The sequence below is a fragment of the Anser anser genome (genome assembly GCF_964211835.1).
Source record: "Anser anser genome assembly, chromosome: Z".
Lineage (NCBI taxonomy): Eukaryota > Metazoa > Chordata > Aves > Anseriformes > Anatidae > Anser > Anser anser.
Window position 1 is genome coordinate 53855388 of NC_139723.1, and position 52500 is coordinate 53907887.

The window sequence follows — 52500 nt, forward strand, 5'->3', positions numbered from 1 at the left end:
CAGGAAAAATGTGACTTTTACAAAACATTAGAAACAACGACATGTGCCTGGATCATCACTATTTTATTTATTTATTTATTTATTTTTGACGAGAATTAGTATAATCTCCATAGGATGTGAGGAAAAGATCTGGAATAGTCCATTTGCACCCAAGTGATGTTCCAGCCCCTCCCCGTGACAACTGGTACTACAGTTGGACTACACAGAACCCTTATTTTATAAATGTATACAATGCGAAAGACAGAAACATGATCAGGATCTGAAAGCCTTGTGTGGGGAGTGTTAGATGCTCTGATTTGCAGTCAGGAACTGTGAGTTTTCATGTCTCTGTGTTGTCTCAGTCCTTACTAAAAGTCTTCTCACTGACAGATTATGTTCTTTCTTTCTTTCTTTCCTTTCACCTCCTCCTCCCTGGTTCTGCAGCCAGGTCTGACTATTTCCAGCAGCCTACAAGTCATTCATTTTGGGCTGGAAGGACTGGTATTGTATGGGACAGAATAGTTACATACATGGAAATAAAAAAACTGAAGGGAAAGAATTTGACCAAAACCCACGACATCTAGGCTGCAGGAGTTGAAAATGGTTGTGTCCAATGTAAATATAAAGAAATCCTCTTTGTAGACAATAGTGTAATGAAGCAATGTCCACTCCTTATTGAGAAGGATTATCGTGCCTTATGCTGATAAAAGAAAACAGAAAATAAATAAATAAATAAATAAATGGCTATAACATGGCAAAATAGAAAGTTGACCAAGGTAAAGAGGAGCTCATGTGAGATTATCAGCCAGTGAGATAAGTCTTTAGTGACCCTTGTTTGAGCTTTGCTTCTGTTTTCAGGCAGCAGTCACTGAGTGCTTTCATGGATGTGGGATCAGATTGCCTTGCTTCCTCCTCTACTCATCACATTTCATACTGCACTTACACTGATGCTTGTAGCACCCTACACATGTGCTTCTCAGAAACAAGTCAACAGCATTAAGTTTTGCAACACCAGATAATGTTGCTTTCAATGCCAGCTGCTTCACTATTTCATGTCACCAAAATCTGAGGTTTTGCTTATAAAATGTTTCCCCATGTAAGAAAAAAAATAATTTTATATATGTATGTATATATATGCTTGTATTATTCTGTGCAAAGCAAACATAACTGCTATGCTAGGCTCAATATGACTCTTCACCCTCTAATGTGGCCACTAGGCAGCATTCTGAATGTTGGTTCTCAAAAGCACATAAAATGCAAATTAATTAAGATGGCTATTCCTTATAATATAAATAACTAAAAACTATTAAAATATCCCTAATGAGGATCAAATAGTTGCATAATGTTCTAAGTTATGACAGTACTATGTAAGACTACTAATGAATAAATGCCAACTGATTACAAAAGACATAATTATAGATGGTTAACGGCTATGCAATTAGTAACACTTGCTAATCTTTAGGTAAGATTTAATAATCACTTGATAAATTATTTCACTTACAATGATACTCTGTATTAAATCTAAGTGAAGGGTTATGTTCCCAATTTGATATTTGTGGCTTTAACCATGCTACTGGGAGTTGGGCAGCTCAAGCCTTGTTCTTAGCATTGAGGCTATATAATCTGAATAGGAACCTTAATTAAGTGTTACTGCATGTGTTTTGCTTGGCAGAGGAAGGAGAAAGACAAAGTCTTGGATCTGAACAGAAGCCTCAATCTACTGGCAAGTGAATATGTGTGTGTTCAGGGGGAGGAAGGGTTGTTATCCATGCTTGATTTCTCTTGTTGGAATGAGGTACAGCAACTAACATTAGATATCTGCAGCTTGGGCCGGGCTTTTAAAAAATGCTGGGAGATGGGGTAGTGAGAAAGAGAGTGGGAAAGAAAGGAAGTGATGTTAGCAGGTGACTTCAGTATTATTTTGTTGCCTCTGTATTCCATCTTACCCATTCATTGTAGCTGTGAGTGGTTTCTGCTTGCACATTGGATTTCCTTTTTCCACTCATCGAGATACTACACGCTCAGCAGCCATATTAACTGGGTGAACATTATCCCCTTTCAATTAATGAGTAGATATTACTTCAAGAAAGAATATAAAGTCTATCATCTTAATCTAAATATCTTTGTGCCTCTGAATCTTATTCCCATGCCTTGCTTACCAGTTCAAGCTTCAGTTTTGGTATAACCAGTAAAATAATGGGGTCATGGTTCAAGACAGTGAATATCCTCCCTTACTATGCCAGAATATTTGAGTACTCCTCTCTTTAAGTCAGCACTTCAAGTCTTGCTGCAGTCAACCAGCAGAGCATGGAAATATGATTTGATTCTCTACTGTTTCCTGCATTATCAGCTTGCCAACTCGTCTTGATCTGACAGTCTCTATTACAAGTAGAAGAAGTATTGCAAAGTGCAGAATGCAAACCTTGACTTTCCGATTTCAATGTAGGCTGTGGTGATGGAAGTTAAATTTGTAATGCCATTGCTTTGCAGATAAATACAACACAACATAAAAGGGATCCCAACAAACGTAGCACATCCAAATATTTTTTTAAGATTTGTTCTCATCCTGTACACATTACAAAAAGCAATGTATAGATTCTACTCTGTTATTGTGTTAATATACTATTGAAAATGTATGAGCTGAAAGTAAACAAGTGGTTCAATGAATATGAATACACGTAAAACAAATTAACAGTATTTGATCTTTATCAGGTAAGGGATATCTTTTCTTGTGTCTTGTTGATCTTTTATAAACTAAAAAAAAAAAAAAGCCAACTCGTTGAAATAACACAGTGATTAATTTCTGAAGCATTCTTAGTCACAATGAATCTTGTGAGGACACAAAAACATACAGTAAAAAATTGTCATTGTTATGCACAGTGAAAAAGCTGTCATGGCATGAAGTTACAGAATAGAATAAAGAATAAGTGTGTTAGGATTTTTTTTTTATTTTTTGCCAACATGGAACAAAAACCTTTTACTGGAATAAGAAAAGTTGTATTATGGAGGAAGACATTTTATTAACCTCTTTCTCATTGTCATAATTCCACTCAAATCTTTCTCCAACTACTTTCTGTTTCAGCTTCCTGTTAAGTATTAAAAAAGAAAACCCAGCAAAACTATTGTTTTATGTAATAGAAGAGCTGCCAAAAGCAAAAATGTGAAAAGTAGTTGAAATTAGCAAGTAGTCTTAGTACTTAAGAAAGAGTAATAAAAATACCCTACAGAAAATTGTTAAATTATTTCAGGTTAATAAGAAATGCACACACTTTTAATTTTATTTCAAAAACTTTGGAGTGAATGCTTTTAGAATTCTTACAGAAATAAACTTGGAAGCCCAGTAAGTAATGGCAGAGTATCTAATATTTCTTCTAAATATCTTTTTACATAACATAGCAGATTATTATTATTATTATTATTTTGTAAATCATTAACTGTTAAAAGAACCACTTTGTATCATTGCGATTTTTTTTTTCCATTGGCCGTTGCAGAAGTGTTCATTTATAATGCTCCTCCATAACTTTTGGTCTGAAAATCTTGAAACATTTTGCAGATTAATTGAATCAATCTTCAGAGAGCTGTAATACAGTACACAGATATCATTAATCTGCTTTATAGATGGAGAAAGTCATTTAGCTGAGACTAGTTTGCACAAGGTCACACAGCAGTCCTGTGTGAGCTAGCTATTTGCTCATAATATTATCAGTTTTAGGCTCTGACCACTAGACAAGTTAATTAACATTTAATTCACATATTGTTCTTGATACCAACATAATGATTCTGATTGATAATGAAACAAGCAAATATAAAAAGAGTTAGATAGTTTTCCATGTGGATTTTTAATAAGAATTATGTTATGAGGAAGAATGTGAATTTAAGTCAATAAACGTTATTTTAGAATATTGAAAGTCACAGAGAAAAAAGAAAAGCAAAATTCTTTATAATAATGTTCTTGCCATGCATGAATATAGTGCTTAATATGCCAGTCATCACTGTGGTACACTCTTATACTTGCACCATAAATGGGAAAGAATACAAGATGCCGGCTTTGGAATCATATCTGAACTTCCCAAAACCTTGGGTTGGTTATATTTTTCTTATGAGAAATAGGTCAGGCTGGGTCTAATGGAAGGCCTGAAACTTCTCAGTGCTTGGGATGGTTCTGACAGAAAGTTTTGTATTCCTAGATACCCATTCTTAAAAATACAGATTCATTTGTGTAAATTTATATTGTTTCTGTTACGGTCTTTCATTAGAAGACAGACTGAACTGATCTTCATGCTAGTTTTTAACTTTTTTTTTATTCTAGTTGGGAATCTTGTTCTGAAGATGCCTAAAACATGGCAACTTTTAAAGACTTTGACTTTAACGCTTACAGGTATCACTTCCAGTGTTCTGGACCTTATTTGTGGCATTCCACAATGATTTAACAAAGAACAAGAAAGGTCAGGGCTGGGAGTGCAATGCTGAGAGTTGTAGTGGGGGCCCACGTGAACCTAATGAGGTTCAACGAGTCCAAGTGCAAGGTGCTGCACCTGGGCCGGGAAAATCTCAGACAGGAGCACAGACTGGGAGAAGAACTCATTGAGAACACTTCTGCAGAGAAGGACTTGGGGGTTCTGGTGGAAAAAAAATTTGAAATGGGTCAGCAGTGACCTCTTGCAGCCCAGAAGGCCAACTGCATCCTGGGCTGCATCAACAGAGGAGTGGCCAGCAGGTGGAGGGAGGTGATTGTGTCCTTCTGTGGCTCTTGTGAGGCCCCACTTGGAGTACTGTGTCCAGGTCTGGGGCTACCAGCACAAGAAGGACATGGACTTGTTAGACTGGGACGAGAAGAGGGCCACAAGGATAATCAGAGGGCTGGAGCACCTCTGCTACGAAGACAGGCTGAGAGAGCTGGGGTTGTTCAGCCTGGAGAAGAAAAGGCTCTGGTGAGACCTCATTGTGACCTTTCAGTACTATGGGGGGACTTATTGAAAAGATGAGAGTGGCTTTTTACAAGTGCAGATAATGATAGGAGAAAGGGGAATGGTTTTAAACTAAAAGAGGAGAGATCAAATTAGATTAGATGTTAGGAGGAAGTTTTTCACGCAGGATGGTGAGGCACTGGCACAGGTTGCCCAGAGAAGCTGTGGATGCCCCATCCCTGGAGGTGTTCAAGGCCAGGTTCGATAAGGCCCTGAGCAACCTGGTCTGGTGAGTGGTGTCCCTGCCCATGGTAGGGCAGTTGGAACAAGGTGGTCTCTAATGTCCCTTCCAACCCAAAGCATTCTGTGATATGGTTCTTCTGCAGGCAGGACAGGCCTCATGGCAACACACCACCCTCAGCAATGTCCCGAGGCAGGCCCTGCCCTACAGCAGGGCTCTGGCACTACACTGCAGCATTAGCCCAGTGACAGCTGTTTCTGAAGTATCATTTGAAACTGGGGTAATCCTCCCAGTTACCTTTACTCCTTCACCGTTAGCTGTGCATATCTTCCCCCTGCGTGCAATCCCATGATGAATGGAAGCGGCATTCTTGTTCTCTTGGTCTTGTAACTCTGGGAGCTCATGTGTGAGAGATGTTCTTCCTGTCCTGGCATGTTTCTGAGGTGGTATTAGTAATAATACCAGGGGAAAAAAAGGGGTGATGTTATTAACATCATTAAATTAAAGTGATTTGAAAAGGAAGCTTTCACATAACAAAGAAAACAGGAAGTAAAAGTATGCAGAACAATTTGAGGACATGCCTGAACTTTCCTAGGCAGAACTGACATCCCACCCATCAGGTGGGAAGCAAAAAAATTAAAGAATGTTCTTTGTTTCCAAATTGCAGATTGGCAGCTTTGCTTTTAGACATGTTTCAATCTCCAGTTGTGTCTGGAAGTAATTTTTTTTTCCCATTTTAATGTTTAATTTTCCATTACTGTGTAAGTAAATGTTTTTATGCTCAGTGTATACTTCAAATTTTAACTCTAGTAAGGTATGTAAAAAAATAAAAATAAAAAATGCCTGTCCAGAGGAATAGAAAAAAGTTCAAAGTTCAACTCATAATCATAAGCAGCAATCTCCCTGCCACTCCTCCCTCTCCTTTTCTCTCCTCCTTTTCTCTTCTCCTTTTCTCTCCTCCTTTTCTCTATTTTTTAAAGAGGTCAGAATTAAATATCCACTTTTTCTCTCTTCCTCTGGATGAGCTGTAATTTCATAATATGATGGTTTTATCCAGAGCTAATGACTTTGGTTTGGCGTAGAACTATATAATCTTAGAAAATACAAAGTAATAGCTTAAAAGCTTGGGCTATGAAAGGAAGGAATACTGCAGCTTAGTAAAAGCATATGTTGCTTGTGGGGACCTCACAACCACATTCAAATTCAGCTCTTGCCAAATCACGTTACATTGCTAGAGCTCCTTCTTTAAATTTCCCCAGTGAGGCTCATATGGCAGGATCTGTGTTCCTGCTATACAGTATTAAGGAGGTTCGTGGGCCTCTCTTCACCTTTTCCTTTCTTTCTTTTATAAAATGATAATGCCATGTAGAAATTTACAAGTCAAGATCTCCATTCTCATTTTGGTTTTGTTTTTGATTTTTGTTTTTCTTTTTTTTTTGACAGCATCATTTTTAACAATGCATTTTCTAAAAGACATAATAACATGGCAAAAACTTTGTCTCATATCCATACAATTTCCTCTTGAGACAACTGTTCTGGGAGCTGATGACTTTGTTTTATAGTGAGACACATGCAGTGTGTGGAAAGAATATTTGACTGCAACAGAGATTGAAATCTGAGTACAGCAGTCATGAGAGAGCTAGATCTGAATAAAAGTACCTAAATTTCACTGAGAAAGTATTTATAAGTTTTGCAAAAGACCTACTTAAGGATTTTTATTGGAACATTTTTCCATCTTTTTTTTTTTTTTTCAGATGCAGTCTTATTTAAAATGTAAGAAAAAAAATATGAAGGCTGTTATTTTTGTTTTCATAGGGAAAACGTGTAGGGGTTTTTTGTTTTTTGTTTTTTTTTTTCCAAGGAGGCACAAAATATTCTGAAGAATTTTATTTTCCAGGGTGATTTTGTATACAGGATACTTTTATTCCACATTAATAGCAGGGGACATATAAGACAAATTTAACAGAAAGTTCAGTGGCCAAATTCTTTGGTGGAGTAATGCTGAAGGGGCATACAAGCAGATCTAGAGCAGAGATACATTTGGCTCCATGTATGCTCTGTATAGGCATGTACTAGTATGTCAGAAGTAAAATAAAGTGTGCAATGAGAAGGTAATTCTGTTTGACGTGAGGCAACTTCAGAGTGAAAACCTTTAAAACTTTGAATGCAACATAAACCTGATGTAATTACTCCTTTGGTTCAGGGACCTCCACTTAAAATCAATGGAAGTTACATGCAACAAAACTTTACGCCAGTCTGTGAACCCTCCTGAAGACTACTCATGCAACATTTTATAAGGTTTGGTATGATATTCACAAAAGATCTACCTTACGTGAGAATTTCTGTATATCTGTTTCATCAAGTGATATTTAAGGTGCTTGCTATCAAACTGCAGACTTACATTCAGCCTCCTACTCCATCAATGGATGGCAGATTAGAAATATTGAAAATGACAAAATTAAATGTTTTCTGCAAAAACATACTGCAAATGCTTCTATTCCTCTTATGGAAAATAAAGAGGAAAGAAGGACAGAAAAGGCCAAATATTTTTTGCAGACTTTCTGGGCTCCTTCAGTCCTAGGGAAGGAATTTGATTTGGTGAGGCTAAGAAAAGGCCAAAGCCTTCCAGCTGCATATAGCTGACAACCTGTAAGTGTCCTGGATTTGCTGAGGTAAAAACTACGTTTCAGTGGTAACTTTCAATCAGTCCTATTATTTGGCTTTCTTTTTATTTAGAAGTGTAAAGGAACATCTGAATTTGTAATTATGGTATGTGTCAATCTAAAAACTCTTTTGTGCAAGGATGTTCCAGCAGTACTAATGTTTTTATTTTGTGTCTCATCTTGGTAAAACCCAGGTACAGTGAGGTTCTTGGGAAACTATCAAAAGGGGACATGTTCAGAACAGTTTGTGATTCACTGGATCATGTGGACTGGTGAGAAATACAGAAAATTATTTGAAAAATTCACATGGCTCTGTTACTAAGAATGAGCATTACTGTGGGACATTGGCCACAGGGCAGGAGTGGGAAAACCTCTCACTGTATAAAGTCTCTAACACCACAAACTACATGCTTGCCCATTTGTTGTGTTGGCAGTTTTGTATTTTTGATATTTCTGGAGGTGGAGTTATGGTAGTAAGATGAAATAAAATTCACTATAAGAATTAAATCCACACCCTGTGTTAGACTAAGGTAGTAAGAGTATATGTTTTCAGAAAGTAAAGTGGCACTTCATCTAGATTATGTTAAAAATCGGTCCAATTTCATTCAGATAATCAGTATATACAGTAGTTTCACTTAAAGTTAATTATTCTTCTGGAGTTATTCCTGCTTCTTGCAGTGCTTGCCACCTTATATAAAGTTTTGAAGCGGGATGAAATTTAAGGTCATCTGTTATATGCAGCTTCCTTATTCATTAGTAAATGTTTCATAATCCCTGTACCAAAGGAAAGCAGAAATGAATATATGGTCAAGAGTTATGAGGATGTCTAGTTACTTTACTGATCTGTTCTGTATCTGTAAACTTAATTTGAGACATCTCAGATTTTTACCAAAGGTGAGTCAGTAGACAAGCAAAGTGCCTATCCTGTATCAGTTCTGACTTGCTGAGACTTGCATTCGATGTCTTCAGTTAGAAAAGAAAATACCAGGCACACTGAGAATACATATATATGCAGTATATATTATGCAAGAATGAAATGGTTCATTTCTAATGAAAGAAAGCTTCTTAGCGAGTCTAATATAAACTATGCTCTATTTAAAAAAAAAAAAAAAAAAAGACGTTGTGAAATTAGTAACAAGAAACCCAAATTTCTGCATTCCCCTCCCTCCCCCCCCCCCCCCCCCCCAGATTCCCCCAGATTGCTGCTCTGGAAGCTCAACCAGGACTCTGAAAGCCAAGCTTTGTCTTTTCTAGTTTACTTTTATAGCCCAGATACTAAATGGTCTGCTGCTGTAGCTGAAACCTAAACGTTTTTTCACTGTCTTCACTAGAACATGGCTCACTCTCTTGTATCTAGATTGGCTGTGCAAAGCTCACAGAAGTACAAAAAAATGTAAAGGTAGTATCAGTTTATAGTGATAAGAAAATGAATCAGTCTAAAGTCAGAATGCTTTCTAGGCAAAGGTCTGTTGAATTACAAGATATTGTTTTAAATAGCTGTTATTCTAACCATAACCGCACTTTCAACAAATACTATATGCGGTTTAAAGAAATACTCAAATGACACATATGTCCATACTAAGAACATAACTAATGTCAAAGGAAGATAGAATATGAGAGATGAATAGTGCATTGTTCCACATTCAACACTGTGACTGACCGTGAGTCCAAAGAAACTATTATTTCTGCCTCCACAGAAAATACGCACACTCTGTGCTCGTACTTTTTCTTTACACCTACAAAAAACAAACCTATAGTAAAAACACTGCAAATAGCTGTGTTAAAATGACCATATAAACATGGTTAACCATTAGCAAATCTGTTTTAATGCCTTGAGGTACAACTGATTAGAAAAAAAAGCAAAACATACTGGGGAAAAAAAAATCTCTTTTGGAAGTTTTCAGCTGACTTCCAAGTGATAATAGAACTATTTCAAATATGACTTGCTATCAGAGGTAGTGTGTTCTTGAGGTATTCACAGCTACAGGAGTATGCTTTCCACCTCATGAAAACACACAATGCTCATTAATTTTAAGGCAAACAGGCTGATTAAAACTGTGATACCCTTATCATTTGCTAACAGAATTTCTTATAACATACACCTGTTGCTAATAATATAAATGACAGAATCTGCGAAATGGTAAAGGATTTCAAATGAGATTCAAACACCACTTCCGATGTCCAGTGCAACTGTTGTGCAGTGCTTCTTGGAGAAAGACTGATAGCCTTATAATCCGTCGAGGGGCAAAGCAGAATGAGGTTTTAAATACGCTGGAGAATAAATGCTGTGGGAACATCAGCACAGGGGAAGATTACTCCTAATGTCTGTCTGGATTGGTTGCATTTATTTAAAAAAAAATAATCTAAATGTGTTTTATAATGATTGTCATAACAATGAGTGACTTTCTTTGCTGGGTAGAAAAGCTGATAGCATGAATTCACAGAAAACGTCCAAAATATACACTTAAAGCTTTGACTTTTTCAGTGGCTTTATTTCCATGAAGAATTGCATTGCTCTCCACTGAACTTTGGAAGTTACTGAACACATTTGACTTGGCACAGAAAGAGCACATAAGCACCTGCTTAACTTTTAAAACAGCTCCAAGCCACTATTGCTCCAATTTACATCCTGTTTAAGGGATTGGATGCAGATCATCTGCAATCTTTGTAACAGGAGATGGTCTGAAGAAATAAGGGAGGAACTGGAACAAAGCCAAGGCAACTCTGGGTGTTACCACAGATAAGCAGCATACTTCAGCTTTCCAACTGGCAGTCAGTTGTAGAGAAAACCAGCTACTCTACACTTGCAGCAGTCCACTGCTGCTGGTTGAATGCTGCACTTTGATGTAGGGAAATAAAAATGACTGAGTGGATGCCTAGGCTTATGGATATGGGTATGGATATGGATATGTGAACAATTTGCACAGAGCAAGGACATGTGGAGAGTAAGTTGTAATATAAGGGATGAGAAAAGCTTGCAGTTTGTTTTTATATTTTAGCCAGTCACTACAAAAACACCAGCGTGTAGTAACACAGTGACCCTTATCTTTCTTAATGGGGTATCCTTTCTTCACTGGGATCTGTTATGCGTGCAGCCAGAGTTCAACATTAAAACTGGATAGTCTCTGTGAACTTATGCAAATGCATGTAATCAAACACTGCGTTTTTCAAGCTCATTCTACCACAAAAACACAGGTCCGTCACTTTGTACGTAATCATCAGACTAAGCTTTTCACTTTTTAATCCTCAGAATGAATAGTAAAAGCTGAAATGTCATCGTAAAACTGTGGAGAATCTTTAAGGCCAGTTTCACTGGGCTTTAAGGAGATCAATGACCTCAAATGCTTCAAAGGATTATTATATCAATTTATAATTAATTTCATTATCTTTTCATCATCATAAATTATGAAATCAATATTATTTCATATATGCTCAGTATTAAGGCTATTAATGTATTGATGACTACAGCTTTATCACTCTTTCTGTGTTATCTGTGACAAATTATTGTTCTAGGAAGAAGAAGATAATTGAGTCTCAATATTAATAAAATCTAATGTATTTGCATTAGCAATTTACGCTTCATGGGAGTTGAAATAAGCTGAATATTCACTAGTTGATTAGTTTAATTAAAAAAAAAATCTTATTTGCTTGTAATTATCAAAGAACTCTGCCTCAGATATTACAGAGTTACTACGTTTACAATCAAAGCTCATCATGGCATCTCAGAGAAAAGGAGTTATTCTTTGGTTTTTGGATGAGAAGTGGAACCAAAAACCTCAACCACTGGTACTTAGAGCTGTGTGCCTAATGGCAAGATTCTACTGACTGAAGAGCATGAAACTGATGAGGTTTGTCACAGTCATGATCTTGGAAGACTGTAAAAAAAAAAATCAACCCCACAATCCTAAAAAAAAAAAAATCCCATTCTGTCCCCCACTTCATACAATGATGTTTTAAAAATATCTAGCCATTTTGCCTTTTTAGTCCAAGTGTATTGAAATGCTAATGTTCACTCAGATTATTCATAGGCAAGGGTGTTCGTAGCTCTCGCAGAACAGCTCCCAGTGCAATTAACTTTGTCCAAGTAAGGATGCCAAAATCTGGCCACTTATATGGCCTGTATGATATTTAAGTGAATTTGAAGTCAATCTGTATGTATTAATGCATGTTAGACCATATAAAAATATTCCTGGTTGTTATTGGTGGTGAGATTTGGTTCTTACACAATAATACTGGAGTTCTTTTACAGAGAAGGTAGCACTGGATCTGTGCTTCACATTTTATTTTTTTTACTTCATTTTTCAAATTTCTTTGATAATATTGAATTATCTTTGATAACATTGGCATTCTTTTGGTTAAATACCAAACAGAATCTTCTATCACAGAGATTGCATTGAACAGAAAATGAAGAGCATGCTATAGATTGATAGATTGTGGATAAATCTTCGTATGGAAACCGTATGTGCAGATAGCTTATGTCCACTGTGTCTACTGCAGATTGCAGAAGGTAAGAATGTTCAGCTGGAATAACTGAGTTGTCTTTGAGCTACATATTTTTAATTTGTGAAGCTTTATAAAGCAGTCCAATGGTTGTTATGTGCTAGCAACTGAAATCACCAGTCAGCTTTACACAGATTCCACTCCGTTTTCTGCCACAAGCCACGGATGTCAACCTTCTATGAGTCACACCTGCACGACTTGAAACAGATCTTTTAAGAGAAGTGGAAGATCTGTTCAAACTTGAACATGTAAAGGGGTAAGCATAAAAAATACTCCTTAATTTTCTTTAAGGTTTTGGAAAGTTTTTCTTTAACTTCTGAGGTGACAAATATATGTTTTAGTAGTCTTTGCATTATGTTTGTCTGTTAAAGATTCTCACTTCTGCAGTTGTGCATGTAAATGCAATCATTTCTCGACCACACACTGTAAATATTACATTTGTGTATGTGTGTTTATATATAATACAGCCTGAATTTGTCTTGCCTATAGTTTCAGTAGTGCTTTACTGAGCACAGGGCAGTTCTTCCAGAAGGGGAACAGCAGTAGGACTGAAATAAAAAGTGTTACACCCTTCACACTATCACGTGTAAAACTAAGTTCTGCCAAACGGTGTCACTCACATGCTCTGTATCTCTCTTGAGAATTATACAACTGTCCAAAGTATTTTTGAAGCAAAATCAAATTCTCTCTCCTCATCTGAACTAAATAAAGTAGAAATGAGCCATTTTAAGTAAGAAATGACCCAATTTCTTCTTTCCAGTAAAAAACAAAACAAAACAACAACAACAAAAAAACACTTTAACTTTACTGTAGATGTCCTGCTATTAATTATTTGAACACAGATGCTTTGCATGCATATTAGGAACAGCAAACAGGTTAACTATCAACTCTGCTGATAAACAGGGCAGTATCATCTCTCACTTTCACAATACTTAAATAAAAGATGCATAGGTTATCTCAAGGAAGTTCCATGCATGCAATAGATAGAAAACTGAAATTTTCGTGTAAAGAAAGGGAGTAAAGTATATAAATCAAAGAGAGAAATAATCTGAAGTGAATATGAAGCTAGTGTAGTCTGTGCAAACTGATTACCTCTGGATTTACATTCTGCCTGTGAAAAAAAATCTCTTGACAATTAAGCTGAGCAGGTACCAGTAATTGAGAGTGGGGAGCTCTGGTTACCACTAAGATAACGTTCTGAACATAAATAAGCAGAAAACAAATCTCAAAAAAATGAATCTTTTTGTTACCACTAGTGCAGTCAAGTTATACCTCTCTACTTTTTAATTTTTCTTTCTTTAGAAGAATGTGATAAGTAAATGAAAATGAATAATATAAACATAAAATACATAGGTTAGGCTTGCTCAAACAACCCTTACATTCGGATTTCACTTCAGATTTAATAGTAGGAATGACATTAACTTACCATCTTTCTCAGCCTGTATTAGGATTGATTGTGATGCATTTTGTGCTGTAGGAATCATATTTGTTGATGATATATATATATGTATAATATATATATGTATAATATGTATATGCATTTTATATATATATATATCGTCAACATATATATATATAATCAACAAATATATATATATATATGTATATGACTGTAACCTGAAAATTCAAGCAACAAGATATCTGGGGTATTGTCCAGCCCAAAGTGAAAATGTGCATTATGAGCATCAAAAAATGTGCATTATTATGCTGTGTAAAGTACCCCATGATATAATCAAATTAACAACAAAATGAAAATGTGTTGTTTTACTTAATTTATCCATTCTGGTGATCTTTATTCGGATTGACAAAAGTTGAGAGTTAAGACCAGAAGCCTACTTCATGGAGAATGTGAATGCAGAATGTCTATGTGTTTGGACAAAGTTCTTACTTTAGTTTATTCCTAGAATTTTAGAATTTTAGAATTCCAATATTGTGACCTAAAACAAAATTAAAAAAAAAAAAAAAGAACCTCTCCTGTTATATTAGAGGAAAACATCTCGTATCCTTGGATAAGAAACAGAAATGCTTATAGATTTTTCTGAGCTGACTACCAACTTCTATGATTTGAGCAATTCAAGTGAACTTTTTGAGTAACTGGTGCTTAGCTATAGCTTCTTTGTAAAATTGGGTTTACTAATACATTTGAAAAGGCAGTTTAAAGACAAGCAACATTTAGATGAGTAGTTGCACAGTCGTATGTTATTAGGAATGCATAAAGTAATAAAGAGACCAGTGAAAACTGGACAGAGTAATAGCTTGCACATAAAAAAAGTTTGTCAGATTTTCTTCAATCTGCAGAAAAAAAAATATGTTTCTCTTTCAGAGTACACCTGGCAACTTCTACATAAAGCCAATTTTGTTAGTCACTGTAATAAAACAGCTAACAGTAAGATTTATAATGGAAGCTGATAGTGTGCTTAAAGGGGAGCAACCTTAACTTCTGCTATTAGTTCTTTTCCTTTAACCTGCTCCCAGACTGCAATCACATGAGCAATTCAACAAATCTGAGAGACATGAGACCTTGAGAGTTTGCTGGGAGAACTCCAGGATTCATAAAGTTAAACCATGCCTCCCTCAATATGACTAACATATGGTCTTAACAAATTTCACCAACCCTGTATAAACGGAACAGCTCCAGAAAATGTTTCTGTTATTCTTTCAGTTACTCCATTCACTTTCAGCACAGCTATGAGTGTTGTTAGGATTTGGTTCTATAAGAATTGTTAGCAATTCTTATTTCTTATTTCTTTGTTAGCAGTTATTATTTCTACAAAATAAGATATTTTGGATGCATTATTTTACTGCTAGATTTGCAGTACTGTCTTCCCAAAATCAGCATCACACCTCTTTTTAGTGATGATAGGAAAACAAGTTTTCTCCATGTGACACGGAGATATAATAATACACTATTGACTTTATTTCTCTTTAAAAATGTTTTCCAGTCATACAATTCTGTATCACCATTCACTGAAAAGCACTAAAATTCTATTTAAACCTGAACTCTGTACAATTCCAAACGCTTTAACATACTGTAGCTAATCCATTTTTGTTTAGAGAGTTACAGTGCTTATGGAAAATGAGTCAGAAGGGCTGTTATACAATTGCTAGATTAAGTTGTTATATATGGTAGGATCTATTCTCTTGCACTGTCTTGAATAACCAGAATTACATCTCTGACTGTACATACCAGTAGTTCATAAAAGCACTTTTGTTCATTAACTTAAATCCTTGCAGACAGCCTCTGGTTTTAAAAGCCATCTGGTGGCTGATAAGAAATATAAATTCTTATCTCTTTTCCTAAGGCCAGTGGATCACAGCCAAATGGAGGATGAAAGCTCCAAAAATGCCACCATCTTGGTTGTAATCTGCCGTTCCATGAGGTCACTAGATCTGAGACTAACAATGCATTGAGCATGTGGGGGATGGGGGTGGGAGAAGAGGTAACTATTTTCTTCATGCAACTTTTTTCCTCTGCTTCTGTTTAGAATGGCATAGTTTAAGGTCAGGTGGAAACACTATCATTTGCTGTACTATTGCATAAAGATTAATTATACCTTCAGAATGAATGAAGGGTTCAAAAACAGCAGTTGGAGAATTAAACTATTCAGTTACCACAGGTATATTTTCTAACATTAGGTTGCAAAAATAAGCACAGATACACAATCTTCAGTCAAAGATAATTGTCTTCCACTAAGTTTTGATATCAGAATTCCTTTATGTCCTATTTGTTTTCCTACATCCTAATGCATATTGTCACTAGTATCAGTGCATATGACACTAGCTGGTGTGTCAGAAATGAGGGACTTCTTAAACATTTTTTTCACCTGATCTAAGGAAGCCACAGGGTTACAGCATAAGATTACATTCAGCTATATACAGCTCTGTAATAAATCTCAACAATCTCTGGGTGTGTTGGTCAAGCTTTAAATGAAAATAAAAACTGCTTTCTAAGCAGAACATGTCTGTTTTGTCTTTTCAGTAGGTCTAATGACTAGCTTGAACAAGATAACACTTTCATTTTGTGTTTCAAAAGATGTTAATGAAGATGAACACGGCAATTACGGTGAGCTGATATTTACAAGATTCCTAAGAAAAAATAGCTGTCTGTATTCTTTGAGCTCTAAAGAAAAGCACAAGGAGTAGAGGAACCCAAACATTATTTTTCTGAATTCTGTATTTGCATCCCAGATGTTAACACAATTTTTGGGAAGCCTATGACTCAGTGCTGGAGAAAAATGTGTGTGTGGAACAAACTGACATTTTGTTTCTTTTTAGACAGTTTTCACATTGGCATCAAACAAGTAGTAGTTCAGACTTTTAGTTCTTAGAAATCTCAGTTAAGCCATAAGCTTTTTTTTTTTTTCTTCCCTGATTTTTTTGCCTAGTGTCTGTTTAATATTATCTTGTTCCAGGGTCACTGGAAGGGGATGGCAGACTTCTCACTATGGTCCCACTTACTGTGGGAGTGGTCTGTGGATCAGATCCTCCTCTGTATATCTTCTCCATTTACATCAGCCACATCTGTCATAGCTCCTAAGTCTCCTCTTACTGTGTCTTTCCCTCATTTCCATCGTCCCCTGTAATTTTGAATCCCTACCCTTTGATTTAAGCATAAAAGTTTTGGGAGTTTTATGTTGTGGGTTTCTTAACTCTGTGCTCTGTTACATCTAGTTCCATTTCTAATCAAATTGAATCCAGTTGGTAAATCACATGTAAAAACTAACTGTTGTAGCTTTTCAGTCTGGTGCTCTTCAGTGTTGACTTACATAATGAAAGAAAGTTTATAATTCAGTAGTGCAGCGTTTTGCTTTTGTTTCTTACAAGACTCTGTGCTAACCTGACCCTAATATTGATGAGGATAAAAAATACTTGGTGTTTTCCTTAACTTCAGTTAAGGAAAATTTAAGTTCTGCATGCAGTAATCCTTCATTCTTCAAACAGACAGGTTACATGAAGCAAATGCAGTCTAATAATAGAGACATTCCTCACATCAATTGCTTCGGCCACTTGAGTAAACAACTTTCACCAGTAGTACTTTTACGTACGGTCTTTCACAGAATCGGCTTCCAAGGACAACAAAAATAACTGGGGACAAAGACACAGCATTCAGTGTTTTCATATTTTTCAGTACTTCAGGCATCCCTGCCTTTAAAACAACCCCAGGTACAGTTATTTTTATTGTTTACAGACCGTCATTCCTTTGAATTAAGTGGAGTCCAAAGGCTGGTGATTAGATAACAATTGGAATTAAATTCATTTGCTTGGCCACTGGTTTTCTGTGCAACCTAGTTTCTCTGTGCTTCTATTCCTTCAAACACAATGGGCAAAACAACTGGAGAAATGACAGGGCAGAAGAGGAAGCCTCCAGCCTAGCCCCGGCCCAGAGCAGGCTCAGACTGGGCTCAGGCCAGGATGCTCAGGGCTTCACCCAGCCAGGACACAAAACCCCCAGGCCACAGAGTCTCGACCTGCCTGAGCTCCAGCTCCATGGCCGGGTTGTCCTGGTGGGGAAAAAAAGGCTTCTCCTCTTCTCCAGCCTTCTCCAGCCCCTTGTGCCTCAGCCCGTGCCGTCCCTCCTGCCCTCCCACCAGGCACCTCTGGGCAGAGCCCGGCCGCATCTCCTCCGTCCCCCACCTGCTGGTGCCGGGGCTGTGCTGGGTGCCCCTGCAGCCACCCCTTCTCCCGGCAGAAGAGTTCCCACTCCACAGCCTTGCCTTGCAGGGGAAGGCCTCCAGCACCACCATCTTGGTGCCTCCCCTTCTCTCCTGGCAGTCCTCTCCACTTTGAAAAGGTACCATGACTGTTAAAAACAGGGAGGGGTTGGATGTTATGGTGATAAGGGACATACAATAGCTAGGATGGGAAGAATCTGCAAGACATTAAAGTAGCAGTAATGGCATGGTTATCATAGTCTTTATAGTCTCATGCTCCATAAAAGTGACCTCAATACTGACAGCTTGTTTTATTGTACTGTCTAGTGAAAGAGAAAAAGGGGCCATGTTTCTACTGAAACTTGTTCAAACAGATTTTATATTTGGTGTAGAGTAAGAATTTCTTCCTTCCTGTATCAGTGCTTTTCTTCAAGATGACACAAGTACAGATAAAAAGTTTTATAAAAGAAATAAATAGCAATGTTAGAGATGAGAGTTTGTTTTTATCCTCCCTAACTGTACCGTGCCTCATTAATATGTTTACCAACTGACCTTGCTTGACAACTAATTCCTTATGGTGAGTCATGTTTATTACTGACATATGAACACTGAAGAAAAAAAAAAAGAAAAAAGGACAGTGTATATGCAGCACTCACATACCACACAAACCTTATTTCAAGAGTTTGGAGACATGGCACTGGACCTCTGCACGTGGGTTAATCTAACTCCTGGTTTGTGGGCCGACACACAAACCTTTTTGAGGGCCTTCCTGGGTTGCTGTCTCTGCCTTGCCCCACTGTAAAAATTCTCCCCAGTAACAAACCAGCCTACAGTCCCTTCCCTTCCTCCGCCACCCACAAACACAACAAACATTATGACAAGTTTGAGGAGACATTTGTTTGCAGTGACTGGGTGTTTTTTTTTATGATGGAACCCTTTGCCATCTGGGTTTGGGCTCAGCAGTTAGGGTCTGGAGCTTTTCAGTGCTGGAGATGAATAGCAAAGTGTAATTCATGTTGGATATTATGGCTAAAATGCAAACATTTTTCAGTTACATTTCGAGGAATTTGAGTCCAACCACAGACCCAGGGCACAACAGTGACAAAACTCTTTCCAGCTGCACTACTGTATGCAGTAACCCAACTGAACAGAGCTTTGAGGGCCCTGTGACTCTTGTTCTCAACCTTGTGTTGGTGCTGGATGCCTGCCACTGGAAGTAAAAATGCAGCTTTATCACTTGACTCCAAGAAAATTCTACCCTGGATCCCTGGGAACAGTGGCATGGTTCTAGTTCATGTTGTGGCTTTTCTAGGTTCACCAGTGGGTCCTAGGAGTTGTTAACAGATAATTTTTGATCTCCTTGCCTGACAATTACAAAGGAGCAGCACTATTGTGTTTTAACAGGGTTAGGCAAAAAGCAAGAGGTAGGAAAAGAGAGGCACTCTGGAATAGAATTAGGGTTTCGGCCCTTCAGGAATATGTCATCTCTGTAATGTGGTCATATACAGGCTCTCCTGGTGCTACTTTCTTTGCCCCCCTTCTCTTCACTCCCTATTTTCAACATCCTTCAAAGTTTTCCTCCTGGGCTTGAATACTCTTGCCAGCTGTTTTCATCATCTGCCTCTTATTAGGCTTCCTGTGATGAGGCAGATGTTTGCTCCTCTGTGGTTAGCCTCAGCTAGCCCCAGTTACGCCAAAGCTGAAAGCAGAGGGAGCTGGTGGCCATCTCTGGGAAGTGTAGCCCCACTACTATTCACACAGCTGCAAAAAAAGGAAGAACATCTTAAATGTGGCCTCATTAACAGAAATAGACCGTGGCTGACATTTTGAATAAAGGAAAATTAGGACATACGAAGTCAGGAATTATAGTATCATGTGAAACTTTAATTAAGAACAGATACTGCAACATTCATAATAAAACTGTGGGAGTTGGCAAGGTTGGTTGGATTTATGCTACCAGCAGCTTATACCCTTCACAGCATAATAGCTCACAGCAGACAGTGAAGAAGCACAGATCAGGGCACACAGACTCCTGAAATGAAGCACTGAGAGGTTTCTTCCTGTGGCTATGAGTACCAGATTGCAAGGGAAGATTTCTGGGCCTGGAAGATTTTATATGTGTGGGCAGGTGGAAGAAAAGGAGACTGATACTTTGAGACAGAGAGGTTGCCTGAGAAAAGGTGAAATGTAGAGAAAGAACAATTAAGAGATTAACAGTAGATCATAGGCAGAAATCTTTCCAGTGTAGCTTCAAAAACAGTTCAGTGTTCAGCCCTGAATTCAGATTTCCCAGATTGCAAGTGTTAGTTTGTAAACAGGGAGCACCAGAAAGTTATCTTGCAAGCACAGTTTATCAGTGAGTGTGTTTAGTATAATCCTTGTGTCTCATAACTTGACAGTTTACCTCTACTTCTGCTCTGATACATACTACCAAGTCCTGTACTATGGAATAGTTTCTTTCTAAGCTGTCGTCTATTTAAAGTGAGCTTTTCAATGGAAAGTCACGAATGTTTCTAGGTTCACTTTTAGTCCACATTTATGTCCTCAAATTTCAAGTTTATTTAGAAACAGCTACACTTGATAAATCGTATTCTGAATTCACATAATATACAACTGGTGATGGACATGTAGATGCATTCATCCAGTCAAAGAACAGGATCAGCCTTTGTAGTGCATCCTAACAAATATAACTGATGAGCTTGTGTTGAACTGCAAAAATAAAATTCAGCTGTAAACTCTTTATCTCTTCTCTCTCCTCACCTCCATAAGAAGTCTAAATTTATATTGCTTACATAGCTGGTGGAAAACTGTTCAACTGATCTGAGGAGTTTTGAAAACTTCTTGGTCATACTCTAGAGATTAGGGAGTTAGTTTATTTCATTCAGCTTTTAGTTTAGTGCCATCCATTGGATTTAGCAGAAATAATCATGTTTTACACTGGCCTCAAGTAACAGCTTGAAAGTTCGGTCATTTTTCTAGAAGCAATTCAGGCATCTGAATACTAATTTCTGTAGCATCCAGTTTTTTAGTTTCTTTAGATTCAGTACAGCAAATAATTTTCAACAGGTCTGAAGTGCTTCACACATAAAGATACAAAAAAAATAATTTGGTGCATTTGCATTACTGACCATAATGATTTGTGTTTATAGATTTTCACTTATCATTGTGCAAGAATATTTGCTCATATAAACAGGAGATTATTCCTAACACAATATTTCTGAAATTCACTGTAGCCAGTAAAAAATTAGTCTGCCTAAAGGAAGCTGGGTAGAAGAAATGAATGTGAAAGGGAAAAAAAAAGCAAGATTACATTGGGCAATAGTGAATTATAGGCCTACTTAGGCATACGCACACAAGCTAGAGGATGAAACTTTTGTAATTTTTCAGCTCATTTAATCTGAAAGGCCCACATACTGAGTTACATAGCCAGAGTTAACATCTGCAGTTTGGTTGGTACATGCCTTTGGTGTTGGCATTAGCCCTGTGACCACAGTGGCTTCTATTGCTCAGCTATTTTAGTGGCTTGGCATCTTTCATATTCCCCTAGGCTCTATGGTAGAGCAAGCGGACACCCACACTGGATGCCAAGAGAGTCATCTTAATGAATGACATATTACGAGCCTTGTGAAAGCAATTTGCTTTGCTCCATGGCATAGTTGGCTAACTTCCTATTACTGAAGGTTCAGGCTAAATCCAGCACTAAAGCTATGCAAATTCTTGCCTTTTGGGCAACATATCACAGAAACAAGTCTTATTCAAAGTAATTCTTGCCTTTATTTGTTTTCTAAAAGGAATCTTAAATGTTACACTGACCAGGGGAACAGTTATCTGCTATCCCATTTCATGGGTAATGAATTCACATCCAAAGACTTGGCATTTTTACAGTAAAGTATAACTTGTGTAAAATATACAACAAAGATACTGATAAAATCTTGTTTTCTGTCCTACAGTTTGATGAGGACCACTATTAGCTGTCAGACCCTAACAGTAAAAGGGCTGAGAGCGCAGGACAGGCAGCTCACCCTTCCTGCCAGGCAGAAGAGCAGAACAGCACTCATGTTCTCACTCTTCGGCCTTACTTTCCCTTTGTCTCTTCACAGAGCATCAACCGAATACAGTAACTCTGCTCCATGCACAAATATGTGTCCTGTAGGCTTTCATTAGTTCCATAGCTAAAATGGAGTAACATTTTCTGCTCCAGACTCCTGTTGCAGTCACTTACTTTGACAAAACATTCATCTTTTAGCTCTTCTAGTTTTTTTTGAAAGAAAAAAGAAAAACAAAAAAACACTATTTTTCTTCCCCAAAACCCTGCTTGCTGCCTTTGCTCCCCAGTCCCTGTTTCTTCTGAAAAGCACATAGATCAGAAGGAAGGCTATATGTGTATAAAAGAAATTACTTTTTTTCTGTCACAAACATTAGGCATGGAAACAGTGTATGTGGAAGGGCCAGTGGGGGCCTGAAGAGAAAAATGGGCTTTGATTTGACTGAACTCTGAAGCTCTAAGAATAGCACTCAACACTACTACTTGTACACACAGTTCCCAGTCAGCTCATACTGCGTGCATGTGAGGAATGCTGTGCTGCATGTACAGATGAAGCTAATTTAGTTGGGTAGTGAAAGTGTGAAGAAGTTCTGTGAGGCAAAGCCAGGACCTTCATCTTGTTCATTCCTGAGGGCATGGTACGAAAGTCTGCTGCACCCTTCAGGCAAAATTGTGCTCAGGCTACAACTTGAAGGCATCGTGATGCAAAAGACAGTCCTTTTCCTTTACTTTGGAGTAAACTAAATTTTAAACATCACAGAATTGCTATCCCACTGTTTCTTTAGAGGTGATTACTGCAAGATTGTTGAAGCTCAGGCATGGTTAAAAATTCATTATTTCCTTGGTTGTGAAGGTTCTTTAACAGCACACTTCCCTCTTCCCTGCCCCACAGGGGACTTTCTGAAGTGCATTTATTCAAAATCATGCTGAATTATTGAACTTAATGGGAAAAGGATTTATCCTTGAACTTCTGAGCAGAGCAGTGTACAAGAATGGGGACCAAGAGAGGCACAGTCTTAGCACTACCCATGAAATAGTATGCGGAGTCCACATTTCTGCCATAAAAGGGTTAGAATGGTCTGAAGGAAGGACAGAAGTAGAAGTGACATTGAGCATAAGCTTCACAAAATAATCCCAATTCAGTCCTGTGGCACTCTTCTGGGATTAATTGATGATTATTCAGGTAATTAAGGTAAGAATTAATTCCTGAGGAAGAGGAGTTAATAGCCCTTTCAAGAACAACAGGAATTGACAGTGTTTGTGCCATGCCTTCGGTTGCCAGCAAGAGCTTCAATACATAAAGTACTACCAAAAAGTATTGCACGCACCTTAATAAAATAGTTGGTGCACTCACTGAAGAGTCCACAAATTGGCATTAGCAGGTCCAAAACTTACAAACAAATGTATGGCGGTGAAAGATAGACACTGCTTTCCTTGTATCTCAACGTTATTACTTTTTTTTTTTTTTTCAGAAGAAAAATAGGATTGGTTCAGCTTTCTCCACTGTTACGTGATACAGCCATTTTTGAATATTGATTTAATAACATTACAAGGAGTCAAAAAATCAAAACCAAGTAAACATTAGTAGTGCTGAAACCATTTTGTCCTCAGAACTCCTATAGCTTAGTTGTATCACTAATACACAAGGGTCTGAATGGAGACATATGGTCACCATCAGCTTGGATATTTAATTTTGAGATGACACTTCTATTAATCCATCTGAAATGAGGGAAGCTACCATGTAACTGGTTGCAATTAGCCAACCACAATTTTCTCTAACCACTTCACTCTAAACCAAAAGCCAAAATGGCATTTTAGAATTACAATATCACTCCCAGATTTACATCTCTTGATGAATTCCCAAGGTTAAGATTCAAGTCATACTGTAAAACCAACCCTCAATTATACCTTTTAAGAGAGGAAGATCAGTGGCAGGTGGTGCCTGCTATAAAAGCCTCATTAAAACACCTTCTGTTTGAGTATCACAAAAGGGAGTCTCCAGATGGAGGCACAGATCCACATGGTAGCCCTACCTCAAATGTGAGTTTCACCTGACACTTTGAGAACAGAAGAGTGTTTTCTTTTTTTTTTTTTTTTTCCCTAACTAATAAACAACCGAGGTTCAAGAGAGGATATATTAGGATTAATTGCACTTGATCACTAATCCATTGTAATGCCATATGCTAAAGGCGTTGTTCATTGTTAAGCCTAGAGACAGGTAGGGCCCCTCTGGTAATGTAAACTGTCCCCATTTCCATGAAGTTAATCTAATTTCACCTCCTCACAGACCTCAGATTCCAGTAAAGATACTTTACTCTTCCTGCTTTGTCTCCTGATGCATTTTTGAATGGTAGCAAATCTGATATAGAAGTTAATGATGCTGAAACATGCTGACTAATTGGAAAATGATTTTTCCTGGTGCTGCTTGCTGAAATGAGCACAATATTGAAAGAGTACTTACTGTATTGTGTGTTCAGCCTGTTGGTTCGAAGAACCAGCTCTTCCTTCATCAGCCACACAGTTCAACTTTTCTCACCTCCTCCCCCTGCTAGTCCCAAAGCACATTTGAAGAATACATGATTTACTAGATGAGAACAATTGGCAGGCCAAACCATGTGAGTAAAGTTTGTTATTAGAGGAGGCGTTGTCACCTTGTGCAGCCTTTGGAGTAGGAGGATTTTTTTCAGTGGCTTGGCTTTGGGATGGATCCAAACCATTAAGTGCCAAACAGTGTAACCAGAGCATTTTTTACAGTTCTGTTGTGTGTTTTGTGCTAAGCTACTTTAAAAATTGCCACCCACTAAGTCTGTCTCTTAAATCAAGGAGGTCATTCTTACTCAATATGTAGCGTGTGTATTTGTGAGAGGCAGAAGGAAGTCACATAGATGCATTCTGTGAAGATAAGAGTATTGAATTCACATATTTTTTACCAAGTGATATGTAGCATATTATCTCCCAGGAGCAAAAAAACTTCATGGGAAATTGTAGTAACTATTCAGGGCCAAAATATGTTTTTATACTAATCTAGTTCAATGGCTAGTCTGTTCAAATTGAAAGAGTAAGAAATGAGTCAGGATTTTGGTGTTTAACGTATCATCTTCAGCTACCTTCATAAGACTACTCTATACTTACAAAATGCCCTCTAGTCCAGAAGGGACTACAAGTATGTTACCAGCTGTATGCACTTAAAGATCCATTCTACCACCACTGAAATGCAACCATCTCTGAGGTGAAACACAGCAACTCTGCCATTCCAGAAAAAACAAAACACTGTTTTTAGGAGGAGGAAGTGAAAAATAACTGTTCCAACTGCAGTTCCAAGGGAAACTATGTTGGCAGAGTATAATTACCCTTGTTGAAAGCTGGCCAGGACACTGACTTTCTCCATTCCTGAAATAGGTATTGGGAGATTTTAGCAACCACAGGTGCTCAAGACCTTAAGTTTTTGTTGAGTTCAAAAGGCATTGGCTGATGGATGTGACAAAACATTCTCTTTATTTTAAATAGAATGCTAAGTTTCTCTGGCTTTTCCACTAATATCTGTACTACTGTGGTGGTTTCACCCTGCTGGGCAGCTAAATTTCACCACAACCTCTCTATCATTCCTCCTCATCAAAGGAAAAGGGGAGAAAATATGGTGCAGAGGGCTCAAGGGTTGAGATAATGACAAGGAGATCACTCACCAATTACTGTCACGGGCAAAACAGAATCAGTATAGGGAGACTAACATAGTTTATTGCCTATCACTAGAGTTTACTGCCTATCACTAGCAGACTAGCAGAGTGAGAAACTAAAATCAAACTAAAAACACCTTCCTCCCATCCACCCTATTCTATGTCCTCCCCGTAAGCAGCGCAGGGGAACAGAGGCTGTGGTCAGTCCCCGTCCCTTCATCTCTGCTGCTCCTTCACGGTCCCTCCCTGCCCCTGCTCCACGCGGGGTCCCTCCCACGGGATGCTGTCCCGAACTGAGCCTGCGGGGGCTGCCCGCAGGCAGCAGCTCTTCAAGCACTGCTCCCACATGGCTCCGGTTTGCTCCAGCACGGGTCCCCCACGGGCGGCAGCTCCCCCCAGACCCCTGCTCCTGCGTGGGCTCCTCTCCACGGGCTGCAGCTCCGGCCCGGGGCCTGCTCCTGCGGGGGCTCTCCATGGGCCGCAGCCTCCTCCAGGCCACCTCCACCTGCTCCACCGGGGGCTCCTCCACGAGCTGCAGCGTGGAGATCTGCTCCGTGTGGGACCCGTGGGCTGCAGGGGGACAGCCTGCCCCACCAGGGGCCTCTCCACAGGCTGCAGGGGAACTGCTGCTGCCTGCCTGGAGCACCTCCTGCCCTCCTGCTGCACTGACCTTATTATGTGCAGGGCTGTCTCTGTCACCTTTTCTCATTACCCCAGATGCTGTCACACAGCAGATATTCCCTTCCTTCAATCAGCTCTCCCAGAGGCCCACCCAGCATCACTCCCTGGCTCAGCTCTGGCCAGCAGCAGGTCCCTTTTGGAGCCGTCTGGAGCTGGCTCTGGTCTGACATGGGGCAGCTGCTGGGCTCTGCTCACAGAGGCCACCCCTGCAGCCTCTCCACTACCAAAACCTTGCCACATAAATCTAATGCAACAACACATAGTGGAAGGCCAGGTGATGGCCCCTTGCTCCTACCAGTACCATGTCAGTGAGAATAATAACAGTAGCTGAGAACCTGTTCACGAATGAGACCAACAGGACCAAGTCAATCTAGTTTATCTCCAACATCTTACACATTTAATATCAAATTGGTTTCCTTGTATATTGAGTTTTTGATAGCTTTTCCAAGACATTACAAACTTGTAATTGTGATTCTCAGTGTCCTAAAGAAATTCTTTCCAGATAATTTTGTGTGAAATAGCAATACAACTTTTGTACATCAAACCTGATTAAACAAAATGGTTGGGTTCAAGTTTGGTCTGTTTTTTCGCTTCAAACTATGCCTTGTGGTCCTTGCTGTGTGCCAAGAACACCAAATCCTCCAGAACCCTGTATTATAAATATCTTGGGATGCTTTCTAGCTCAGCATATCTACTTTTACTCTGCTCCAGGTTTAGTAACCTCCCCAATAACACATTATTGCTCCCCATTTTGAAACTCATTTAGAACTCCCCATTTAGAAAATGGGGAGTTTTCTAAACTCTGTCTGTCCCTGAAGGCTGGGCTCTACCATGAGGAGAGATGGGCACTGGTTTCAAACTTAGAAGGGCTGAGTAAAAGTCAGCAAAGAAAAAGAAATTTCTGACTTTCTGAACACATGGATGTTTCAGGAGTTCTGAGCATTCATTGGATACTTCACAAGCAGAACTGTTCACTGTTTTTATTTATTGACTCTTGTCTCTAAGTTTCCTGTATTGAGAATGTGGCCCACAGTGTAGGAACAAAGGAGGAAAAATTAAATGTGGTGACTGAAGAGAGGAGTTATGTAAGGTACAGTAGTCCCATATTCTCATTTGCTTTCTATACTGTCTGTGCTTGGACTCTGCAATTGTATGTGTTACGAATTATCAGTAAGCTATTCCATGATCTCCACTGTGTATACTACACACATGTGAGTCTTCATAGATATATGTGTGTACCATCATATCCATCCACCCAGACAGATGGCTCTTCTTGATCACAGATGACTGGATCTGGCAGAATTGCAACAAACAAATGATCTCCAAAACCAAAAACAGACCAATGACTGTGTTATGAATAAAAGTGCTGAGTTCAGTTTATTCTAGTTAACTGAGGCATGTTATTCAAGGGAGTATAGACTATCCTTTGGTACCCAAGATTAGATTTTGAAAGTCATATAATATTAATGAGATTTCAGCAAAAATAGGTGTAAGAACAAATATGCACTGATTTTTATTAGGATTCATCTATCTAAAATCTTTACAATTTAGTAATGAAGCACAAAACATGATCTAGGTGACCAACTGCGCAGCGAAAAAGCAAGCACACATAGCTATGTGTGGTGAATGTTCTCCTAGTTGTGTCTTGTAGCTTTTGCTGTGTGAAAGTGAGATGGGGCATGGTGTACCCTGGGTATTTTAGAAACTATCTTTCTTGCAGGCTGAATCCTCTGAAAAAATGTATTTAATCCTGCTTTCAGCAGTTTACTAGTGCTCTTTCTGGCTGTTGTAGCCCTGGAAAGTGAAAAGTGTTTCAGAGAAATTGCAGGTGGCTAATACTCCTCTTCTGAAGGATTGTGACATGCTAGAGATTTGTCTCAAATCACTAATCATACCTTCATATTTCTGGACTTTTTTGAGACTGAAGATATGAGGTGGTGTGGACCTGATGGTGATTCCAATTTTGTAGTTGGAAGGATTTTTAATAGTCATTATTGTAAGTGAGAACTGTAGCACTGATGCCAATTTTCACTAGTGTCATTTTTTTTCTATACAGACTTCAAAATATACTTGACACATGATGAGAATAGCTCGCAGTCTTCATCAAAATAAACTAATACCATCAACTTTTGCTTGAAAGAGCCATTGATAGCTTATGGTCTGGGAAGCAGACCATCACAATCCATCCTGTGGTCCATTTAGAACTGTGAACTGCTTAGATGCAGGCTTTGGTGTAGGCTGTCTCGCAGCAGATATGGGTTGCTATTTTGTACTACCTGTAGAATGCAGGATCTTAATACAGTAGCTATTGTTGAAGCAGATAAGACCAGATCTTCACGAAACATGTTTTCTAAAAATCTTTTTTATATGACTAAGTGATATTCTAAAACTTCAGATAAGAATTTATATGGGAAAGATGAGTGTTCACAATTTCTGAAACTTTTTTAAAAGCTTTTAAAGTCAAATTTTCATGATGGAGTGGTAATGGCTTGTTTTCTTTGTGTAGTTGCCACTTCTTCTAAAAACTGTCCAGTAACTGAAATGCTTTATAAATACTAATGATGGTCCAAATTATAGATAGTTGAGCTGGTGAAACTTCCCTTTTACTGGCTTTGAAGACCTATGGATGTCTATCACTTAAGCAACAAACCATATCAGAGACAATACGATCCCACTGAGAGATTTTTGAATGGAAGGCACAACCAGTTTCTTCAGTCTTTCCTCCAATAAATTAATACCTACTGCTAACATGTCCCAATGGGATGTGACTCAGTTTCTGTTTAGACTTTAATGTCTACAGCACTGTACACCTCCTGGTAGGATATTTTCAGCCTTTTAGCTAGGGTTTTTGTGAGGGTCACAGGTGTCCAAAAGAGTTGTGTAAGACAGCACAAAAAACGTCACCTTCCATTTCCATCCTCCTCCTTTCATATAGGTACCTTTTAGGGTGATCAAAGCGCTGCTTGTGGTGTTTCATGGAAGTAAACCAAATCTTTAAAATACACAGAAAATGTGTCTGTCATTCTTGTTTTCGGTCTTCTCATGAAAGATGCAGCTGTTTTTACAATACTACCATCTGTAGAAGGTTCTGTGTCCATGAACAATGATGAATTATTTAGCATGCTTCAAGTTACTGATGTGTGTTTTCCAATAAGATACAGTTCTGAAGCTGTTTCCTGGGTATGGATAGGCTACCATGTCTCTTACTTTTTCTTGCAAAGCTTAATTCATAGAGATGTGCACTGGCTACTCTCTCAATTTACAGGTTACATGTGCTCAGCAGAGTTGAAGTCATTATTCACAGTTCAAAGAATCACCAAATCAGAATGGCTGAGGTTAGAAGGGACCTCTGGAGGTCGTCTAGGCCAACCACTCTGCTCAAGCTGGACCACCTAGAGCCACTTTCCCAGGACCCTGTCCTGGTGGCTTTTGAAGATCTCAAAGGAGGGAGACTCCACAACCTTGCTGGGCAACCTGGTGCCAGTGCTGAGTCACCTGCACAGTAAAGTGTTTTCCCATGTTCAGATGGAACCTCCTGTACTTCAGTTTGTGTCCATTGCCTCTTGTCCTGGGCACAACTGAAAAAAGCCTGGCTCCAGCTTCTTTACATCCTCCCTTCAGGTATTTGTACACATTGATAATGTCCCCTGGAGACTTCTCTTATCTAGGCTGAAAAGTTCCAGCTCTCTGTCTTTTCGTGTAGTAGAGGTGTTTCACTACCTTAACCATCTTTGTGGCCTTTTGTTGGGCTCTCTCCGGTATGTCCATGTTTCTCTTGTACTGGGGAGCCACAAACCAGACATAGTACTCCAGGCATGACCTCACCAGTGCTGAGTAGATAAGGGAAGGATCACCTCCCTTGACAGGCTGACAGTGTTTCGCCTAATGCAGCCCAGGATACCATTCACCTTCATTGCTGCAAGTGCACACTGCTAGCTCATGTTCAAATTTGTGTCCACCAGGATCTCCAGGTGATTTTCTGCTTATTTTCCTCCAGCAAGTACTCATGCCTGAAGTTGTTCCTGACCAGGTGCAGGCCTTCGCACTTCCTCTTGCTGACCTTCATGTGTTTCCTGTCAGCCCATTTCTCCTGCCTGTCATAGTCCCTCTGGATGGCAGCATGACCCTCTAGCATAACAGCCATTCCTCCCAGTTTTGTATCAGTTGCAAACTTGCTTGGGGTAAACTGCTTCATCATCCAGATCGTTAATGAACATGTTAAACCAGACTAGACCCAGTATTGATCCTTGGGATTCAAAGCTAGTTATCAGCCTCCAACTGGACTTTGTGCCCCTGATCACCAGCCTGGGGCCAGGTCGTTCAGCCTGTTTTTGATCCACCTCACAGTCTGCCCATACAGTCCATACTTCAACAGCTTCCCTATGAGGATTCTACAGGAGACAGTGTGAAATGCCCTACTGAAGTCAAGGCAGGCAGTATCCACTGCTCTCCCATCACCTACCAAGCCAATCATTTCATAGAATCACAGAACCACAGAATGGTTAAGGTTGGAAGGGACCTCTGGAGGTCATCTGAGCCAACCACTGTGCTCAGACAGGATCACCTAGAGTCACTTGCCCAAGCCCCTGTCCAGGTGGTTTTTGAAGATCTCAATGGAGGGGGAGACTCCGCAACCTCTCCGGGCAATGCGGTGCCAGCGCTCAGTCATCTGCACAGTAAAGAAGTGTTTCCTAATGTTCAAAGGTGTCCTGATATGGGTTAAGATAAAGCTAATTTTCTTCCTAGAGGCTTGTGTGGTGCTGTGTCTTGGATTTGTGATGAAAACAGTGTTAACAAACTGATGTTTTAGTTGTTGCTGAGCACTGCTTACACAGAGTCAAAGACTTTTCTGTGTTTCACACTGCCCTGCCAGTGAGGAGGTTGAGGTTGCACAATAAGCTGAGAAGCAATACAGCTGGTCCCAACTGACCAAAGGAATACTCCGTATTACATAGCATCATGATCAGCAATAAAAGCTGGGAGGGAAAGAAGGTAGGGACGGGACATTCAGAGTGACAGTGTTTGTCTTCCCAAGAAGATGGGAATGCATCATCATGTTATGCATGATGAGCCGTGCTTTCTTGATTATGGCTGAACATCTACCTGCTGATGGGAATTAATGCATGAATTCCTTGTTTTGATATGCTTGTGTGTGCCGCTTTTGCTTTACCTATTAAACAGTCATTATTTCAACCCACTGGTTTTCACACTTTTACCCTTCTGATTTTCTCCCCAGTCCTACTCAGGAAGAGTAAGTGAGCTGCTATGTGGTGCTTAACTGCCTACCAGGGTTAAACCACGACAAGAGGGAAAACTCCTCTATTTCAGGGAAACTCCTGTGCTTCAGCATGTGTCCATTGCCTCTTGTCCTGGCCCAGGGCACCACTGAAAAGAGCCTGGCTCCATACTGTTTGCCTCTTCCTGTCAAGTATTTATATACATTGATAAGAACCCCCATGAGGCTTCTTTTCTGCAGGTTGAAGAGTCCCAGCTCTCTCAAACCTTCCCTATATGAGACATGCTTCAGTCCTTTCACCATCTTCAAAACGCTTTGCTCGACTCACTCCAGTATGTCCATATCTCTCTTGTCCTGGCGAGCACAGAACTGGACACACTACTCCAAGCGTGGCCTCAGCGGTGCTGAGCAGAGAGGGGAAGGATTACCTCTGTTGACCTGCTGCTAACACTTTGCCTTATGCGCCCAGCATACCTGGAGTTGTTCCTCCACAAATGAGGAGAACCTTCATTGTAAAAGATTATCAAGCTGGTCAAGCAACATCAGAGATCATACCATGCTGCCCTGAGTGTAAATATGGAGGAGGTAAAGAAAAGTATTTAAAGATGCTGATGCCTGTAAAATTGTATTCTTTTAAAATAACAGTAAAGATTAATGTGAGAGTGAAATTAATGATATTTAGAAGGGAGGCTACTTTGACAAATGTTATGTTTCAGAAGTCAGATGAAACCTACTTAAAGACCTATTAAGTGATTTCAGATGTTTTCCTTCACCAAACTGGAAGGGAAGGACCTTGAGGGTCCAGGAGAAGGTTACAGTTAAACAAAAGAGAGATGAATGTTTGATAGAGACTTCATTATTTCTGCCTAATAGCATATTCTAAAAAATTGTATTAACCATATCAAGTTTTCCTCAATAAAATGTAATCTGTAGCTAGATTATTACATTTAGTCTGTATTTCAGACTAGAGTCTATGCAGTTCTTTAACTCAAAATGAGGAAATGCAATAGCTCAAGTGTTAAGTTAATTTTACAGGGCATAGTGAACCTGGTGAAAAAGCTTTGATGTTCTCTTTGTCCATACCAGTTTTTTGTTGTTGTTCTTTGCTTGTTTCCCTTAGAGTCACTGGTAATTATTTTGCCTCCATTAGAAAGAAGTTCATGACTTCCTTCTCCTTTTTGCAGTTAGTTTGTGTGTTGGATCACAGAATCACAGAATGGCCTAGGTTGGAAGGGACCTCTGACGACCATCTAGTCCAGCTCCCCTGCCGAGCAGGATCACCTAGAGCATGTAGCTCAGGATGGCATCCAGGTGGGTTTTGAATATCTCCAAAGAAGGAGACTCCACAGCCTTTCTGGGCAACCTGTTCCAGTGCTGTCACCCTCACAGTAAACAAGTGTCCCCTGATATACAGCCGGAACCTCCTGTGCTTCAGTTTGTGCCTGTTGTCTCTCGTCCTGTCACCGGGCAAAACTGAAAGACTGGCTCCATCCTCTCAACACCCTCCCTTCAGATATTTATACACATTAATAAGGTCTCCCCTCAGTCTTCCCTTTTCTAGGATAAACATGCCCAATTCTCTCAGTCTGTCTTCGTACGACAGGTGCTCCAGTCCTCTAATCATCTTAGTAGCCCTCCTCTGGACTGACTCCAATAGCTCCATGTCCATCTTGCACTGGGGAACCCAGAACTGGACACAACACTCTCAGTGTGGCCTCACCAGAGCTGAGTAGAGGGGGAGGATCACCTCCCTGGATCTGCTGGCAGTACTCTTCCAAATGCACCCCAGGATACCGTTGGCCTTCTTGGCCACAAGGCCACATTGCTGGCTCATGGTCAGCCTGCTGTCCACCAGGACTCCCAGGTCCTTCTCTGCAGAGCTGCTCTCCAGCAGGTCACCCCCCAGCCTGTACTGGTGCTTGGGGTTATTCCTCCCCAGGTGCAGGACCCTGCACTTGTCCTTGTTTAACTTTATGTGGTTCTTCTCGGCCCAGCCCTCCAGCCTGTTGAGGTCCCCCTGAATGGCATCACAGCCCTCAGGTATCAGCCACTCCTCCGAGCTTTGTGTTGCCAGCAAACTTGCTGAGGGTGCACTCTGTTCCATTGTCCAAGTTGTTGATGAGTAACTTGAACAACACTGGACCCAGCACTGACCCCTGGGGGACACTGCTAGGTACAGGCCTCCAACTAGACCGTGCACCTCCAAGCACAACCCTCTGAGCTCTGTCATCCCGCCAATTGCCAATCCACCTCACCGTCCTCTCCTCTAGGCCGCACTTCCTGAGCTTGTCTAGGAGGATGTTATGGGAGACAGCGTCAAAAGCCTTGGTGAAGTCAAGGTAGATGACGTCCACCACTCCGCCCTCATCTACTCAGCCAGTCATCTCATCATAGAAAGACAACAGATTGGTCAAACGTGACTTCCCCTTGGTGAATCCATGCTGACTATTCCCGATCACCTTCTTATCCTCCACATGCTTGGAGATGTCATCCAGGATGAGCTGTTCCATCACCTTTCCAGGGATGGAGATGTGTCTGACTGGCGTGTAGTTGCCTGGGTCCTTGCCCTTTTTGAAGACTGGGATGCCTTTCAGTTTTCAGCCATTTCTGCATTTTTCATATATTCGCCTCCAGTCCCTTCCCAAAAGATGGGGATAATAACATGGGCCTTGGGTTTGGGAGAATGTAGGTTAAAAGTTATTTGCAGATTGTACCAAATAATGTTTTCACTTCCGGGAGACACATATCTCTAAAGTTACTACATGTAATTAAAAGAAAACCAATTGTCTTTGCAGTAACTGTTTTATCTATGTTGTTTATGTTCTGTGCTTTCTTTTTCTGTGATTTTACCAATGTCAAATTTTTATATTCCTATTTTTGGTAGGGAGTTTCAGGCTGGATGTCAGGAAAAGGTTATTCACTGAGAGAGTGGTTGGGCACTGGAACAGGCTCCCCAGGGAAACTCCACGGCACTCAGCCTGCTGGAGATTAAGACCATTTGGACAACACTCTCAGATACATGGTCTGATTTTTGGGTGGTCCTATGTGGAGCCAGGAATTGGACTCGATGATTCTGGTGGGTCCCTTCCACCTTGGGATGTTCTATGATTCTACTTTTTATTTCTGTCTTCCTCCTTTACCCTAGTTTTCTACCATACATGCACAAGTAACAAAGGCATTACAGTTCCAACCACTATCTTAATCCCATAGCAAATAACATAATTTTCTTACAAGAAACAGAATTTCAAAGGTAGCTCCACCTCCAGGTGTCATTTCTTAGATAACTTGATCTTAATTTTTGTAAATGTAGAGATCCTAGATTCTTCTTTTGCTTTATTTGATATTCCAGGTCCTTGAGCATTTCTACTAATCAAACAGTAATGACCACACAAACAGATAAATTGCTTTCACATTTTTGCTGGAAAAAAATAATAATTATTATTATTATTATTGTGATCTAGTATCATGTGGTAAAACTCTGGCCTTCTGCCAGTATAAATCAACAGATATCCGTGTCATTATTTTAGGTCAGATATGAGGGTGAAATAAATAAATACACATAAACTACATGCTGATAGCCATTTCATTTGGATGATGCTTATGTACCATTAACAAAAAACGAAACTTCTTAGAAGCTCACAAACTGTATAAATGTTTAGATTTAGCAAGGGCTTACCCTGGTATAGTGTCTTGTCAGCCTCTAATGAAAATGCAGGAAACCCAATAATTGGAAAGAATGAATCTGCAGATTATTAGAGCATCACCACCTCTGTTGTATTACATCACCCAAACAGATCACTTGGCTATGTAGTGCCTTGTGCACTGTTTTTTTCACCATGGTCTTGTGAAAGCAAAGGATTGCATTGCAGCTACAAGAATTTTTGCTCCTGATAATGCTTAGTCATGCTACTATGTGGGTATAAATAATATGATTTATTATTTTCTCTAGCGGTCAAGTGGACTGCTTGCAAATATGTGTCTGGCATAAGTATAATTTGTACACTTGTACTATTATGTAAATGACAAGCAAAATAAATTACTGTGTTTTTAAAATTACATATATGCCTCAGAATTATGTCATACTGGTTGATTTTTGCAGTAGTCTTAAGGCCTTTCTTGGCTTTTTGGCTTGTCCCTCTTTCTGTTTGTTTTGTGTGCTCGTTAGAGTTGCTGTTAGCTACATTCTGATGTTTGCAGTTTTGGGAAATCTGAATCTTTGTTATTTATGTTATCAGTGATCTGTCCTGGGTTGCCCACAGCAATGTTCCAACTGTTCTCAGGTCCTCAATTACTAATTATGCAGATGAACAGATTGTGCAAACTCTTTCCTTATGGCCACATTCTGCAGGAGTTGTTATTAAATTGCTGCTGCACTTGAATTTTAAGTAGGTGCTGGTCCTTAGTACTTTTGTTTAGATGTCCCGTACATGTTTGTTGTAGTTGTTTCTTAACAAGTGATGGGTACACACACAGAAAAACAAACAAACAAACAAACAAAAAACTATGTCAAAAAAAAGCAACACAGTTGTTAGAGGAAGTCAAGGACACAGATGAAGTCCAGATATCCACAGAAACAGCCTCTTCCTGAAGATCTTTAGGATAGTGGACAGTCTGCCAGTAGAATAGTTGGAGCTGTAAAATCAGTGAAACGAGTGAAATCACTGGGTAGAATTTGTTGATGTCATTACACTAGGGATGTTCAGAAATAATTAAATTTTGAGGTGAAAGAATTCTGCTATATTGATGATGCCTTACCAGTTAAGTAATACTCCAGTTTTTGAGGGACAATTCACAGCATAAGATAGTATCAGAGTGAGAACACAGAACTGGCCCCAGTTTAAGTGACAGCATGGGTTACAGGATTATGGTGGCATCTTTCTCTTTTATCTTTTGCAATACTACAGTGGTGCCCAGAAGATACATAGGTTGAATAACATGTGTTTTCCTGATATGACTGTGCCCTCTAGTTGGTCATTTAAAATCAGTTAGTGACTGCAGTGAGTGCAGCACACTGAACCATCACTTTTCAGTGTCACCACACATTTATACATTCCCTGAAGAACATTTTGAAGCATTTCTGCTTCAAAAAAAACAATGCCACCCAGATACCACAGCAGAACACTTACCGATTTTCTTCACAGAAAAAACTTTTGGAAATTAGAAAACAAAGAGTATGTTTTTTCCTTGCTTTCCTCCTGCACAGCTGTGCAGGGCAGAAAAAAGTACGATGCAGCCAGAAGGATGGAAAACATGAGCACGAGAATTAAATAAATTTTATGTCTGTGAAATCTGAATACCCCACATTTCTAGATAATACTTCAAGGGTGAAATTAATGTTCCCAGGAAAGTCAGTGCAAATCTTCTAGTAACTTCAGTAGGGACAGGTTGAAATATGGAACATTTGGTTGCCTACCTAGATGGCCACTTAAAATTGAGACATAATTAGAGTAAATCTGTTAAAATGACACATCAGCTTGGAGTCAAGTCAACTTGGAAAAAAAAAAAAGAATAGAACAGGAAAAAAGTTTCAGTTTAACAACTGCAGTTATTTTCAAGTCTGATATCAATCACTGAAGTCTTAAAATCAAATTTTCATTCTTAAAAAATCTCATTTTTCTTTTCTGTGTGAAAGGAAACTTTCATATAAACAGTGGGGCAAGTTGCCTAGATGTGGGAGAGTCTGTGGTAAGGTCGAGAATCATCAAGGACACAAAGGTGCTGTCTGGAAGCAATAAGAAGTAAAAAGGTTCAGAGAAAGGGTGATCTGTAAACAATAGGATGCTTTTAAGGATCAAAGTATCATCATCCTCAAATTACAAAGGAACAAAGCCATATTTGGCAAAGTGATTGGGTTAACTAGGTTAAAGAGCAAGCTTGTGTGCTTCATTGGTGAAAAGAAAAAAGGCACAGCTGAAACGTACTTTGCACTACATTGCTTTAAGGATGCATCTGACTAATAGTCACCTGTTCAGCTTGGGAACTATGCAGCAAATTTTGACAAGCTGGTGAGTTGAGGGCTATAAAAGAACTTTGAAGACTATGAAGGGTGTAAGGAACAAAGACTTCTTGGAAGGAAGAGACAGCAAACTGTTTTCCTCTTGGCCTCTGAAAACTGGGGTTTTCTGAAATCATAACATTATGTCACATAATTACAACTTGGAGTTACCAGTGGGTGACGTGTGAGGAAAACAGAGAATTATCTTTCCTTCTGCCTTATTTCTTCTTGTTCAGTGAAACGGCTCCAAAGCCAGGTCATGTTTTTATATAATAAATAGAAAAAGATATGCATTACTGCCTCTAGAACAGCCACATATGAGAAAATAGCCTCTTGTAAAAAGACTAAAAATTGTTATGTCACAGCTTTTGTAGGAGTTGTTGGTAATTTTAAATGATGGAAGACACAATTACATGTATGTTTAGACATACACACACTTACAAACATGTTAAATATGTTAAATACACAAGTCTGGACAGCTGCTTCTTTCAGATAGAAAATATACACAGTCCTGCTTGATTTATGTTGGCAGAATTGGTTGGATGCATCTCAGCTACTGTACAAAACATTCAAAAACCATTTCTGTCTTTTCTGAAAAGACATTTCAGAATATTTTTCTGAAAAAGACAGAAAAGAAAAGACTTTTCAAGATGGAACTTAGCTTGGATAGTCAGCATGAATGAAACCTGTCTCACATCTGACCCTGGTGACAGATACCTATCTTGCAGCAGGTGGTTTCACAGAAAGGGCATGAGTTGTGGTGGGATTCTCCATGCCAAATGCACAGGGATTTAGATAGACCAGACCCAAGGACTCTGCTTTGGACTTGTTTAAGATACTGAAACAGAGACTGAGGCTAATGAAAGCTACCTTTGTCTTCTGTACCCAGTGTGATTGTGTCAAGATCCCTCCAGTGTAGCTTGGTCCTTAAGCCATATACAAATTCTAGTTTTCATCCAGAAACATATAATCATTTCTGTTTCTTAGGAATAATTGCCAAAATAGAATGATTCTTTACAGAGGTGAGTGAGAACCACAGACTCAGGTAATTCATGCTATGAGAGAAGATAATGTCAATGCAGACTGGATTCCAGGAATTGCCTGAGAGCGAAAGCAGAGGCACTGTCTTACTTTTCTTTCAATACCCTCCTTCTGCACAGCAAACGCCTATAAGGTCTTCTGGTGTGGTGTCATGATGGAATACCACAACACAGAGTCAGATTAACAAAACAAGATAATCTGCTCTCAGCTTTAGTTGGCCTAAAACCAAAACCACTCTTATTTCCTTAGAACTCTTCGTTGCTTGGAGTCTACAAGATGTGTTTTCCTCATTATTTATTTATTTATTTACTTTTAGGAATGATATGCTAATAGTTTTTGTTTGTTTGAGAGGGAAGGCAGAGAGAAAGGACTGGAAGAGTTACCTGCTACATGATACAGCAGTATTTTTTATTTTTATTTTATTTTGTATTTTTTTGAGAAACATAGAATCTGGGTTCTTGTCATGGGCTCAAACATGAGAATGCACTAAGTCTGTCTTAGCTCAGATTTTCATATTTAGAAAAAAAAAAGTCACTGAAGTTCGCTGATGCTGAAACTTCTATATATTATTCTATGCAGATAAACGTCATAAGAAGCCCTATTCATTAAAAAAAATATATATAAAAATTATAATGTTCCTTCTGTAGATTAATAACTTTGAACTGCTAGATGATGATTTTTTTCTTTCCCTGACAAGGCCCAAACGTGGTGTTCTCTTTGTTTACTATGGGGTTAATTTTAACTTCCAGTTTATCATGAACGTGACATGGTACTCTCTGTGTGCTACACTACCTCTGTAAGTACAAGAACTCTTTCTCTATTCCTAATATGGTGTAAACTGTTGAGAAAAAGTGTTGGATAGAGGTCTCTATTAAAACCTCCAGGTTTTGGTGAAGTATAAGTCTGTTTTTGTTTGTTTGTTTTATTTTGCATTCCATCTCCTATCTTTCTGTTGTAGTGAAAAAGCCCAGGTTTTGAACCAGAATTTTAGGATAATGGAAGGGAAAGGAAGGGAAGGGAAGGGGGAAGGGGGAAGGGGGAAGGGGGACGGGGGACGGGGGACGGGGGAAGGGGGAAGGGGAAGGGAGGGGAAGGGAGGGGAAGGGAAGGGAAGGGAAGGGAAGGGAAGGGAAGGGAAGGGAAGGGAAGGGAAGGGAAGGGAAGGGAAGGGAAGGGAAGGGAAGGGAAGGGAAGGGAAGGGAAGGGAAGGGAAGGGAAGGGAAGGGAAGGGAAGGGAAGGGAAGGGAAGGGAAGGGAAGGGAAGGGAAGGGAAGGGAAGGGAAGGGAAGGGAAGGGAAGGGAATCTGGAAGGCACCTTCAAAGACCACAGAGTCCAACTTCTGACCTCTTCAGGGCTAACTGACAGCCAAAAGATGTTACTGAGGGCATTGTCCAAACGCCGTGAACACTGAGAGGCACAGGGCACCAACCACATGTCTAGGAAGCCTGTCCCAGTGCCTGACCACCCTCATGGCACAGAAATGTTCCCTAACGCCCAGCCTGGCCCTCCCCTGGCGCAGCTCCGTGCCGTGCCCGTGTGCCCTGCCATCGGTGACCAGGAGCAGAGAGCGGCACCTCCCTGCTGCTTCCCCTCCTCAGGGAGCTGCAGGGAGCCGTGGGGTCGCCTCTTGGCCTCCTCTTCTCCAGCCAGATCAGCCCTCCTCACGGGCATGCCCTCCAGGCCTCCTGCCGGCCCTGCTGCCCTCCTATGGGCGCCTTCAAGTACCTGAACACCCTTTCTGTGCTGTGGAGACCAGACCTGCACACAACATTCAAGGTAAAGCCGCACCAATGCTAAATATAGTGGGAGAATCACCCCTTCTGACTGGCTGGCTATGCAATGTTTAATTTGAAACTAGACTTGAATTTTGCTGGCTGTACTCACCTCAGGTTGATATTCTAACTCTCCATATCTTGAAGTAGTACCAAGTAAAATTCACCTTGCCAGTTCCCTCTACATGCAGGTAGTATTTTTAGCATGATTAGTTCTGAAGTGAACGTTTTAATATCATTTTATGATAATGCAGAATGGAACACAAAATTAGTTCAGGGTCAAAATGATGTTAAAGAGAAGGGATCCTAGAATCATGTCATGTGCCATATACATGTACGTTGCACAGCTGGAGAAGTACAAATTTTACTCTTAACAGAGATCAAAGGCATGCAGTTTTTAAACAGAAGTATCTTTAATGTTCTGTCTTCTTTCTTAGTCTCTGATTTGCATTGGATGTCTAATCAAAGTGCCAGAATCCTTTGATCCTTTGAGGAAAACTTGAGGGAAACTTAATTCTCTGCATGTTATCAAACTGTTCAGATGTAGGAAGTAGCAAAAGTCTCTAAAAACTTGTTGATCCAAAACTTTTGGACTTTTGTCTCTCTCTCTCTCTCTCTCTTTTTTTATTTTTTATTTTTTTTTTCCCCTGGCCTATAAACCTAGCTAAAACAGATAAGACTTCAAAACTGTCTCGTTTGTCTTTGAGATTATTTTTACAGTATGTTTAAATGTGGGAAAATGAAATCAGTCTTTCCAACAATTGTTCCATAAAAAACAAACACACTCATGTTTTGTTTTGACTTGTGTTTTTTGGTACCTTGGATTTTGATGTGATGTTTCATAGTTTCAAGCATACTCCCTTAAATTACCAGATAGCATTATTACTGCTAGTAAGGATACTTGTTAAGTATTAGTTCATATTTTGTATTAAAACTGGCAGACACAATTGTCTTCAGTCAAGAAATCTTATGTGATGATGTTTAAATAAAAATCCCACTGATGGTCCTTAATTAAAAGTTGGATTTCACAGCACTTGTGGCAGTGCTTTTATAATACACCATGTTCTTGAACGGCTTCTCTAGGGAGAAAATCCTGTGGTACGTGCAGGCGTGCCAGAAGTTTTCTCTCTCATTGCAGCTTTGCAGCCAGCCAACATTCCTGAAACATCCTGGAATAGAATGCTTCAGGCTACCCTAGGGACCACAGTAGGTTTCCAAAATGTTTTTATTAATAGTGAACTTGATAAACAACTTAATAGTAATATGCTAATCTTGATGAGAAAATATGCTTTTCATTTAAAACAGCAGTATAATGTGGAAAGAAATTTTGAGGGTAGGTGGTGGGGACTGGGGAAGATTCCTGGTCCTTATTCCTGTGAATTTTGCTACTTGACCAATTTAAACTATATCGACTATATTGGCAATTGAGCTTCTTGGTTCCATATTTCTAACACAGCCTATTTGCCTATATTTCTCTAATTTTATTCTTTGACCCCCAATTGTCCTCATATGACATTTTATACATGCTGAGGTCTGTATTCCAGTTTTATCCTGTTTTTCCTGATAGAGCTTCCTTCAAGAGGTGCACATGGATATATAAGTTGACAAAGAAGAGTTGGTAGGTAGGAAAAAAAGGTTTTGCTTTTAGTGTAAAATATTGAACAATATATACCATACCTTTCTGACATTTTCCGGTATATATATATCTTTTGTTCTTCCTAGAATGACATGATTTATTTATTTATTTATTACCTTTTAGGTGGGGTAATGGCTATTAAAACACATAAACTAGCTCAGAAAACACTTGTAGGTAACTTTCAGAAACCTTCCAAATCCAAGTCAAAATGTGAGATTTAGAACAAAGGCAAAAGCTATAATCCTTTATTGGGAACCAGGTTTTTTTTGATATATTTTATTTTTTTAGTATGTGTCTGAATAACAGAAAGTTGAAAAGATTCTCTCTTTCGTATTCATGTGAGGCCTTCCTGTGGCCTGCACAGCTCACTGTAGTTAGCAGGAAAAACAAAAAATACGTTCATGCACTACCTCTAACACACCCATAATTCAGAAGTGTTCTCCCAGCCAGTCTGTGCATGAATTTTTGCCTGCAGTATGATGCAGTGGACCTTTCTTGAGATAACAAACTGGAGAACCTAAGAGGGCACTTCTCTGAGCTTCAGAGGTTTCCTGAGGCCAGCTAGCAGAGTAATGTTACCATAACTTTTCTGGAGAGGAACTTTTTAGGCTTTTGCTACTGCTGTTCTTATTACCGTTAACATTAATATCAATATTAATATTAATATTTATTAGTATTTTAGTATTTTATTTAAGGAAAAGCAAAGATGTTTTGCAGGTAAAAATGAGAAGGAAAGGCAATGCCTTTTTGTAGGAGAGACAGGAAGAAAAGTTTGGGCTTGCTTTGTTCAGATCAGGACTGAGTATAAAAAGTCTGCAAACAAATATGTGGAGGTCAGTGCCACTACATACTGAGAAAGAAGATTTTTTAATAAAATAATCAGTGTTTTAACCAATTGAAATGAACAATCAGCAGCAGGTAAGAACAATACTATCATAAACTGAACAAGATACAGGACACATGTATCACCAGTGAGTATAAAAGGGCCTGCACCTTGCAGGCTGAGCTGTGGTAGGAGCAGTGGGTCACCCTTAGTTTCCTCTGAGAAACAACCTTTAAATTCGTTGGAAATAAAGAGCAGCCCATGGTTTAGTTCTTCCTCCTCCTTTGGATGCTCATCCTCTTTTTTTGAACTGTGAAACTCACAGTAACTTTGGCATGTTTTTTTCCTTAAAGTTTTATATCCTGGAGCGGTGTGATGATCCAACTTCTACTAGAGATTTAGTCTCTAAATCTCTAGTCTCCAAATAGTCTCCCAAAATAGTCTCCAAATAGTCTCTAAATAGTCTCCAAAGCCAAATGGTGTCTTGACCTTAAACATGTATCACATACAGGATTTTGTATGTGTTTGTTTGTTTGTTTGTTTAATTATAATTCCTATTGCTTTTAACAGTTTTACTGCGATTAATCCATTATTATCCATGTAATTTACCATATCAGAATTCAACCCCGATAAGTTTATATATCATAAAACCGCTATGCCTGCTACTGTGCAGTGTCACACAGTAATTGTATGGCTGCCTTCCCTATCATCCCTTAGACAAACAGAGTTTACACAGGAAGTGGTCTTTTTCAAAGGTTGTTAGAACAGCTTCTGCTTTCTGCTTCATTTCCTAGTGGTCTGAAGCCTGTGTTATAAAATTGCCGTATTTAATATAGTACAACAGAGCAGACTCATTTAATGTCTCTCACTCTGCTAGAGAGTGGTGTGTCCAGGTGCAATGATCTACTGTCACTTTCAAGCCATAAACAAGGACAAGTGACAAAACTCATGTTACGTTTGTTGGCACCATGCCTGAAAAAGTGGATACAAAGCAGAGGATGCAATTTTCTGATGCTGCAGCTTACAGCTTTTAGCCACAATATATACTTGGAAACACCACCCAAGCATATTTTTGTGTGTCTTGTATGTTTAATCTAGAGGGGAAATGTAAAAAATATGTATAAATACATATATATGTTGTGCATATTCTAAAACAAAATTAAAAATTTGTTTCATCGTATTTCTACAGTGAAACAGAGACTTCTATTCACTATACTTCACCAACATTTATATTTTAAACAAATATTAAACACTATATTTTACCAAACATTTGTATTTTACTGCTTGCATGTGAAATGAATTGCTTTACTATTTGTATTACAGCACTGAAAATACTTAGCTGTTTTTTATTTATAAGTAGTGCTCTATGAAATTACTTCCATTTGCAGCATCTTTTCTTCCTTAATGAAGTGGGTTTTCACCCACATATACTTTTTCATCAACCATTCAGATTTTTTGTTATGATCATCCAGTGGAAATTGATCTAGCTTTTGTTATTGTTTGCTGTTGTTATTGTTGTTGTTGTTTTGTACGGTGCAGCCTTGGGAGCTGCTGGAGAAGTATACCATAGAATCATAGACTCTCCCAAGTTGGAAAGGACCCACAAGGACCATTGAGTCCAACTCCTGGCTCCACACAGAACTACCTAAAAACTAAAATATATGTCTGGGAACATTGATCTCAGAAGTCACTAAAGTCTGCTCTCCTCAAGTCCTGGGTGGTGATCCTGCTTTTTGCCTTGATACACCTTCCTTTCAGGGTCTTCAAATCCAACATCTCATGGTCACTTTAGCCAAGTCTTCCTCTGACCAGGAGAAGGTCCTCTCGGATGACTTCTTTCTTCAGCATATCAGGACCAGCAGCAAACCTTCCTTTCGCTGCCTCATTCATCACCCTTATTAGGAGGCTGCAGTAGTTTGCTCCAGAAACTTCCTTGGTTGCTGTTGCTTTGCTGGGCTGTCCTTCCAGCAGATAGCACAGTGATTCAAGTGTCCCATGAGGGACAGGTCCTGCAGCCATGAGGCTTCCTAAAGCTGTCTAAAGAGGACCTTATGTCCTTCATCTTGAACAGTTGGTCTCTGTAGCAGAGAGTCATTATATATAGCAGAGACTCATCACTCCTGTTGCCCTGCCCACAACAGCTGGCTCATCACCCAGCCCAAGGCAGAGGTCTGTGCATTCCCAGAGCTCTCTGGGCCCTTAGGCTCATGATCATTACTCCTGGGCCACGTAGTCATGCTTGAGACTTCCCAGGTCATCCCTGGAAGTATCACTGGTGTCTCCATGGAAGAACTGCAGGAGGTAAAAGAGTCTGGGGGCCAGACAAGTACTGCAACCAGGAAGTGAAAAGATGTGTCCCCTCTCTCTGACTCCCACAGGGTTGAAGCCTCTGGTGGGTTACCCCCCTCTTCACACATCAGGGTCGCTAGGATACAAGGGGGAGCCACGTCCACCCACATGCATATCCTGGCGTTGCCCAGGCATCCTGTGAGACAGTTCTCCCAGTGCCTAGGTACATGGTCCCTCAGGGTAATGCAGCACCCCTCAACAGTCCCCAGTCACTCCTAATTGTCCAGAGGATATCATAAGCCCAACATGGCTATCCTGGGCTCCTAAGCCCTCCTCTTGATCCTACCACATCCCCAGAGTTCACTGGGTTCAGTGGCAGAGAAAAATGGCAAGTCGCTAATCACTTTTTTAGAGCCTTCTTTTAAGGAAACAGGAGCAGGCAGTTCCAATGTGTCAGAAGTCAAGCAAGTGGAGCAGAAGGTTGGCTTGGCTGAAGAGGGATCTCTTCCTGAAACTGAGGTAGAACAAGAAAGTGTAGGGACTTTGGAAGCAAGGTCAGGCTAGACAGGAGGACTACAGAGGTGCTGTTTGCCCTTTTAGGAAGAAAATGTGTATAGTGAAAGCTCAATTGGAGTTGAAGCTGGCCAGTACTGTGTTGGTTAACTAAAAAGGGCTTTTTCAGGTATGTTAACAGAGAAGGAAATACTAGAGAAAACATTGCTCAGGTACTCAGTGAGGTGGGTCACCTCACAAATAGTGATGAAGATAAAGCAGAGATGTTTAATACCTTCTTTGTTTCTGTCTTAACACCGGTGGTGGGCCCTGAATCCACTTCTGACTGTACGAGTAATAAGCTCCCAGACGATGTTGCGCTTGTCTGGGATTTGATGCTCCAGCTGAAAGCACAGAAGCCTATGAGGCCTTAATGGAATTCATCCCAGGGTACTGAAAGACTTGGCCTATGGTACTGTGAGACCTCTCTCCCAAGTTATTTTTCAACAGTCTTGGGAATCTGGGGAGGTCCCAGGTGGCCGGAGAGTAGCAAACATTATTCCAGTTTTCAAGAAGGGCAAGAAAGAAGATCCTGGTGGTTATAGGCCTGTCAGTCTGTCTTTGGTGCATGGTAAAAATAAGGAGATTATTCTGGGAGTTACTGCAAAACACTTGAAAGACAATGCAGTCATTGGTCCAAACCAAAACAAGTTCATGAAGCGAAAATCATGCCTTACTACCTTAAGAAACTAGTATTTCTACTGGTATCTGAGGGTAGTAGAGAGAATGCCTGTGGGAGGTGTGCCCATATAGACAAACTTCTCAGCTTGGTGGCTCAGCTTTGTGAGGAAGTGGACAGGTTAAGCATACAGGCCTCTGAGGGATTGCCTGCCGGAACCACACTCTGCCCTCACTGGAACAGAAATGTCAGCTAGGTATATCACATGAAACAAGGCTGATCCTCTGCCCTCTCTCCATGGACCAGAAGGCATTGACTTGAGGGATAGAGGTGAATGGAAACAAGCCTCTGCTCGGGCAGCAGGAAAAGCTCCTCCTTCTTGCCTTCAAAGACGCCTTTACATAACATATAAGGCTCTTGAATTGGAAGAACAGGGTTATGATGAAGTAGATGATGATTCATCTGTGCTAGAGGAATCATCAAGGTTAGGTATCAGCTTATCCCCTGCATCATGACCACCTTCATGAAAAAAATACAGCAGATTATTGCCATAGGTGTCCCTTCTGAGGGGAACAAAGCGCCCAATCTAGTCACCAAACCCACCTTTTAGGGAGGTTTACTGCCTTCCTGGGACTTTCTGAGGATATTCTGTGGTTCTATGACTCTGAAGCTATCTAAGAATTAAGTGGAAAATGCAAAGTCAGTAATGAGGTTCACCTTTTATTTGCAGTATACTGTAAATACTTTGGAGACTCAGCTTGCAGTGCCTCATAAGATCTGTACAATTTGTGAATTGATCTTTGTAAAAAGGTCTTCTTTGTTCCAAAACAGGGACACAAATCACAATAGGATAAACAGATAATCTTTTGTTTGCTGGAAAATCTAGTCATAAACGTAGTGTGCACTGTGGGGGATCTACTGCAAGTCATTCTGTTGGCAAGGAGAAGTTCTCTTGTTCTTGCTGTAACTACATGCATATGCTCACATGTGCACACAGTTATATGTGCAGCTACCTACATTCACACAAACACACATTTACACACACGAGCTGCTCATCTCTTGGTATATGCCAAAATACAATACTTCAAATAATTATCTTTATTAAGTGTTTTCATGAAGTTGATTGACTATTATGTATCCTCTGGAGGGTGCTGTAAATATTTTCAGCTCTACACCAGCTTACATCTCTTTGCTTTTCTTGTTCAGACACAGCGCACCATGTTCTAATCAGAGAGAAGCAGTTTCTCTGATATGGTATCAGAAAGTGAACTGTTATGTTCATGTTTATGTTTATGAAGATGTCCCTGTAATTTTGAATGATATGCTCAGAAAAGAATACGGTGGAGTTAAGGAAAAAGGGGAAAACATACAATGCATCTCAAAATAAGGTGAAAGTTTGCTGTCCCACCCTGTCAAGGGGTCTGCTGAAGTAAGAGAGGGAGGGAGGAAGGAAGAAAATGAAGGAAGGAAGGAAGGAAGGAAGGAAGGAAGGAAGGAAGGAAGGAAGGAAGGAAGGAAGGACGGAAGGAAGGAAGGAAAGAAAGAGGGAAGGAAAGAAAGAGGGAAGGAAAGGAGGAAAAGGAGCAGTGTGATGAGCCAGAATATGTTACAGAATCACAGAAACCTTCAGGTATTTATAAACATGGAGGAAATCATGCTGAGCCTTCTCTTCTCCACGCTGGACAGTGCCAGCTGTCTCAGCCTCTCCTTGTACGAAAGATGTTCCAGTTTGTTCATCATCTGTATAGGATTCACTCCAGTAAGTCCGTGTCTCTTACATTAGGAAGCCCAGCACTGAAAATAGTGTTCCATGTTCTGTCTCACTAGTGTTGAGCAGAGAGCAAGGATTAGATTAGGAGAACTATGGCAAAAAGCTGAGAGTAAACACGTGCCAATTAAATAAATAAATAATAATAATAAAAAAAAAAATGGAGGAGAGCAGTTCCAGGATAAGAAGTACAAAACCATATGTACTAACGGTATGATACAGAATCATAGAACGACAGAATGGCTCAGGTTGGAAGGGATCTCAAAGATGACCTAGTTCCAACCCCCCTGCCATAGGCAGGGATGCCACCTGCTGGATCAGGTTTTTCAGGGCCTCATCTAACCTGGTCTTGTATACCTCCAGGGATGGGGCATCCACAGCTTCACCACCCTCTGAGTGAAGAGGTGGTTTCCTCCCAATCTCTAATCTATATCTCCCCTCTTTTAGTTTAATACCATTCCCCCTTGTCCTGCCATTACCTGATTGAGCAAAGAGTCACTCTCCATCTTTTTTATAAGTCCCCTTTAAGTACTGAAAGATCGCAATAAGGTCTCACCAGAGCCTTCTCTTCTGTAGGCTGAATATCCTCAGCTCTCTCAGCCTGTCTTCACAGGATAGGTGCGTCAGCCCTCTGATCATCTTTGTGGTCCTCCTCTGGACCTGCTCTAGAATATCAACACCCTTCTTGTGCTGGGGGCCCCAGGCCTGGATGCAGCACTCCAAGTGGGGCCTCACAAGGGCAGAGCAGAGGGGCACAATCCCCTCCCTCCCCTGCTGGCCACTCCTCTTCTGATGCAGCCCAGGATGCAGTTGGCCTGCTGGGCTGCAAGCATGCACTGATGGCTCATGTCGAGCCTTTCATCCACCAGAACCCCCAAGTCCTTCTCCACAGAGCTGCTCTCAGTGAGTTCTTCTCCCAGTCTGTGCTAATGTCTGGGATCGTCCCAGCCCAGGTGCAGCACCTGGCACTTGGACTTGTTGAATCTCATGTGGTTCACATGGGCCCACTTTTCAAGCTTGTCCAAGTCCCTTTGGATGGCTTCCCTTCCTCCTATTTTATCAACTACACCACTCAGCTTGGTGTCATCTGCAAATTTCCTGAGGTTGCACTCAATTCCACTGACTATGTCATTGATAAAGATATTAAACAGCACTGGTCCCAGGACAGACCCCTGAGGTACACCACTTTTCACCGGCCTCCACTTGAACACAGAGCCATATGGTAAGTAAAAGAAAGAAAAAATATGAGAATTTTCAGCTGTACATATTTTATGTGTTTTTTATTTTTCTTTGTTTGTTTGGTTGGTTGGTTTTCTTTGTTTGTTTGTTTTGTTTTGTTTTGATCTGTAAAAACTGATCAGAATAATTAAAACAGAAGTATGTCTCCTGTCATGTACAATAGTGTGAATAGGTTATAAAAATTGCCATTACTCCAGGTAATGGATTTAATCACATGGTCACAAAATTCTGAAGCTATGATTCCAAGAGTAATGTTAATTATGCTTTCTCTCTTCTAATTTTGGTATAGTCTCCAGTTCACAGAATATTAACTCTACTAAGGAAAAAGCGTGTACATGTGAATGTCTTAGGGGAAGACCTGCATTTTAGAGAATCTCCATTTTAGTTTGAATGTCCAGTTGGCTTTTGAAGATATAAGTCACTTGCTGTGTCTAGCACGTAATTAATTATAGCATTAGCTTACATCTGAATGGAAAAATAACATTTTGAGCAATTATCAGACTAGAGTACCTTTGAGAAAAAACAATACTTTTAAGCACAATTACAGAAAAATAAAAATAAAATGAGGACTTAAGTGGAATTGAAAGTATCCCCTATTCTTCAATATCAGTCCTGTCAATGAAGAAAATGAACATTTTAGGCAATAAGATCTCCATAATGTCTGGCCTTTACGTTTCTAATTGTAAAACCTGTTCCAAGAAGATACTGCCAAACTAGAAGTTTATAGATACAAGTTTTGGATCTATGAAACCGGTCTATAATTCCTGTGCTGCCCTATGTGCTGCACTTGGAAAATATATACATTGTATATTAAAAAATAAAATAAAAAAATAAAATAAAATAAAATAAAATAAAATAAAATAAAATAAAATAAAATAAAATAGTAAGTGATTTTCATCTTTAAACCTCCCCTTGCACTGCTCCCTCCCCCAGATTCTTTCCCTCCACCACCCACTCCAGAAAGGAGCCTGGGGAGGAGGTGACTGTTCCACACCATACAACAGCCATGAGAGATAAGTATTCCCCAACAAGTATCTGCTCTTCAGGTGAGAGTAGTTGAGAGCAGTACCCCAGCACAAACGTTCTTATTTCATGTCTCTTTAAGGTCTCTGTAACTAAACAGATTGAAATTGTGGTGCTGAGAGAGGTCAGAATAACAATATTTTCCAGTTTAACAGTCTTCCTTTTTCTTTTGAACTGGCTGGAATTCACATTGTTTTTAACCACTTTTTAATAAATTCCAAGTTTTGGACACTGTTCTTTTCTATACAGCTTGCAGCTGGAACAAAACAGACTTACAATAGCTGAAGGTAATTCAGCAATTTTAAGTTTTTTATGAGGATAATGAAGTGAGAGTTTCTGGGGGAAAAAAAAAAATCTTTGTGAACTCTTTGTTTTCCAGAACCTTTTCCTCGTTTGGAGGATAATGTCCTCTCCTAACAGTTATGATTTTTCGTTAGACTGATTCTGTGGTTTTTTGTTTGTTTGTTTGTTTGTTTTTTTCTTGTTTGTTTGTTTTCTATAATAAATATATAAATTAATTTTTTCATTTCTTCCCCACTTCCTTTTATTCTCTGTTGATCAGAAGGCTGGATCACATGACAGCATAAATTACTTTGGCACCTATTCTGTGAGTGCAGACCCAGGGCAGGGGGTCTGTCTGGAATAGCTTGCTTTTACTTGTCTTTTGCATTGACTCTTTGGGGCATTTTTGCATCTTGTTCTCTGTGTCTTGTGCTGAGCACTTTTTATGTTTTTCTGATAATGTAAAAGATGTGTTAGACTAAAAATCTCCCTTCAACCTCTTTGAGGGAAAGAGACTCCTGATTTTTTTCTCGTCTGAAAAAAAAAAACCTGCTATATTTTGTGGCTATTGGAATATTGCAGGTATAGCTGAGAACCATGAACAATAATCCTTTTGTGTGGAATTCTCTGACAATGCCTAACAAAGGAAAAACAGGAGTTTAAATGCATTTGTTCACACACTTGTCTCTTGCCTTTGCTCTTGCAGTTTTCTGTCTCATGGATTCTATAAATATACTAAAGTAAAAAATAAAAAATATACAATTTCTCTTATTTGAAGGCAAAATAGGTGCAATGGCATGGAGGCATAGGCTCTGGAATGTTATGCCTTCATGGACACCAGGCTGTAGGGCTAGGGTAGAAAGTAATCCCGGACTCCGGACTTTACATATAAGGAGGGATCTAAGTGAAAAAGCGGGTGAAAAAAGCTTGCAGCCTGGTCTTTCATATGCTGTGGTTTCCCAAGTTAATGTTGATCCCCACTTTACTTGATAAACTTTTGATTTTTTTATGTCCAGCAATTATGAGCTATCTCGGGAACCCAACATAAATCTTCATATTTTAATGGCTTGGAGGAAAGGTCTCTAACAGATTTTGCTAATCCTCCCTGCATAATCTAAAGAAAATGAAGGGTTATAGTGTAGAGGAGCACTTCCTATAGTATCTATTTTATTCTAAATTTTCAAATTCTGTTATTAACACTCACAAAAAGTACCCTGAGATTTATGTAAATGTTATGCCTATTATGCTGTTGGAAAAACTTGCCAAAGGTCACTAAAAAGCTTTGGACAGCAACTGGAAACTAAATGTCCAGTTCTACTCAAATGGAGCTCAGGGTTCATGAACCCTTAACCTCTGATAGAAGTTACATAAAGATGAACCAAAGTTATTTGAATAGCTGGGAAAGTCTTATTTTCCTTAGCCATTCTTCTCATAGTCCCTCATGAAAATCTTCCTTCTACAGATTTATCAGAAAGAGAGGGTTCCATCAGGAAATGGGTTTGTTTAGGAAAAAAGTTTTATGGTGAAGCATTTGGGAATAATCCTGCAGAGGTTATTTTAACTGCATTTTGCCAGCAGATCTTTCATTGCATTGTTATGCCTATTCCTGGTAATTGCAAGGTGACACTCCTGAATGCCTGTGGCAAGACCAGCACTGCTCTAATGGTGACTCTCGAGACTTTCTGTGTACTGTGAAATGGAGAAGGCTGCAAGAGCTACCTGTGTTGCCTGGCTCCTGTCAGGCACCATACACTTCTGCATCAACTGCACCATACTTCAGCTGACTTCAAGAACTGTGTGAGTATGCCCAGAAGCAACCTGGGATCTCTGACATGATGCCAAATTGTATTGTAAAAAACTGCCTCTAGTCCTTCACTTTTAGT

At 39.6% G+C, this 52500-nt stretch overlaps 2 long non-coding RNA genes across 4 annotated transcripts; one reads left to right on the forward strand and one right to left on the reverse strand.

Annotated features, from left to right (window-relative positions):
- Nucleotides 1-699: 699 nt before the first annotated feature.
- Nucleotides 700-25897, reverse strand: LOC310889619. Of its 2 annotated transcripts, XR_014576641.1 has the most exons (4): nucleotides 24448-25897; nucleotides 9451-9526; nucleotides 5425-5565; nucleotides 700-3557 (listed from the first exon to the last, which is right to left on the reverse strand). It is a non-coding gene; the product is annotated as an uncharacterized lncRNA (long non-coding RNA). The 2 variants fall into 2 exon arrangements; XR_014576642.1 differs by lacking the exon at nucleotides 9451-9526 and having other exon boundaries at nucleotides 24448-25133.
- On the forward strand, nucleotides 12320-35743 carry LOC310889621. Of its 2 annotated transcripts, none has more exons than XR_014576648.1 (5): nucleotides 12320-12546; nucleotides 16273-16353; nucleotides 31945-32162; nucleotides 32762-32888; nucleotides 33848-35743. It is a non-coding gene; the product is annotated as an uncharacterized lncRNA (long non-coding RNA). The 2 variants fall into 2 exon arrangements; XR_014576649.1 differs by having other exon boundaries at nucleotides 32047-32162.
- Nucleotides 35744-52500: the final 16757 nt, after the last annotated feature.